At 34.4% G+C, this 72,089-nt stretch overlaps 1 protein-coding gene across 1 annotated transcript; it reads left to right on the forward strand.

The window, feature by feature from the left end:
* Nucleotides 1–18,653: 18,653 nt before the first annotated feature.
* Nucleotides 18,654–39,574, forward strand: LOC145691103 (uncharacterized). Its single transcript, XM_081766792.1, has 2 exons — nt 18,654–19,196; nt 35,482–39,574. The coding sequence occupies exons 1-2, from the start codon at nt 19,105–19,107 to the stop codon at nt 35,954–35,956; spliced, it is 567 nt and encodes a 188-aa protein (XP_081622918.1). The 5' UTR covers nt 18,654–19,104; the 3' UTR covers nt 35,957–39,574.
* Nucleotides 39,575–72,089: the final 32,515 nt, after the last annotated feature.

Consider the following 72,089-nt stretch of genomic DNA (forward strand, 5'->3'; position numbering starts at 1 on the left):
AATCTTTTGCAACAGTGCTCTTTAGTTTTTAAAAAACTAACGAACGAGATATTACTGGATATATATTTACATTTAAATTTTTAAAGTTGGGCCCTGAGCCCCCATGAAGAGCGGCCCTGGGCGGCACAGCGACAATACCATTCGACGTACCTTATGGGATTTCCAATTTGAGTTATTGTTCGGTTCATTTATCTTCAAAAGGTTTCAAGATATTTCCATGGAAATATTAAAATGGGCCACCCCATATATATATATATATATATATATATATATATATATATATATATATATATATATATATATATATAACATATAACTTATTTAAAGTAAAATTTGTAACTAACAAATAAAGTAACGTCTACAAAATATTGACATTTGAACTCACTACAGTGGTTCGAATTCCAAGTTAAATGGTCTCTCTGTATTTTATATAGCTTCGGTGCTGAGAAAGGCCTATCTAACCTACCTAATTGAAGATACCTTAGTGAACTTAGATTTAACCGATTACACCAGCCTATCAGCATTCGAAAATTTACGTATCGAATCTTCAATTAAAATGACGGGGTTTGTAAACAGTTTTTCAGTTTTGCCGTACACCTCTAAGGGGGAAGGAAATTTTAGCATAGAGAAATTTCTGCCTGCAAAATATAAATTTTATTTCGTACATTTTTTCGTCTGATGCTTTTTTTTCGATATATTTTGCAGTATGGAATAACGAAATTCAGAGCGTTTATCTCTGGTGCAAGGAGTAAATGGTTCGATCACAGATTGCGCCATGTGAGCTTGTTTAGTGATGGGCAGTGGGAATATTCCCGGTGGGAAGGAATTTAAAAATGGGAATATTCCCGGGTTTTTCCCTGTTCTATAAATTCCAGGGAAGGAATATATTTCCATTTCTTTACTTTATCTTCCAAATTATAAGAACCGTATGACTAATTAAATTATTTTAATATTTTATGATTTACTTCTAGGTTTTAAAGAATTTGAAGGTTAAAAAATTTAAAATTCTTTGACAGTACTTTATATAACTAATAATATGATTTTTTAAGTTCCATTTCCATTTGCACTAAAAAGTAAAGTAATTGTTTAGTATTGGGGGGCCAAAAATAGCCGAAAGTAGGATGATTTACTGAAGAAATGAGTTGAAAGTAGTGTTCAAGTAGTCAAGAAAGTATCGAACACATTTTTTTTAGGGCACTAGGGGATTTGTACAAACTGTAAAGGTAAGTCGAAGTGATTTATGTGAGAAAAGAAACTGAATTGTTGGTAACGAAGATAGAAACAACGTGCCCTGCGGGGCTATAATCCGCCTTCACTCGCTAACGCTTGCTCGGCAATGCTCTCTAAATTTAATGTTGGTAACGTAATTTAACGTATGAAACCATAAAACAACAACATCGGAATAGAATATCGCAAAAAAGAGGAGCAAAATTTAGGCAGCCAGAATTTAGGGGGGGGCTAAAAACCCCTGAATACGGGCCTGGAGACAACTGTAATAATATAGCTACTGTGATAAAAAGAAAAAAACGAACTTAAGTTTGAAACCATAATATAGTAATAGAATGCAATTTTATTTAAGATTGTACATAAATTCCCAAAAAAAATTCCCATTTTGGGAATCTTCCCAGGGAATATTCCCGAAAAATATCTTCCCGGGAATTTGCCCATCACTAAGCTTATTTTTGTGGACCGCGGGGCTTTTCTCACGGTTCTCCCATTTTCTCACACTTTCTTCATTCCACCATTTCCTTCATTTTTCATCATCATCGTTTCCTTTAATCACCCTAGCGAACATATTCATGGGACGTAAAACTTAAAGATTTCATTTCATTTTCATTTACAGAATTATTAATATATTAAAATAAGTTCGCTGATTATTTGAAATCAGACGCTTTTCTAAAATGCACATTATGACTATCTATTCCGTGTCAATACTATAAATTATTAAGCTTTATAAAAGTAGAGGGAAAAGGAAACCAATCTAGCATATTTTACAACTAACTTTTTATTTATTTATTTTTTAATCGAAGTCTGTGCAAACCATTGAAACATTTCCAAATTACAAATGAAATTATTATTTATTTACAAAATAAATTAAACAAACGATGGGGCAATTTATGGTTTAATCGAATATGATGGTGGTTGCTACGATTTAGAAGAAAGCAATTTTCTGTTGGCACTGGCATCGAAACTTATTTGTGTACAAACAAGAATTTCGCATAAGTGTTTAGTTGACTTGTTATTATAGTTTACTAATAATTAAACAATTATATATTCGTGTAGAAGAAGTTCCGGTCGACCTTTGGAAAAACAATCACCTCACATATCTATCTAGTTCAATTGCACATACACGTATGCTGATGAACTAAATAACTCAACGTGTTTCCAGGGGCGTAGGGTCCATTAAGGCTATAAGGCTTAGCCTATCCATTTTTTTTATACATCAGCCTGAAATGTTGCTTTTGGACATTGATACAATTAATTTTATTAAAATGGATGTATTTTATAATACGCTGCTTAATCATCAAGCGAGTTGAAGCGAAGCTTCTGCAAGAACGCATTGAAGGCTATCGGCGGCTAGCCTTCCGCTTCTCTCATGGAATTAGGAGAATGGGGCACTGACAATTACTTTCCCGCCACCCTCAGCAGACGAAAAATGTTTAAGCTAAGCACAAATTCAACATGATGCAACGAAAGTGGACGAATGGTGACGAAAGGCTAGCCTTTCGGGTGTTTGGGGAAACAAAAGCGACAGGACGCGGTCTTGTAAGGAAGTATAGAACAGAGACTATGAAAAATTTAGAAGCTCGCATTCAGTAACAAGTTTTGACCAAATAATAATAATAATAATAATAATAATAATAATAATAAGAGAGAGAGAGAGAGAAAGAGAGAGTGATAATAAAAATGTTATGTTATTATGAATAGTATTAATATATCAAGGACCTTATTGCGTACTGGTTTGCGTTATCACAAGTTAAAATTTACATTTAAGTTGGTGATAATTGACATAGCAGTTTTAATTGCTTGTTGTATTTTTTGCATTGCGTTGCTATCCGCAAGTGTTTCGAAGATTGATACTGAAGTAAGCCTCAGATAAGGTATAGTTTCTGTTTTTTATACTTTCAATCTAAAAATAACTTTTTCTGTAAAAATCATCAATTGACTGTGAGCCTCTGCTCCACCTTTTCCATTAGTACGCTGATATCTGTTGTGGTGAAGTGGTTAAGTTTGTGTGTATGATTTCGGAAATTTACAATTAATATAGCCATACATCCGTTTGTATTTGTTTCTTTGAAACAGTATATCAAATTCTAAGTACTTCGTTTGTTACATTCTTTAAATAATTGATTGGAATTTTTTTAGTAATCTATTGACTGTCTAATAAATTGGAGCAGTATGTGTAAGGGGAGTATGAAGCAGAGCCACTCTTATACTATTTCTTGCATTATTTGATAAACATATTGAATGAATTAGCATTTTTCTATCAGGAATTACAGCCAGGGCCGTAGTTAGAACAATAAGACGTAATCGTTTTAATAAGGGCGGGATCGTGCTTTCTTGGTGGAGAAAAGGGGTAACTTGAATTCACTTTACACTGATTTATACATACAACAAACAATTATAAGTTTGAGGGGACTGTGCCCCTCCTAGCCACCCTCTAGCTACAAACCTAATTTCAGCCTACCCATTTCAAAATTCCACGAAACGTTACTGCGTGTTTCAAACACTGAAGTAGCAGCACTGAAAACAAAAATTATGGAATAGAGACTATGGCGACATCTCATGAGAAGTAGGTAAACTAGAACTGGGACTGTGTAAGTCTAGCTGAGTCGCGTTATATGTGGATGGTAGCGACATCAAACGGCGTAGCAGATTATTGTTAGGATTAGCGTTGTCTTGACGCAAACCATTTCTGAATGTGCCCACTTCATTGCACATTCAAATAATTTAGATGGTACTGGCACTCTGCGTCTAGGAGACCCTCTCCCAGTGAGCTTGTTGCTAAAGTAAGCCAGATAAAATTGGAATATTCCCGGGTTGGTAAGGGTTCGGCTCTTGGGTCTAGCCTAGAAGGAGCTGAGCTATTGGAACAAAACTTGCAGGATTAATAGCCCATTGGGCAACAACAAAACCGCGAAAAAAAGAAATTTTCAATTTGCAAATACAAAGAGGGGACGGGGGGCAAAACACTAAAAAATTGTCCAAAAGGCACAAAACTCATAAATATTAATCAGAGTAACGTACTAAAGACAAAAATAATTTTCAAAAAAATTTCTACTGCTATTTGAAGGGAGCAGAGGGGGCATATTCCTCCATAAAATCCTATGGTTCGGCTCTTGGGTCTAGCCTAGAAGGAGCTGAGCTATTGGAACGAAACTTGCACGATTAATAGCCCATTGGGCAACAACAAAATCGCGAAAAAAAGAAATTTTCAATTTGCAAATACAAAGGGGGGACGGGGGGCAAAACCATAACAAAATGCCCAAAAGGCACAAAACTCATAAATATTAATCAGAGTAACGTACTGAAGACAAAAATAATTTTTAAAAATTTTCTACTGCTATCTGAAGGGAGCAGAGGGGGCATATTCCTCCATAAAATCCTATGGTTCGGCTCTTGGGTCTAGCCTAGAAGGAGCTGAGCTATTGGAACGAAACTTGCAGGATTAATAGCCCATTGGGCAACAACCAAACCGCGAAAAAAATAAATTTTCAATTTCCAAATACAAAGGGGGAACGGGGGGCAAAACCCTAAAAATTTGTCCAAAAAGCACAAAACTCATAAAAATTAATCAGAATAACGTACTGAAGACAAAAATAATTTTTAAAAATTTTCTACTGCTATCTGAAGGGAGCAGAGGGGGCTTATTCCTGAATAAAATCCTATGGTTCGGCTCTTGGGTCTAGCCTAGAAGGAGTTGAGCTATTGCAACGAAACTTGCAGGAATTTATTTTTTTCGCGGTTTGGTTGTTCCCAATGGGCTATTAATCCTGCAAGTTTCGTTCCAATAGCTCAGCTCCTTCTAGGCATATTCCTCCATAAAAACCAATGGTTCGTTTCTTGGGTCTAGCCTAGAAGGAGCTGAGCGATTGGAACGAAACTTGCAGGATTAATAGCCCATTGGGCAACAACCAAACGGCGAAAAAAATAAATTTTCAATTTGCAAATACAAAGGGAGGACGGGATGCAAGACCCTAAAAAATTGTCCAAAAGGCACAAAACTCATAAATGTTAATTAGAGTAACGTACAGGAGACAAAAATAATTTTTAAAAAATTTCTACTGCTATCTGAAGGGAGCAGAGGTTGCATATTCCTTCATAAAATCCTATGGTTCGTCTCTTGGGTCTAGCCTAGAAGGAGCTGAGCTATTGGTACGAAACTTGCAGGATTAATAGACCATTGGGCAACAACTAAACGGCGAAAAAAATAAATTTTCAATTTCCAAATACAAAGGGGGAACGGGGGGAAAGACCCTAAAAATTTGTCCAAAAGGCACAAAACTCATAAATATTAATCAGGGTAACATACTGAAGACAAAAATAATTTTTAAAAATTTTCTACTGCTATCTGAAGGGAGCAGAGGGGGCATATTCCTCCATAAAATCCTATGGTTCGGCTCTTGGGTCTCGCCTAGAAGGAGCTGAGCTATTGGAACGAAACTTGCAGGATTAATAGCCCATTGGGCAACAACCAAACCGCGAAAAAAATAAATTTTCAATTTGCAAACAAAGGAAGGACGGGGGGCAAAACCCTAAAAAATTGTCCAAAAGGCACAAAACTCATAAATATTAATCAGAGTAACGTACTGAAGACAAAAATAGTTTTTAAAATTTTTCTACTGCTATCTGCAGGGAGCAGAGGGGCATATTCCTTCATAAAATCCTATGGTTCGTCTCTTGGGTCTAGCCTAGAAGGATCTGAGCTATTGGTACGAAACTTGCAGGATTAATAGCCCATTGGGCAACAACCAAACCGCGAAAAAAATAAAGTTTCAATTTGCAAACACAAAGGGGGAACGGGGAGCAAGACCCTAAAAAATTGTCCAAAAAGCACAAAATTCATAAATGTTAATCAGAGTAACGTACTGAAGACAAAAATAATTTTTAAAAATTTTCTACTGCTATCTGAAGGGAGCAGAGGTTGCATATTTCTTCATAAAATCCTATGGTTCAACTCTTGGGCCTAGCCTAGAAGGAGCTAAGCTATTGGAACGAAACTTGCAGGATTAATAGCCCATTGGGCAACAACCAAACCGCGAAAAAAATAAATTCCTGCAAGTTTCCTGCAAGTTTCGTTGCAATAGCTCAACTCCTTCTAGGCTAGACCCAAGAGCCGAACCATAGGATTTTATGGAGGAATATGCCCCCTCTGCTCCCTTCAGATAGCAGTAGAAAATTTTTAAAAATTATTTTTTTCTTCAGTACGTTACTCGGATTAGTATTTATGAGTTTTGTGCCTTTTGGACAATGTTTTAGGGTTTTGCCCTCCATCCCCCCTTTGTATTTGCAAATTTAAAATTTATTTTTTTCGCGGTTTGGTTGTTGCCCAATGGGCTATTAATCCTGCAAGTTTCGTTCCAATAGCTCATCTCCTTCTAGGCTAGACCCAAGAGCCGAACCCTTACCCCCGGGTTTTTCCCCTGGCCTATAAATTCCCGGGAAGGAATTTATTTCCATTTCTCTAGTTTATCTTCCAATTATAATAACCATATGACTAATTACTTTATTTTAATATATTATGATTTACTTCCACACTTTAAAGAGTTTGGAGGTTTAAAATTTTAAAATTATTTGACGGTACTTTATATAACTAATAATATGATTTTTTAAGTTCCATTTCCATTTGCACTAAAAAGTAAGATAATTGTTTAGTATTGGAGGGCAAAAACTAGCAAAAAGTAGGATGATTTGTGGAAGAAATGAATTGATAGTGATGTTCGAGTAGTCAAGAAAGTATCGAACACATTTTTTTTAGGGCAGTAGGGGATTTATACAAAACGGAAAGGTAAGTGGAAGTGATTTATGTGAGAAAAGAAAGTGAATTATTGGTAACGAATATAGAAAACAATGTGCATGCGGGGCTCTAACCCGCCTTCATTCGCTAATGCTCGCTCTGCAATGCAGTCTGAATTTAACATCAGTAACGTATGAAACCATAAAATAATCGCATCGGAATAGAATATCACAAAAAAAGTAGGTGCAATAGCTGGCCCCCAATGCCAAAGAACAGCCAAAATTAGCAAAGTACTTAAGCAATTTAGAATGATGTAGAAATAGAGATGAAGTAATATTAATAAACCCTGAACCACCATTAGTAATAGACGTCGGTCTGTCTCCTCGCTCTGGCTCGAATTTCTGAAGAGGTACTCGGACTTCTTTTACCCAATCTAATTGCTTTATAACATTTATATATTTAATGTGTTCATAATATCAGTAATAGAGTGAAGTTGAGCAAATCCACTTACATATAAATTTAAACTGTTACTATATAATTTTTTCACACATATTTAATTGATAGAACATAGTATAAATAAACATACATTTATGCGTACTCTCTAAATATAATAAAGTGTTAATAAAGTAACATAGTACCGTTCAGAATATGCATTTTGAAGAATCCTCTGTGGACAACAGTATTAGTATGCTGTGATATAAAAATTAATTCAACTTTGAAATCCAGATTGAACATAAAAATATATTCCCAGGAATTTGTGCATTACTACTATACCCCTACTCTTCCTACTACTACTACTATTTATATTGTTTATCCGGATAGTAAATCTGCATGCCTAATAACGTAATCTAACGTAACTTAATTTAGTCCAACCAAATGTAACTGAATGCAGTACAATTTTTACGATTTTGAAGTTGGTCCGGCGATACAGCAGTAATGTCTAATTTCGCATCTGTGACCTGTATGATGTATCTCTGAGCCCTTATTTTTTTTAACCGTCAGTGTGATTGTAGAAGAAAATATACCAACGTGAGTGTATAAAATTTTGAATTCACAATGTGGCAACGTGAATTTATACATGTTTATAAATCATCTTAGGGGCTAACTTTGCAATGACTGCACCAACTTGTATAAGCACTCAGAAAAAAAAACTGAAAATGTGTCAAAACTACTCTAAGGTTAAGCTAACCCGTTCCTATCTCTATCTTACACTGCTATAACTGAAGCGGTACTGTGTGAAAAGGGAGTCTCGATAAAATGTAATAATATATAAGGAAATTATAATGATATGGAAGAAAGAAGCTATAGGCCTATGATATTTCGTATGTAAGTAGAAGAAAGTAATAGGTTTTCCTTTGACAAAGGGTAAGATTTAAAAACCGTATATTGGTTAGTATTTCGATATTTCTGTATATTAAGCATTTAGGTTGTAATAGGATTGAGTGGATCAATCTTTACCTGTTCCAATTCACAAGACTACATATGACATTATCGGGATCCGAACCTTGAATCTCTTTAGAAATTACTTTATAACATCAATCAATTGCAAAAATTAATGGGATCCAGTAAGGAATTGTACAACGAAATACTTTGTATCGTTTAATAATTACCTGTACCTTGGGCAGAAAGTGCTTCTATACAAACACTATACTTGATATAATGTTAATTTAAAAATAACAAAGGAGAATGTTTTTAAGATATGTAAAAAATATACATTATTGTATAGTTCGTTGCTAGGTTGTTGTTTATAGTTACCTAACTTAACATGTACGCCTACAAGACAGTTTGAGTGAAAATACGTTTAAAAGAGTATCAACTAATAAACCATTTAATACCGATCATCGACTTGTAATTTCGATAGAAAAGGTGAGAATAATAGTGTATAATTATTGAAGATATTTTAATGTGTAAACAATTACGACCACTCAAGATTTACTTATATCATTAGCCGAACCAGGTTGACGACTACCTTTTGTGAGCCGTTGTAAAATTTTTGGTTTACCTCACCCGGGAACTTTGTAAATTCATATCCTGAAGTACAAAGTAAGGGGGAATTTACTTCAGTAATAAGGTTCATGACTACCAACTTAACTATACTTCGAAGTGGTAGAATAATCACAAGAAATATGATGATCGGTGAGGCAATGGAGAAAGAAACTGGTGACAGTGGTAACGAAGAACAAATTACAGCTCCTGTTGTACCCGAAATGTTAACGTTAGAAGATAAAATCTTAATAGCTTTACAGAAACAAGAACAACGATTGGAACAAAGTTTAGCTCAGATGTCGGAGGAATTAAGTAAGCGATTGGAGCAGACATCCGAAGAGACGAAACAATCTATTATCCAGGCGGTGAGTGACATCACATCACAGTTCGATGAAAGGCTAAGAAGAGTATCTGAAGCTTGCCAGGATAATTACAAACATGTAACTCAAGAAGTCAACTGTGTAAAAAAGGATTTGGAAGTAATGGAATCTTCTGTACGACAACAAAAGATTCAGGTCACGGATAATTCTACCAAAATACGTGCGAATACTCAGTTGATATCTGTATTACAAGAGGAAATCAGGATGTTACAGATTAAGGACAACGCATACCAAAACAACACGGTTAATGATCATTTGGAGTTCCCTTGTTCACAGGAGATGACCTCGCATTCACCCGTAGCAGATCAATGTGGACCTCACATTATCTCATCTTCTAGTAATCCATCCGATGAGGACATTATTTTGGAAGGAACTCATCCAAGGAATGCAGATGGGCGTAAAAGAGATGGTGGAACTATACATCCCGCAGTAGATAGGAATTGTCACTCAACACGAACACGGAATGGTCAAAGAAAGGTAAAGTTAAGTGTAAAGATGAGTGAAATACGTGCTATGAGTAAGTTCAGTGGTAAATGTAACGAAAATGCTACCTCTTTCCTAGAAAAATTTCAGGATGAGTGCAATATAATGTGTATAGATAAATCGCAATATATGAAACTAATCCCTCATTTATTACTCCCACCATGTTATTTATGGTTTAAAGCAGTACGAGATCACGTCAATACATATGAGGAATTTAAAGCAGCGCTGATTGCAAATTACGAAAATGACTTTTTGCTTGCAAACAGAGATGCCACGATTAGAAATCAACCTTTCAATCCTCGTTTGTACAAATCTGTTGTTGATTTTGTTGTAAATACATATAATGAATTAAAAGTCGTAAATCCGTTGCAATCGGAATCCAGAGTAATTGCATCAATTCGAAATTTGCTACCGTTTAAACTACAACAGATTCTGTTTTCTACCCAGTGTATGAGTTTTAACCACTTATTAATGCTTGTACAATCCGCGGCAAAAAACCTGCAACATGAGGATACAAGTTTATTGTGAAACTACACCTAACAGCACAGGGAATGAACATAACGTCTAAGTGGAACGAATCACGCCAGGATAAGCCTCGGCCTCCTCCCGTGCACACTTATTTTGGAGCAAAAGACTTCGTCATTTCACAATAAACTTATATGCTCATGTTGCAGGTTTTTTGCCGCGGATTGTACAATGTTATGAAACTCAGTACCACGCTCAGAATCATCAAGCAGGATTAGGCAAAATTAAAAACAATTCAGATCACTTTGTACCTGTTCGTAATCTAAATATCCGTAATGCGAACGATACGCAACACAACCCAAATCGAGTGAATTTAAGCAATCAGAACGAGCAAAATAGGCAAAGATATGTTGGGAATCAACCTAACCTAATTAATCGTGGCAATCCTTATGTTAGACCATATAACCAAAATAGATTCAAAAATAGACGAAATACATGGCGAAATTCAAGGAATACAGTAAACTACATGGATAGACATAATCGTAGTGCAAGAGATGGCACTTCACATCAAAATCAAGAGAATGACACAATTCATGTACAAAATAGTGTGGGACATAATCACGATTGTGCAGTACAATGTACTTTATTGGAACCATATGCAAATACGAATTTAAGCTGACTACAATTGATGGAGTAAGGGTTAGACACATATCAGCTATAGATTTTCATGAACATTTATTTTATTTTTATTCAATTTAATTTTCTTTAATTCTCATTAATCAATGATAATTTTCAAAGGATTTTAATTCTCTCTTGTTAATGTGAAGAATTATAATTCGTTTCATAATTGATTAAAAGCAAAGGTTATTTATATTATATGGATTTGTGTTGAGAATTTGTTGTCAAAGATTATGTTAAGAATAAGGTTCATTCTATTAAGCTATTTACTCGACGACTGTCTGTATGCGCTACTTTATATATTACCCGAATAAGATTCTTCTATATTCTGATGCCTTATGGATACAATGTATATTTTGAAACATCATCTAACGTAGTTATCATATAATGCGCCCTGGAAAGATCAAATATTATTTCCATAACATCATCGTTTTAATAATGATTGAAACTGCTAATCATTATAATTTATGTTTTAAAAAGTAATTTGTCTCTTACGATTTTTGACTTCGCACCCTTCATTAATTATATTATTAAGCGACGACGTTTTTGTAATAAAAGATAAATGATAATGGAATAAAAGATTTATTATAAATGTATTTATATATATGAAGTTTAATGAAGATATATATACGAGGGGCGATTAAAATGTAAAGGACATAAGTAATGTAACATCATTATTGTAAACGGACCAGTGGTTCTTAAATATAAAAGCCAAGCTCGCTTGTAACTTTTATATTCAGTCCCATTGTCGGGCGACATTTTTATACAACGAAATACTTTGTATCGTTTAATAATTACCTGTACCTTGGGCAGAAAGTGCTTCTATACAAACACTATACTTGATATAATGTTAATTTAAAAATAACAAAGGAGAATGTTTTTAAGATATGTAAAAAATATACATTATTGTATAGTTCGTTGCTAGGTTGTTGTTTATAGTTACCTAACTTAACATGTACGCCTACAAGACAGTTTGAGTGAAAATACGTTTAAAAGAGTATCAACTAATAAACCATTTAATACCGATCATCGACTTGTAATTTCGATAGAAAAGGTGAGAATAATAGTGTATAATTATTGAAGATATTTTAATGTGTAAACAATTACGACCACTCAAGATTTACTTATATCATTAGCCGAACCAGGTTGACGACTACCTTTTGTGAGCCGTTGTAATTGGTACGTAACAAAACAAATAACTCCACTCCTACGGTCTTAGGATTCGGGCTTTATAAATACCAAAGACATGTGCCGTGTGCCCACCGTCACTGTTGCGTCAACCCAAAGGTATACTCCTTAATACCTGTAAAAGAATACAAGGTGGAACGGACGTGTATGGTCAACACCAGACGAGTAGTGGGAGACGAAAGTAAACCTTTGTACTTCACTGCCTTACATCACGATGTCCTACTTTAAGCTGCACTCATATTCAGGATTTCATATCCATCATTCACTAAGAAAGAAAGATGTAAAATCGCACACTTTGATGCTAATAAATATTAATTTCAGCGAATATTAGGAAAGAGAAAAAAATATTTTGCAAAACACTTATATTTTAAATTTAGCTTTCATAAAACTGAAACGTTTACACATAAGCATGTAACGTACATGTCACATATGTAGATTTGTGTGGCCCCCATAATACTCTTTGCGTATAATTTTGCGAATCTCTGATATTAATGCTACTGTACTGGCCACAAATTATTTAAAGAATCAGTAATTTAACAATTTAGAAATAATTTACATCTTTAGTAAGCTCTTTTGCATAATGCTAAACTATAAAGCATTGTTTTAGGCGTACTAACTATATAAGAATCTAAAATCGTAAGCTAATTGTGCATTGAAGGGTGCAGAACCGAACGAGAGACGATTTTGCAGAGTAGTAGAAGAAGAAGAAGAAGAAAAAGAAAATGTGCAGAAGCATTTTATGTTTTTGGCGCAAGGTGTGGTGGCGTGAAATAAGTAGTGATTCAAACAAGTTTAGGATCAAATTTATAAAAAATAAGATATCTTACAATAGAAATATACGTATTTATATAAATCTTCAAGAAGAGTAAGTGATTTATTTTGAAAATTCTATGCAGGCCATCGAACTAACGAGAGAAGTTGCTGTATTTCTATGATTGAAGTTTGTCACCGTATATTGTGGCTCGGCTTGGTAAACTTTGGACGTGCAAGCATGTGATAAATTGGCTTGTGTTAATGAATAATTTATTTTAATACGAATTTTGAGAAATATTACCTGATATTTCATAGGTGTAATAAGCTTCACAAAGAGCGCAATTATTCTGAAGAATTGTTGTTGTGTGTTTATTCCGGTATAAAGATGGCTAATGTAGATATCTTTGTTTTGTTGGGCAATACATCCGTAACAATGAATTACGAGTAAGCTTTAAAGCCAAGCCACTAACCATGTAATACAAAACTACCTAAGCTTGCCCCGTTAACTGGGCAAACCGTATTTTGCTTAGATCCAACTAAATTCGACCACCTAATGTAGCTCTCGTTGTATATACTCTGCTCTCTCGTCTGTCCGACAATCTCATGCTACTGATGCTCTCAAAAATGCTATTACTTCTTGTGACAAAAAATAAATTTCAATGTGTTTAGTTTTTTTGTTCTATTTGAAGTCATATACGTTATAGAATATTTAATCTGAGGGGTTCCTAAAGCTCCGACCTTATCATGATATAGTGCTTAAAACAAATAGTAACGATAATGATATGCATATATATAGATCGTTGAAATATGACGCATACATGCATATAGTGAGAAGGGCCTATACGAATATTTATGTGTGTGTATATGTATTCTGTTTAATTTGCTGCTAGTGTTGAAGTAATATTTTCGTCATGCTTAGTTCAAAGAATTTTTATATTGCATTTTTCTTCTGTAGTCTGTATTGTTTGAGCGAAGAGAAAAAAGGAGTACAAAGCAGTACAATAACTGCACTTAATATTACGTAGGAGATCTGAACGACCGGTGAAATGCTACATATTACTTACTACTGATATTGGAAGCGGAAAATTTATGATTATTATTATCGTTGGCAACAGTACAAAAAAAAATTAAATTAAATAATAAAAAAAACAGTAGCCTTTACTTGTGAGTTATTTCCACCTTGAAAAAAAATCAATCAGATTCAAGTAGCGGCTTGAAGTGGTGACATGTTCATGAGATTATTGACATGTAGGATGGTGTTGAGTAGTTCCGAAGACGGCAGACGCTAATACAGACATATAGATTAGGAAGTATTAAGAAGTTTAAAGGTTTGACCGGATAATTATCCTATGATATTCCTTCCACAGCTATAGTGCGAATTAAGTTGTTAATAGTTCCAATTAATATTAATTATATGCTATTCTCAGTAACTGAATTATTTCTTAGATAAAAGATTTTCTTTGGAATCCATCGTAAATTCATTATATCTTATTGCAGTGGAGTTGAGTAGCTCTTTTATTAGATATTATCCTTTACAATTATTCTTAGTATTTCGTTGTATTATTGTGAAGTTGAATGTCAGGTTTAATATGAAACTACGTGTGATACATACACAGTAATTAAGTGAATAGCACGTTGTAACTCGTATGAAATTGAGTACTTTCTAAAAGTAAACTACAGACGTTATAAATAGTGTGAAATACCGGAATGTGTAGCTGCATATTTCTCAAAACTTATCAGATACGTCCACCATTTGTGAGATGATATGACTACATTTATAAACAGTGCATCATCAAAAGGAGTGAGACATTCTAAAAGCGATTAGTGTAAAAAAAAAATCCATTGTGCTAAAGTCATCGTTTCTACGGATCTTCGTAATAAAAAAAAATAGAAAACTTTTTTAACTAAATAACCTGAGACAGTACATAAAATTAGAAGTATTTTAAGGTTTCCATGTGCAGACATCTGCCGCATTTGTAAACGTTGCAGAATATTCATTTTATTGAGATATATCTATATATATATATATATATATATGGTAAGTTTGTGCTATTTCTTTATTTCATTCTATTCGTTAGTTTTTTTTTAGTTATCTTACGTAAATGTAAATAGTAACTTCAATAATAATATTAGTTTTCGTATTCTTTTAGAAAATTAATAATAATAATATATTACTCTTTAGTGACTAATCGTCAGTTATATTCTGAGAGACGTAGGTGCGTAAATGTTAGATATCGCAAGTATTGTGTTCCAGATATATACGTATATATATAATTTAAGGTTGAATGACTAAAGAACTAATTAACAGTATTACACTCGCCTTCTACGTCTTTTCTCCCAAACTTTACCTCTCTCTCTTTGCCCCAATTAGTTTCTTTGTGCGAGCAAGTAACACGGTAAAAAAAAATCTTCGGATGAAGTTTGCCTCCAGTGGTTTTCATCGGGAAATCTACTGGTGGTTAACAAGGTGACAGAGAGGGGAAAAGAGGGGAAGGTTACAAGCATCAACACAAGAATACCTTTGAATTATTATGAAAATATTCACTTTTAATCACACAGGCCCATTTATTTTAAGAAACTATACTGTTGACACGCACGATATTCGCGATCGGCGGATGCCGTGATTCGAACGATACTGAAAGTTCACGGGAGATATTTCACTTCCATTTCTGAATAAATATGAGTTTTGCGACGTCTTCAATTCTGCATCGTAATAGCAAACCAAATGTTATGATTTTCATTCCATTTGGTTCCAAATAGGTTAACTGATAATGTATATCGGAATCACATCGCTTACGTTGGACTGCCACAGAATAGTACAAACATATTCATTTTCGTTTAGCTGGCGAAAGAATATAAGAATATCTCTTATTAATACATAGGTATATTTTCTTGTTCCTATAGGAGCATCTTTCTCACATGTCTCAGCGCTGCCAGGTCCTTGGGTGCTCGTGCGCGCCTCTTTTTCGCGTCCGTTCGTTACCTATTCAGCAGCGCAAGAATACACTACCAAACTGAAATATAGTGCATATTAAACATTAAGTTTCTGCTTCGTTATTTCACTAATAATGTGTAATGGATAATTCATAGGTTAATTGAAACCACTATAAAGACATTGATAATTTCAAAAACATCATGAAATTAATGATTACAACTAAATTTTACATTATCACGTAAAATCTATCATCATTATTGAGTCTTTACTGCGTGGATGTGGAGCATAAGAGTAGCGAAATTTTTTCCCTTCTTTGGGCTAAGGGGAGAAGCAGGCCTGTCTGGAAAAATGAAGCACCTTTTGGGTAACAAATTCCTGTGCTTCGTTTTCCTCCAAATGTTAGCTGGTTTCGTTTTTTTTTTTTTTTTTTTTTTTTTTTTAAGAATCGGAGTTGAGGAATACGAGGGTTGATTTAAAAGTTCATGTCTATCCATTCATGGCTCTCACTGATCGATTGGAAATTTTGCGTAGATTGTCCAGTTCTAATTGAATATTAAATCATCATGGTCGTTATTTCTTTATTACATTTTTAGGATACACTGGAAACGTTGAAATAAAAAAAAAACTAAGGCATCATATCCTACGCGTTATACATTTCAACACCACACTGTTGTATATAGGAGTTGCATATGTCTCAGGCGTTCATTTCTTGGCCAAGTAATAATGAAAAAGGAAGGATAACCATTTCTCCAGTCTAAGATAAATATTTTTGGTTTGTTTTGCCCACTGAACTCCATATATAGCTGTCATTGTAATTAATTGTGTATGTAATGTATTTGCTTATTACATATTGCATGCAAGAAGAAGAAAAACACTTTTCATGCATAATTAGAAACTCCAACCGGAAGAAGGCTCAAATATTGCAAATTGTGCAAGATATTGAGAAAAAATCGATAAAATCTCCCCTTTATGATACGGCTTGCCGATTTTTTTCAAGACTTCTTTCACTTGTGTCTGTAAAGGGACACGCACAGATGTTGTGAGGAATCAGAAGGAGATTTATGCTCATACGCGAAGGATGCGCTTTGTAGAGAGAACAGGTTCAACTAGTATTATTAATTAATTATATTGTAAAACTTCTTGGGTAGGGCAATAAAATAAACTCGGGATTTGGACTTTTCCCTTCACTTTTTTATTATAAAAAGTTTATGCACACAAATTATAATAAGAAATTCCACTAATATTTAGGTCAGATTAGATAGGAGCCCGGTGACCAAGCGTCGTGGGCATTGAGGTGAGGTACTCTCGGTGACCAAGCGTCGTGAAAGAGGTGTAGATTAGGTATCTCTCTCTCGGTGACCGTGCGTCGTGAGAAAGAGGAAAGGAACCCGGTAACCAAGCGTCGTGGGTATAAGGGTGGGTACCTCTTGGTGACCAAGCGTCGTGAGAGGGGTTTTAGGTGTTGCGATCAATCCAGGAAGATTGATGTTGGTCAAAGCGTGCAGGCATTTTTTAACCTCTATTGTCGGCTTCCTTCGTTGATTCTCGACCTTCCGACTGTTGGCGATGGTGATCGACTCCTCTTCGGGACCGTCGTCTGTTTGTTTTTATTTATTACCAACACATGTAATTCACACGTGGTTATTGCCTGGTACGGCGACGTGGGGATCCTTACAACCCCGGGGCGTAGAAAAAAACTAAGCCACTGAATTATTTTTTCGTGTGTCATCATATGGAAACTGCATAGTGGGCACAGTATACACTCGAAAACATTATAAGACTGAAACACAAAATCAAAGTTAAAAGCACCGGTCACTGATATCACTGTTTAAGATACGATCACATAAGGAAAGTTTAAAATGAAAGTTGAAGTTGGAGCACTGACAGTTTGTCCTCTTAATCTAAGCAGGATCCGTATATTACGTTATGTCCCTCAAAGGAAAGGCTGTCGAAGCTCTGGTGATTACAGTTATAAGTTATAACTACGTCACTGATAGTAATGTCCGTAGAATACGTTATGAAGTTCGCACGTCATATTGTGCTATTATATAAAAAGTTTCTAATATTGGTCTAGTTCTGGCTAGTACTAGTGAATAGATGACAGAGCACACTTAGAGAATGGTTAAAGTCAGTATTTTGATGATTGTAATCACGCCGGAAAATGGTTGGCAATCAAAAGTCTTCATTTTCTGAACACTCTGTATATGTAGGTCAATATGTTAGGGACAGTTATGTGATACGCAGCAGGGAAGCGAAAATAAAGATGTTGTAGGTGGCCTGGTGAAGTTCGTTCGCTCGAAGCGGAAAAATGCTGGCTTCCAATTTTGTTCACTGAAGGAAATTGTATGTATGGATTCTTACTTATATGACGGAATGCAGGTTGAGTATTGGTAAATATATGTAAAGAAAAGAGAAAAAAGCAAGTATCCTATCTCGATAAAATATAAAAATGTATTAGAAAAGTATAATGATATGGAAGAAAGAAGATATAGGCCTATGACATCTCGTATGTAAGTAGAAGAAAATAATAGGTTTTTCTTTGACATGGGGAAAAATTTTAAAAATCGTATATTGGTGAGTATTTCCATATTTCTGTATAGTTCTGTGTTTTCTGCTTTTAGGTCTATCATTATTTTGGTATAAATGGTAGTAAAATTTCGGATATTTTAAAGTATTCCTTTCAGTATTTTTACATACCTAGTGTGATTTTAAACAATTTAACTCACTAATTAAATTACAGCTGATGCGGTAGTTGCTGTTGTCTTTTTCCGGCCCGCTCATAATTTTTGTAATGCGAATAATATTTTTCTTACCACTTTCAGATCTATTGGTTTCTCTCAAACATTAACTACTGAAGGTTTCAAATCTCCGACGTGAACAGTTTTGTATGATCGAAATGGCTTCACATTATTTCAACTTTGCCTATAATAAAATTGAAATAAAAACAGAAAACGATTGTATTAAAGTTGAAAACTGAAAATGAGTTATTTGAAGAATGTGATCATAAGCTATGTGTTAATAACACTAATGACCGTAAAGACCCTCTTGCAGTACATGTGGAATATAAGAAACGAGAAAGTGCAACGGAAGGAGAAAATATCGATTTACAAACGAATGAAGATGAAACAATATCCGATTGGAAACTAACTTCGAAAGCTTTATGTTTGGTGAAGCGTTTACCAACGGCAGATGTATTTGTAAATGCCGAACATTTTCGCAGTAACATCAGGCCAACATCTTCCGATCTTACAAATATCACAGAAGGGTCAAGCAGTCACATGTTTGCCACTATCGGAGACAAGAACGATGACGAAGAGAATGTTCAAGGAAATGATAATCGGGAAGTTTGTAGCAATGCACAGGCCCCGAGGTACGTTTTAATGCATTTATTTCATCTGGGATATGTTTTGTACAAATATTTCTTTTCAACACTTGCAATACTTCGTTAAGTATTCCTTTTTCCTTTATCTTAAACTGTATTATTGGAATCGCAAACATTTGATGACGTAAATAATGCAACCAAATGCGTAGCATTGTAAAATGTAAGACAGTTCGGCACTGAGATAATTATGCAAAGATAATTGTATACTGCTATTGTATATATATATTGCTATAGGGAAGAGTACTTCGCCGAATTATTTATATCTTTCCCCTCTCACTCAAAAAGTTTTCATGATATAAAAATGATACTTTAATATTCATTTATTAAAACTTTAACACTATTTTATATACAAAACACTTTAATAATTAAAAATACCAAATATGGATCACACGAAGGAATTATCGAGTTTTTTTTATATAAGATCCTTACACGAATTATCGAGTTTCTTATATAACGTTACAGAATGCTTTCACTTAATTTGATTGCTTTAATATTGATGTATCATAAACGAACTCGTACTAGACCAACCATAAATTCAACTTTTCCTCTTTTACAAGTAGCTTATTTTATTATATGGCTCATTAACTTAACTGGTAAAAGTTCGTTTCTCAGAAGTTTATATCTTGAGATGGTGTGTCTCATAATATGCACTTGTACATCCGCAAAACTAATAGATGAAAGGTTTATTGTTGCTACTTTTGTATGACATTTGCAGGCAAAATAATATGTTCGGTTAAAAAAACACTTTCGTTTTCTCCTTCTTTGAACACTTTCGTTTTCTCCTTCAGCCGACGTTCATAAACATAGAATGTTTACGCTTAAAATAACCATTCTACAAATAAATGTTAACAGTTAAGTAGCCCAATCTAAGAGAATAAAAATTCAGTTTAAATCGATAGGATTTGATAACATTACAAAGAGAAGTAAGTTATGAATATTTAGCTACTTTCTATCGATTTTTTCAAGCGAATACATTACTTTGATACTTCGTTTTGCTTATGGGGCCGCGGTGGCTCAGTGGTAGAGCGTTCACCTCTGGTGCTAGGGGTCTCGGGTTCAAACCCTGCTCCCACCAAGTGAACTTTGTGGTGGACAAACACCGTGTGCGTGGGTTTTCTCGGGGTTCTCCCGTTTCCTCCCACTTTCTTCATTCCACCATTTCACTCATTACTCATTATCACCGTCTCCTTTAGCCTAACCGGCATAACCGTGGGACGTAAAACTCAAAATTTCATTTCATTTTTTTCATTTTGCTTACGTATAGACAGCAATACCTGTTCTATAACGAAATGTTATCAAGTTACAACTTTAGGGTTATTTCTTTGTATTCAATGATAATTAGTCACATAACCGTTTAATGAGAAATATTGAAACTGGTGGTTTGTAATTGTTTAATTAAATGGCAGGCAAACACTCTATTAATATAACGTGTACTGTTGTACTTTTATTAAATAAGTAAGCATTAAATTATTTCAATGACTGGCAGTAAGACATTGATTAACTCGAAAGTTCCAAGTAGACGACTTCTGATAGAAAGTGCGAGATAAAAAAAGAGAATGAAGAAGAACGAAAATATTTAAGACTTTGAGTAACAAACTGACTTATGTAGGAAGTGACTTCTTTTTACCCTCACTGAAACTTTGTTTTATGCAGTTATGACTCTTGCTTTTAGGCAAGCTTTAACCAATATATCGTAATGGCATGATGTACAATTACTGTAGAGGAAGAGCTCGTTTTAGAATTAGCTAAAGAGATTCACACTCTGATTGGAAACGAAATGTCAACGTTCTTTGGTTTTCTTCCGTCTCACCACATAAAATTTATTTCAATCATGTATTATATTTAAATAACTACACATAGAAATGCTAATATATAATACTCATTTTCAGCAAGTGTTTCTTAGACGTCGTACATAATAGATGACGGTTGACCACAGTGGTTGCTAAGAGTGTAGACTATAGTATTTACTAAGGTTAATGTACATAGTTGGCTTAGTGGATCGTGGTGTGAAGTAGTGAGTGTTTCATGGATGAAGTTTTTATTTTCTCATGCTTTTCGGATACATACATCACCTTTTTAAATCTGAAATATGTTTGACAATTTTCTAATAGTTTCTTTGTCCGATTAAAGTGTTCAATAGAAGTACAATATTAAGATTACACGTTACAGTAGTGATGAGTAATGTATAATGTTAACTTTCTCACCGATATTTCGGATGGAAATCTCGAACTCCTTACATTGGGATGTTTTAAGCTCATCTCTAAAGGTGTTGGTTATTAGCATTTTATTCATGGCATTTCGGTGGATGTACTAATAACTAATTAAAAGTGTAATCCACCTATATTTAGCACAATATTACCCTATGCGTTCCAGCCCTGATGATTAATTACTACTAAGAATAGATAGAAGATTTCTCGACTTAAACGCTTACGATTAAGTATTAAGTATTCCATCTTCTAACAGTCCTACGACTAATGAAATGTTTTTCGCTATTTTTCATCTGTTTCTCGATCTTCAACTCCGAATATTATAATTTTAATTTCATCGAATGTTTGTGTTCTTCTTGTTCCTACTTCTCTCTTCTCTTCCATTTCTACTTATATGATGGTTTGAAGAGGAAAATTTTTTGTTCGTGTCCAAATCAGTTGGCCTTCGTACGTGGTATGCCGGCTAATTGTGCCAAATTTAGAATGTGTCTTATACGTTCAATTGGTTATTATTTTATTGATTGCTGAAATTACTTAGAATTTGAAATCTTACTTTTTGTTCAATTTTTCATGCAAGACTCGCACATTACGCAGAAATGGAATAAATTATAAATGTTCTAGGGATATTCCATCCATTCAAAGACATGGATTTTTAATCCCTCCCTTTATCTCTCCTATATATACTACACACAAACTGGTGTCAGTATAATAGCCCTGAACACGAGAAAGATGACAGTTCTTGAAACGCCGACTCTATCTTCGGACTTCACTTGGCTGATATCCCGAGAACATCTCTACAATATTGTTATGGGATGTTATTAGATGTTATGGTACTTGGGTTCAATTCTTGGTAACGCTACGATACATTGTTACTGAAAGTAATTTAACTTAATTTTATTTGCATAATCACTTGTGTTTATTAAATCACGTTACTTGACAAAGGAAGGAGGAAATAGCTTTATGAAAATTATTTACATTGTTCATGAATTGTTATTTTTGTTACGAAAAGGAAATACTGCAACTTTGTAATATTACGTTAAAGAGAATTTACATAATGAGGTCATTATATAACTGTTAAATAATCATTATTAAATCAGCAGTTTATTTTCAGAATTGTGTACGGACTTGTTTGTAATACTGTAAGAATCTTTGTATTCATCTCTTACAGAAATTTCTTAGATTGACAAAATTTCAATTATCTGGATGATTGCGTCTTTAGATTTTAAGGATTTTTGGTCAGCAGAATGTTCTTTCTCAACTGAGTTTTCTGAAGAGTTTCCACGTGCTGGTTGGAGTCATTGTTGTCTTGAAGTATCTCTGAAATCTGCAATTTCATGTTATTCAGTTACATAAAACTGTTTCCTTGGAAAGAGAGTAGCTAGTAAAAGACCAGGAACCGAGAGAGTAAAAGATCGAGAGTCGAGGGAGCGCGGACTAAAAGAGACGCGTCGAACTAGTAAACGCGGTGAGTCGTAAACCATAAACAGACAAGTATGTCACTATTCGAAGCAATACCACACTCAAAGTAACGAGACAAAATAATTCATTTAAGATTTTAGTGTTCCGAAAATTCGTAAACAATTCTTACTATGAAGTGTTATACGATTACCAAGTTTCATTCTTCCAAGGACATTTTATAACATCCGAATCAGAGCATGAACCCACAATCAAGATTAGGAACATTAAAATAGGAATTGTGAATGAATTCAAATATCTAGGTGTATGGCTAGACAAACCGCTACACTATAATAAACATAACTGAAACAACAGAGAAGATGAAAAATTAGCCAACAATCTCTAAACATTCGCTATAAAAGATTTTAAGATTGACATCTTTTTTAAAATTGTATAACAAAGTTATTCTAATGGCTATTGCACAATATTGAGATGGAATCTAAAGTCATAGACTGTTTCTAAAGAAAAACCTAAGGCAAAAATTAATAAGAGTTCAGGGATTAATGCTAATTAAAACCCATGTTATCATAAAAGCTATCTCTGCAGAAACGATACAACTTTTGGCTAATGAAGAATCCTTACACCTTAAGATATTAGGAAGATGTATTAAGACGTGGCTAAAGAATAATGAGAGAACCAAGATATTGGAAAGCACGGGAGAGTTAACAGCACCGAAGACCATATTAACTGATTTAACGGAAATGGGAAGATGAATGGAGGGATTCAATAAAGGAACAAAAGACAAGACCCATTATCCCAAACTGAAACATAAGAAATGGGAACAGAGAATTAATAGAATATATCTTTGGACATGGACCGTTGAGACACAATGCTGCTCTCGATTTACAGAATGAGTCGAATAATGAGCATCCTTTTTCACTCACTTGAAAACGGGTCTGCATGAACTGTTCTCTTCCTGTTGTTACTACAAAATGAACGAGGTTTGGGGTAATCATTTGACGTAGAAGGTCGAGACTCATCTATGTCGTCTGCAACTGCGTGAATCTCAAGCTCCCCTGACACGTCAGGGGGAGATTATCATCGTTCATATCACAATCGTCCTCTTCTTCATCGCTTACTTCTGCAGGTTAAGAAGGCAATATTACAATTTCTTCTTCATCATAATATGAGTCTAAGAGATATTAATAGCTTCCTCGAGTGTTAGAAAAGTATGACGTTGAGCCATTGTCAATGTGTAATTGAATCAGCACAATAAGGAAAATAACCATTGGCAAACCAATATCCATATAAAAATGTCAGTGATAGTCGCTTTTATACACTTAGTTCTTCCTTTCCGCTTACGTTGCGGAAGTTCAACACTAAACAATCAATGGACGTAAACATCCAAGAAATAGTGTGAAGTAAACTTTGTGCACACGTTGCCCTCTAGTAACTCCTTTGTGATACTCTGACAACGGAGCAGGTTGAGACGTGCGATGGAGCGTTGCCAGATCAACAAATAAAGTCATGCTCTGTCAGGATTCAAAATTATGCATTTAGAGAAAACTGAAACTGTCTTATCAAACATGAATTTATATAAACTAACAATCAAAAAATAACAATCATACCTTTCAGTTAGTAAACAATATTAAAGTTCCTTGTTTGTTTTGAATACATTGCAAATGAAGAAAGAGAAACGAAGTGTTGCGAAAACGCTACGTTAGCGGGAAATGGGTTAAAGCAGAAGAATGTTTGGTGTTAGCAGATTTTGCAGAACACCATTCACTTATCGTTCAGAACAGACACAGAGTTTCCAATTTATCAATATTCAAGCCAATACAGTATTCAAACTTTCGTGTTCTATTCCAAAGAGAATGATAAAATAGAACACAAAAGTGTTTGTTTTTCAAGTCATCACTTAAAGCACGATACGACAAAATTTTATTACTTTCGAAAGGTTTTCACAGCGTATATTAAAGAAATACATCGGAACATAAGAAAACTTATTTACTTTACTAATGAAACTTAAAGTCAATATAAAAAACAAAAGAACTTTGCTAATCTATGCTGTCATAAACAGGACTTCTATCTTCACGCTGAATTGGAATTTTTCGGATCATGTAATTCATCTAAGTTGCTCTCTTCTTGTATCTGCGGTAGATTTATCGGAGATGTATAGGTTTAAGACGCAACATCCACTTGAAACCCTAGTTTTCCTAAAATTCCTTCTATGGTGGCAAAATTGTGGCCACTAAGCTGTATTAGATGACGTGATAGACGTCTGTATATAAGATCATAATTTTATATTGCACTACAAAACGATAATTTGATATATAATTGAAAACTACACAAATAGCCCGCTTTCAGCCCTTAAAGCGTAGATCATTTGCCCACTGGTTTATAGTAAAGATTTTATGTAGAAAATTTCACCATCCTGACATAATCCACTCGTCATATATCCTAGTTTTGGCCTACAATTTACATAAGTTCGATTACTCATAGGTCCTTATTCCAGTCCGAGGCAGTAGTAACTTCAGTATAAAATTTAATTTCAAACTATTTGCTCGTTTCCTGACCTAATGAAAGAAGCTGGATTTGAAATTTACGTACTGAGAAGTGATACACACATCTTTTTTTTCCTTTTCTTGGGACTACAGTATTTCCCAAAACACTAGTGCACGACGCAGTTAATTTTGAATGATAAGCATGTGTACTAAGTTATCTCTCTCTAAGAAGAGTGACTCGTGAGATGATAATTTTTAACCAACACTTCTAATTCTGTTCTTCTTATCATATCCATTTCAATGAAAGGAAGATGATAAAAACTGCGGTGAAGGTAGACAACTAAGATATTAGAAAATTCATTTCAAAGAATTCAACTGCCTTCCCTTTATAATGTAAATTATAACACGTTTCTTTCATTTTTTAAATATAGAGTGGACCATTTATGTTGACACGTTCTTTAAACTTTAAAGTAATAAACAATAAACACTGAACTTTTTCGCAATGCAAATAATACCCGAGTGACGTTTGACATACCCTGCTATAGTAGTGTTGAAAACCAAGTATAGAATTTTTTTTTCGTTCATTGTCGTCATGAGTATATTACAAATTTTAATTCTATATGCTAGCCAGATTGTAGAAAAGCAGAGTTGTTTTCCTGTGTTCAAGAAGAGGACGTTACAGCTTAAAAACCTATGAAATTCGAAATGCTTGTAACACTAATAACACAAAGGAGTCGAACGGGGCACTAAATTTCCTCATTATTCTAGCGCTAAATTTTATATTCATAATCACATTTCTTATAAATAGGTGAAAAGTTACGAGGAATTGTAAACTCGACGTTTGTCAAACGGCTTTATTTCGAGAAAGCACCTACAATTGTATCATATTTAACCACGTAGATATATTTCAATGGCCCTAAAGATCGTAATGTGGATTAAAATTTTAATATATCAGAACAGTAAAAACAATAGTAAAATCAAATATATGAAAACAATCCGAAGATACCAAAAATATCAGCAGGTTATGTTACACTGCAAAATTTTAAAAGTTGTTATAGCCTTCCTTTGTTTCCTTGTGACCGTCTCTCGTAGTTGTAATTGCAACAAGTTCTCTCATTGACTAAAGTTTGTCACTTAAATTAACAATGTAATTTATTAATTTATGAATTGACTTCCTACGTCCATTTTCACCTCTATAAATCATGTTCGTTCCATATTGTACCGTATGCACCTTGGTGCATACTTGAGTTAATCTCATTTCTAATTTTTAAATGTAAACACAATGCATTCTCGTCTATGGAGAATATAACTGGTACGGAAAACTGTCGAAATTCCATATTTCTACGACATATCATGTAATAGTTCCATAGTATGAGATTTCAGTTCATCTCGAAATATAATGTACGAGTGCTTGGGAATAGTTATGGGCAGTGGGAATATTCCCGTCGGGAAGGAAAATAAAAAATGGGAATAATCCCGGTTTTTTTCCCTGGCATATAAATTCCCAGGAAGGAATTTATTTTCATTTCTTTACTTTATCTTCCAAATTATAAGAACCAATTATCTAAATATTTTATTTTCATTTAATATTATTTACTTCTAGGTTTTAAATAATTTGGAGACTTAAGAAAAAGCACTTTTGACACTAAAGAGTAGCAAACTACTAATTTAAAAATGATGAAAAGGAACCAGTTTGCAAAGTAATGTAGAAATTATGTAGAAGCAGAGATGAAGTACAATTAATACTTCCCGAAACATCGTTAGTAATAGACGTCGGTGTCTCTCTCTAACTCAACTTCTCGTACATGTGAAATAACGATGTGTACGAAATAAGAAATTTCAAAAAATATGTAGCAAGAAAGGTCGTGTGTTTCAATCTTACGTGCTAAATTATAAAACTAGGTCAGTATCTTGCAAATATTGTGAACATAAGAATGTATGCGCAACTTGTAAATTATTCATTGTAGCTTTGGAAAATTCAAGATTACTAATAAAATGCCAACTGACCAAACAGTATATGCATTTTAATATTATATATTTGTGTATATATTTTAAGATTTTATACAAATATATCATCTTAAAATATTGTCAACCTGGGTTGCTCTTGATAAAAATTTAGTAAAACTTAAATATGTAGAGCACTCTGAGCTCCACAGATTGATCTAAATTGCATGAAGCAAATCTATATTTACTTGCATTTATATGAGAGGTAAGTTTGGGGATACTCCACCACTGGTTGCCTTGATAGAGGGCCAACCAGAGCTCTATTAAAAATGATAACAACAATGTCTACTTAAACATGTGTATTTTAACAGAACTAGTAATCATTTATGTGTAAAGTGTTGTTTGTGTAATAAGAACTTAAGAAAGTGTAATTTAATGTGTGAATCATGTATAACAAATTGGATTAGCACAGAATTTGGTTGTGACACATACCTGTTGTTGGAGATTAGTCTAACCAAGCACTGAATGATCGTATACCAGTAACAGCAGTCGGTTGTATTTCAGCGTTGTTACGTCTTAGACGATTCTCGTAGTAATAAAGTTAATAATGCTTAACTCGCTTGACAGAACTTTGAATGCTACTCTTCCAAGTATTGATCCTCTTGTAATGATGCTCTAATAATGATACCATTGAATAAAATAAAAGGTTTTATACAACTCAAACTGCTGACGTTCCAGTAATACGGTTTCAGCACTCGGGCCGATTTTCATCCACGTGCGTCCCAGATCTAAAAAGATCTTATTCAACCAAATTCTCATAACCTCAATTCAATCATGATGACACGAAACAATGTCACCTTCTTGATGTCCTCATTGTCCGAAGAAAAGTGTGGATGTTAACAAATTTATTACATAATATTACAAGCTCTTGTTGATGGACTAGAATTCATACAATTTGAAGTATACACATAGTGTATTCTCTGCACATATCTCTTTAGAGATAAACAAGAGTAAATTAGGTCTCCTGAAACTCAAGACCATACTACAATTAAACTAAACAAATTAAACCAATAATTAATTATTATCTATGGTCTTGACACCCCCGCCGACAAGACTCCAGCTTGCCGTCGCAAGTGGATGCCAAGAGATATATATGAAACATCAAAGTCTTTAAGATATATGTAAAACAGTATTAATGAATATAAAATTGAAAATAATTTACTAAAATACAATATTGCGTAAGATAAAACCCATAACCTCAAAATTAAATCTAAATTTATCAAAAGTGTATGAGTATTGATATTTTACTGTATAAAATTTACAACGAAAATTAAATCATTACTTGATTTCGAAAAAGAATACTATTGGTACTATATTTACATAAATTTTGCAGTACCGCTAAGTATCTGCGTGAAAAGGTTGGAAACCAATAACCAATACATAACATTTAGTATATATATATATAGCATATAATATATTGAAAAGAAACAGTTTATTAAATGTATTGAAACATCTTTTCCATCCATGGCTCTCTCATTTGATTTAAAACCAAGTCTTTTAAAGAATAAGCTTGAGCCATCTGTTGGTTTTTGTTCGTATTATGTTCGTTGAATAATAACTCACACATATCACACTTGTTGTTAATTCTTCCTCTTAAAAGAAAGAAAGAAATGCAGTTTATGCAAGAGAGACAAAGAGGTGTATATATCTCAGCTACTCTTCTCCTTGCTGATAAAAAGAAAAGAAGTGCAATGAAGAACAAGACATCCGACAAAGTCTCTGATAACATAGGTGTGGTTTGTACTTTGTACCGATGTGGTCTGACTGAGTTACTGCTGACTAAGGGATCTCATGCTATAACTCCACCAGAGTAGAAAGCTCATTTTTTTTCACTACGTTTAGACACCGATGAACACAGTGGGAAATAAAATTTCACTTTTCCCTCTTCTTCTATTTTTAACGTAACTAGGTACACTACACAGAAACAAAATATAGTACATATTGTTCTGCACTATAATGAATGTAATAAGCTATACAGGGTGGCTGAAAACACTAGTTTATTTTCGCTCATTCTTCCCCTGTAATAACATTAACTCTTATCATATTTAGCAACACTAGTTCACATCCGGTCACTCTGGATGATGAAATACTTCTGAAGCGTCACTTCATCATGGGGTTTCTTCCGTTATGGACTCCATGCTACTCGAAAGTCTGATTTTTAGCGTTTTATGTAGAAAAACTGGACTATATTAACCGTATATTGCACTTCCGTGTTGTAACTGGAGAAGTTCTTTTTGGATCACATTATTGCGAAATTTTATATATTTCGGGGTGTTTCTCGAACCACACTTCTCCACTAAGTCCAGTTCGGGCGTGGAAATCAGCTCGGTGTTCTGGCTCGACTTCTTTGCTTGTGCTGTGCTCATAGTGCTTTCATCGTGTGTCACTTCTGTGCTTTTTGTGAAATTTGTGTTTTCAGAGTTAAGTGTGTGCAAGAAATGAAGGGTGTCTAATTTTACTTGAGTAAGAGGGGAGGGGGGTGGTGGAAACGAATTTGAAATATTGTTCTGTTCGTTCAAGATGGCTGTATTGTGCGTTAGTGACTCCTCATTGTGCATAGTTGTGTGCGTGTCTGAATGTTCCCCCTTATTTGTGTTCATGAATGAAGTAGATCCCTTTTCAGTGTCGCAGTGTTCAGTGTCAATGTGAAAAAGATTCTTGAATGAAATAATGTCATCATCATTCTTGTGTGTTGTAGAGCTTATGCTATTTTGCTCTTTGCTTTGTGGTGAGTCCACTATAAAAATGTGTGGAATAGACGTCTCACAGGAAATTACCTTCTCCGCTTTTCTAGTTGCTTTCTTATAAAGAAATATTCCTATCGCTACTAACATAATGCCTAGGAGGGAGGTTACTGCGATTGCTGCCAAGAAAATAATTACTAATTTTTCCATTTTTCTTTTCTGTAATAAAGACAAAATATGTTTTCGTCAGGCTTGTTATATCCCTAAATATTATATATTGCTAAATTCTAAATACTTAATACTTTTAAAAATAATATATTTATTTACATATTCATATACTTAAATCTGGCTTTTATTAGCTACTGAATCTCGCGTCTCACGAGATCATGCATTGAGCTAATTTACATGTAGGTTCTGTTTCGATATTATATACTGAATCAACCTCAAAATTGATTTATTAGAATAATATCTATTTTGATTTCAGACTTTAACGTAGTTACTTCTGATAGGCTAATACCTCATCTATTGTCTACGTAATATTTTCTTCTTTTTTTTTCATTCATATTTCATATTTATTCTTCATATTACACATAATAGTCAATACTTATCAATAAATACTAATACAATATAACAGTAAAATAAATAGTAATTGCCATTATTAGTACAAAATAGGGTATCTTAAACATCTAATACCTATATATATATAAAATCTTGTTTCTATCAGCTATAAGATTACATTCATAAATATCAGGCCTATACTAATAAATAATAAATCATCAATCGATTGATAGGTGATACTATTATCAATAATTATTGATTGATTGATTGATTGATTGATTAGGTATTGATTGATTACTTATTGATTTATTGATTACTTATTGATTGATTTTTTTTTACAATCCATTACCAAATAACACATTTTTACTTTAATACTCTATTACTTATTTTAGCTTGACGAAAAACATATTTGTACTCTATTCATTGTAGCTTATTAATGTATAACTTAACCTAATGTATAACTTATTAATGTGTAACTTAACCTCTATCTACTTCTTTTCCTTTTCCCGTTTTCCGCGGTTCGCGATTTCTTTCAGTTTTATATAGCCGTTCGGTAACGTACCATGCATGTTTTCTTGTTTGCCATTTTTCTTTTATAATTGTTAATTTAATGTTTGGTTTCCTTATTTATTACATTTACAGAACACTTCTATATTTCCAAATTTTCAACTTTTATTTATTTATTTTCTTTTATTTTTCTCTACTCATTTCAAAATTTTATAATTAAAATATTTCAATTTAAACTGAATTTCCCACTTAGTGCTAAAACATTATGAAGATTCAATACAAGCAAAATACACTTGTACTCCTTAGTGAAAATAGATTTTGCCTATGCAGTTTAAGTTCAATTTCAAATAACCTTATCACTCTATTAAAATATTATTCAAACTTTATTTATACTTATCATTAATTATTATTAATTTTTTCAAATCTATGTTCAAGAATTTGGATATTATTGATAATATTTAAAGTAGTCATAATAAGAATTTTAATTCTATAATCATAGATATAATTTTCAAAATTGATAGTCAATTATTAAAAGAAATCCCGCATGCATCTGCGCATTATGCAATTGGGATTCAAGTCATTGTTCGAGAATATATACATGTTAAAATCCCGAATATTAGCTTACAATTTCTCTGCGTTTGTTGGCCATTAAACAACAGACAATTTTGTTTCGTCTAAATTCAAGTTAGAAAAGTATATATTGACTTCCTGACATAATCGACTATTTATTGTCTATCTATAGATATTTTCTTTATTATTATTATTATTACTTCGATTACATTATAGTTCATTAATTTATATTTATCACTTATCCTGTAAATATAATTGTCTAACTTCAGTAATTATTTACTTCTAATGTCTATATTTGTATATGTTGTTATTCATTTACTTTCCTATTCCTAATATCTATGGTAATTAGTTAAATTGTCGATAATTTAATTTATCATTTCCGTTACATAACGCGACGTTGCATTTCAGAATCTAGTTCGATTTACTATGAACTACTCACAATAATGTTTATATTTCAAATGTTTATTAGTTTTTTAACAGTTCTAAGAACTCATTAATAATTTAATTTTGACTTTTGTATTCCACGGATCGTTTTTCTAGATAAGTAAGATTCTACAATTAAATAAATTATCACTGCTTTACAAGCGATCCAACCAGGCTATAATCTTACTATTCCTTCAGATGCATTTAGCTACCTCTTTCAATGTTGTCGCTGAAGACTAATGTGATTTGTATATAAAAAAAAATTCTCAAGGAAGTAAGGTCCTATGCCATTCTTTAACTTCCTGAGAAGTTTAATTCTTACCTATCTAGGGACTTATCTTAGGAAAAGTTTGATCTAGAGTTAGTTGCTAAATATACCAATGCTTTAAATTTTAATTTAATCGACAATTAACCTAACTTACAATAATCCACTGAATTCCGGAATTTTGCGATACGATTTTCAAAAGAAAAAGGTCGGTTTTTTGTCCGGCCCAGATGGAGCTTTGATTGAGGACGAGCGGCCCTACTCGCTCGCTAAATCGACTCGCAAAACTACGGTCATGAACCCTAAAGTACTTCATTATAATCGCTTGGTGTTACTTTAATAACAAACATTCTCATTCTTAATATTGACATTAAACATTTTCTTTTCTAATTATTAGTCTCTGTTCTGTTTTTTTTTCTATGTTTATTCTACTTCTTCATCAGTTATGTCTATATGTATGTATATTTCCAAAATATTAATACTACGTGCATAAAATATAATACTTAATCTAATACTAAAAATAATATTTAACCTAAATATAGAATATTGTACTTTAGTAAATTAATAACTTCCCTTAACCTATAATAATAACTATTTACATACTATATGCTAGATCTGTTTAATTGAAAAGCCATGCATTACGCTGCATGAACAGCTCGCCAAACGCAGCTAAATCCAAATGTGTTTGGTCGCTAGATATAACTATGTTTGCTTGTTTGTCAAATCGAGCAAAAGTCTGTACTAAACTAGCTATTTCAATAGCTGGAGAGCATTTGAAATTATTTCTAAATTTCTCTAACCATGTGTCTACTTTTAGTTGGTTTACACCAGCCCTAAAAATATCACATATGGTGTAGTTTGGTTCTGTCGATTTAAGTGCAAAAAATGTTGCATTACGCAATGTCAAAGAGGTTTCAACTACTCCTGAAACTGTAGACAAAAAATGTCTTCTAAAACCCAATTCGATCAATCCCTCTAAATCAAAATTCCTTCTAGAGAATTGAATCAAAAACCACTTCTTATATCTTAGTGACAAAATATTGTCTCTGAAAACTCCTTCTTCCTTGTTGCTTAAAGTTGGAGAATACTCTTTAAAATTACGTAATACCCCTAAATCCAGGTAGTAATATTTCGATGACGAAAATATCGTGGCTGGTTTTCCGTCATCTTTTACCACCGGGTAATGAATTCTGTGATTGTTTCTTAAAGATAACATTTTTCCTTTAGCAAACTGAGTACTAAACACAAAATATTTCTAAATGGGTTTAATATATTGACAAAATTGTTACTCAAGAAATTCTTATTGCTACTTTTACCTTATTAGCTACCCATATAATTATTGTAACCAAATGGAAAATTAGTCACTATTATTTCTATTATTTAACTTCGTCACTGTTTCAAACATTTCGCGAGGGTGGGTGGGTGGGTTTAGCAACTATCAAACAAGAATGCGGTATGAGATAAAACTTAATATTTACTGAGATCGTAAACTGGCATAATAAACTTTGATTATTACAAAAAACCAGCAATCGCCACCATGTCAACCTGGGTTACTTTTGATAAAAATTTAGTAAAACTTAAATATGTAGAGCACTCTGAGCTCCCCATATTGATCTAATTTGCATGAAGCAAATCTATATTTACTTGCATTTATATGAGAGGTAAGTTTGGGGATACTCCACCACTGGTTGCATTGATAGAGGGCCAACCAGAGCCCTATTAAAAATGATAACAACAATGTCTACTTAAACATGTGTATTTTAACAGAACTAGTAATCATTTATGTGTAAAGTGTTGTTTGTGTAATAAGAACTTAAGAAAGTGTAATTTAATGTGTGAATCATGTATAACAAATTGGATTAGCACAGAATTTGGTTGTGACACATACCTGTTGTTGGAGATTAGTCTAACCAAGCACTGAATGATCGTATACCAGTAACAGCAGTCGGTTGTATTTCAGCGTTGTTACGTTTTAGACGATTCTCGTAGTAATAAAGTTAATAATGCTTAACTCGCTTGACAGAACTTTGAATGCTACTCTTCCAAGTATTGATCCTCTTGTAATGATGCTCTAATAATGATACCATTGAATAAAATAAAAGGTTTTATACAACTCAAACTGCTGACGTTCCAGTAATACGGTTTCAGCACTCGGGCCGATTTTCATCCACGTGCGTCCCAGATCTAAAAAGATCTTATTCAACCAAATTCTCATAACCTCAATTCAATCATGATGACACGAAACAATGTCACCTTCTTGATGTCCTCATTGTCCGAGGAAAAGTGTGGATGTTAACAAATTTATTACATAATATTACAAGCTCTTGTTGATAGACTAGAATTCATACAATTTGAAGTATACACATAGTGTATTCTCTGCACATATCTCTTTAGAGATAAACAAGAGTAAATTAGGTCTCCTGAAACTCAAGACCATAATACAATTAAACTAAACAAATTAAACCAATAATTAATTATTATCTATGGTCTTGACAATATATATATATATATATATATATATATATATATATATATATATATATATATATATATATATTGCTTTGGTCAATTGGAGTTTATTAGTAATGTATGCGCAAGTGTGTCTTCTGAGACATGGTGAAACATGTGTCTTCTGACAGTTACGCAACCTATTTTGTTTATAGCATATAAAAATTTAATATGTATATAATAACAATAGTAGAATCATGTTAAGAAAATCCACTTACATATAAATTTAAACTGTTTAGCGGTGTAAAGGTAAGAGGAAGTACTATACCATTTTTTCCACATATTTACTTGCATAGAACATATTGTAAGTAAATATACAGATATGCATATTCTCTAAATATAATAAATTAACATAATGCCGTTCAGAATATACATTTTGAAAAATCCTCTGGACATAACAGTAATAATTAACGGTGATAAGAAACGAATTTACCTCTGATATCATAATATAGTAATAAAATTCAATTTTCTTTGTAATTGTACATAACTTCCCGGAATATTACCCATCACTACTTGGGAACCACTCATCTTTTAGATGCAAAAGAAGTATAATACAAAATAAGTATCTTCCTATTAGTGCTGTACTTTATATACCAACGCTTGCATTTTTGTGAAATTTCCATTTCGTATTTATTCAACTTTTCACAGATGCCGTAAACATAGTCCTTCCAAAGGAGCGCATACGTTCATTACACCAAAGGAAAATATTTCTCATTTTGGTAAAGAATTTCGTACTAACAAGGAAGTTAACAAGGGAATCTTTCGATCACATTTGCCGACGCAAGTGGTAACACATATAGCAGAAAATTCTTGTACGTGCCAAGACTGTAAAAAGGAATGTATTAAACATTCAAATTTGGCTGCACACATGCTACTACATACAGGTGAAAAATCCCACACGTGCCAAGAGTGTGGAAGAAACTTTACTTATAGTTCAAATTTGGCAACACACACGCTAATACATACGGGTGAAAAACCCCACAGCTGCAAGGAGTGTGGAAAGAGGTTTACTCAATCTGGAAGTTTGTCATTACACATGTTAATACGGGACCGCGCCAAGGTTGGACGACGACAAGCCTGGACATTTTTTGTGTCCAGGCTTGTCGTCAGCGACCCAAAATGAGATATGCCAAAGCATCTCTGGGTCGATCCCGACAAGCCTGGACACCTTCAGGAATGTGTCCAGGCTTGTCGTTGGCCAACCTTGTCGTCAACGACCCAAAATGAGATGTGTCCAGGCTTGTCGGGATCGACCGCGACAAACCTGGACACCCCAGGAATGTGTCCAGGCTTGTCAACGACCCAATTTGAAATGTCTGTTCCAACAAACTCTACCAGTTAAAACGTTTCCAGTTCATACATACATGCCCTTCAGCAGGATGCGAAATCATTTGAAAATGGGGGGGAAAGAAGTTCAACGAGGACATGATAGGAAAACGTAAATGAAACAGTTTGAAAGATTGTTCTATTCTGAAGAGAAAGAGGTACAAAACATGATCCTGCGATAAATAGGGATGATGCTGTAGCTGATTCAATAATTTACCTTTAAAAAGCCATAATTTAAAATGGTTAATGTACGGTATATAGTTTCATTTGGAAATATAAAGTTTTTGCATATATTACTGGTTCATAGAAAAAAATGGTACCATATAAGACAGCTACAGGAATTGCGTTTTAATTGCAATTCAAAGGAATTAATATTACAATTGTGTCGTAGCATATCCTTGTATTTACTGTCTTTCATTTTCTAAGAGTAATAACATACATTTAATGGCAAGTGTGGAATTAAAAATATAAGTTGTTTATTAATCCCCAGTTTCAATATAACTTCTACAAAACAAGCCTCATTATTCATTAGTTTGATTAATAATATCCTTTCTATTTATTTGTTTTACAAATATGTTGTTAAATAATCTGATCACACAATTTTCCAGACAGAATTTTAAGATGTTCATGAGTAAGCAATCAAGGGTTAGTACCAGTGTGCGTTGCTCTTGTGAATTTATTTAATTAAATATGAAACACGATATACGGCATTTTAACTGAAAAAGATAGTATCCTATTAGTTATACAACCTTTCTTCAAAGTGTTAGAAACAACCACAAACACTAACATTGATATACACATATTCAGATCATATCTTGCCCTCCCCCACTTTTAACGTCCAATCGCCGCCACTGTGTATATTCATACTAAATTTAGATTCATCATCTACAACAGTTTGTGTGATCCAATAAGAAGATCAAAAATGTTGATATTTATTGGTTAAAATGTAAATACTTTGCCATGCACGAAAGTAGGTTGCCCTATAATCATGGCTCGACTCGGACCGTAGCGGACTACTGCGTTCCATAACTTGTAAATTTCCATTTCCAACCCTGTCTATATGTGTTGCTTCCATAATATTATTTTCCATTACATCATCCATATATATATTTTTTTTATTTTTTGTATCCATAAAATATTTTATACAACCCAGATACTTCATGGATTTAGAAGCAAATGTATTCATTTGAATCCTACCTTCATAATAATGTCTAGACTAATGATCAGGGTTGAAAAATACATGATTTTTTTAAAAAAAAGAACGTTTTTTATGATTAAAACATGTTTTTTTTGTTTAAAACGTTTTAAACGTTTAAAACATGTTTAAAATGTTTATTTTGTTTAAAACAATAATCTAAATAGGCATATATATTACATTTTTACACTCTTAGGTATTGCTTGCCATCTGTATTTAACCGCTAGATCAAATTTCGGGAACTTCCCTAATCTCGATCCGCCCAAATATTCAATTCCGGAGAAAGAAATCGGGAATTTCCCGATCTCCGTTCACAGAATATGTAGATAGTTTCTTTGTGTTATGGGGGGCGCGGTGGCTCAGTGGTAGAGCGTTCACCTCTGGTGCTTGGGGTCCCGGGTTCGATCCCAGCCCCCGCCAAGTGAACTTTGTGGTGGACAAACACCGCGCTCGTGGGTTTTCTCGGGGTTCTCCCGTTTCCTCCCACTTTCTTCATTCCACCATTTCACTCATCTCTCATCATCACCGTCTCCTTTAGCCTAACCGGCATAACCGTGGGACGTAAAACTTAAAGATTTCATTTCATTTCATTTTTTCTTTGTGTTACGTTCTATCAGGGCTTTAAACCTCAATGGCTCAGTTTTAAACCTCAAATTAAAGCTGGAAGATGGTTTTGGTACCAATTTATTCCTGAAAGATGCAGCTTTGCTGATGTCCATTTTATGTATGTGGGAGGAGGGTAAATATCGTGTTTTTTTCCAACAGTTTTTTGTGGGCCATTCCCCCTCTTGGGGAATAGATTTATAAAAATTGTTACGTGAAGCAATGAAGTAGGCCACTACATGGTAATATCGTGTATTTGTACTTCTTGCTTATATGGGTTAGCAGGAAGGGGGCAAAGTTAGCCAATTTTAGGAGTTTTTTTGACGTAAATTACATTTATTTTTACAACAAACATTAATAGCTCAGTCCTTAAATAAGCTAGAAAGATGATTTGGTACCAAAGTATTTTTGAGGGATGAAGCTTTTCGTCAGTTGCATTTTATGTATATAGGGGGTACGTATGTACGGCTGAGAGAGAGAGGATGAAGTTTTTTTTATTTTTCATCAAATTATTTTCATCAGGTTTTGGCGGGTATTCATCCTCCCTTTGTGGTACATCCCTAAAAATTGGTATGTGAAACAATGAAGTAGTCCCCTACATGATAGTAACCTGTATGTGTATTTGTTGTTTATAAAGGAACAGGGGGTCAAATTTGGTTAATTTACATTTATTTTCGGGACGGTCCCATATAACACAAGATATATTTCACTGAAGTGGTCTAGAAGCATAATTCTTGTTCGTATACATGATGTGTGCAGGAAAAATGACTTGCATATGGACGTGGTACTATAGTGCTGGAGGGGAGAGAATGTCTAATTCAACGAATGTTTTTCTGCGTATACCATATTTTTTTTAAAAAAATATTTCCTACATAAACGAATTCATTACGCAATGGTTACCATTTCTTATATTATTGTCACAAGTATGTGGTCTACACATCAGCATCATTTTGTCAGCGTAGGGAGACTGCAAGGGTTACCAGGGCACCGCAAAGTCAATATTTTCATATTTTTAATTATTTTTTATGTCTGTTCTTTTTCTACGAATACAGCGGGAATTTCACGAATGTTACCTCGTTGGAATTTTTGGTCTATAAGCTTTCCAATGGTGTATAACTCATGACTCTGTGATAATTGGGGGGGGGGTCAGCAGAGCCCCGAACATGAGAGTCTACCGTTTTGTTAAAATCCCTGGTGCGTGTCTAGAGTTAATTGTGTTGTTATGCCGTAGACACTAATCATTATTAGCTACCCATGTTGAAAACTGTTTAGTTAAAATGTCATTTGCTCCTTGTAGGCTAGTCACTGCTCTTTTCTATGAGTTGTATTGTATTTGGCAGAGTATTTCTTCTAACTTATGATGTGAGTGAGAACTGTTCATTATTATGGAAATGATAGTGATAAAAAAATACCCAAGTTTCGATTTTGTGAATTTTGGTCTTAGAATAGTGTATAGTGTATTTAACTTTTATTATTCTTGGAAATTAAGAAATGTTCAAATACTTCACTTGAATTTCTGTTGGTTTAGTTATACGCAGATTGATGTGCAGAATTTCGTTCAGTAATTGCTGTTGTAATAAGAATATAATTCTGCTTGTAATTTACTTAATGCACAAATCCTGCGGAGGATGTGTTGTTTGCTAGAAAATTAAATTAGCTTCTTCAATCTGATATTTTAGTTGTTTTAAACATGTCCAACCAGCATCGAAAAAAAAACCACGTTTAAAACAATTTGTTTAAAACGTTTAAAGCAAACTGAATAAAACAACAGCCCTCGTTTTAAACATGTTTTAAACATTTTGTTTTAAACATATCAACCCTGCTAATGATAGGGTAAAATAGGACCTGCAAGAGATAATATATGTCATTACATATCAAAACATGCCTTTTTTTTAAAAAAAAAAGTAGGCCTACTGCAGGACTTAAATAATTTATACCATGCATGTCTCATAGTTTTTTGTGGAAATACAATTATTATAATAATTTCTTGCATTGAAGGTTCCTGCGCCGAAACTTCCTAGCTATAAGTGAGAAGGATGGGTTTCTCAATAATTTTGAAGGGATGTTAGGGGGAGTTTTGAGGAATATAGAAAAATCCCTGCCCTGCAGATCTTATGGTAATGCTTTATACCTTCAAGTGGGGTGAATACGAACAAAACTTTCATTTTTTTAATTTGTTCACTCTTAGGATTTATAAATGCAAGAGAAACCCTATATTAATTGTTTGAGGTACTCTTCATACTCTAATCTTGCTATGCATGCAATAATAGGATTGGCGACTTGCTTTAACATTTTTTCTCTGCAACTATTTTTAGCTACATTACTGTTGACAATTTTTGACCGAGCTTGCGAAGTCTTCTAGTCGAAAGTTTGGCAATTGTGTTGTCTGTCTGTCTGTGTGTATGTCGCACGATAAAAGTCGAACGCGTGAACCGATTCAAATGAAACTTTCACAGATTGTTTATTTGTTCAAGTTACAGATCATTCGTTGGAGAACAAAATCGAACCAAGGGGAGAGAGTGGAACCCCATTAAAAGTGCAAAAATGTAGAAAAACACAGAAAATAAAAAAACGAATTTAATGGTCTATTTTCTGTTGCAAGAGCTTTATAAATCAGCAAATATACTTCGAGGATCTGGAGGTATTTCTTCGAAAAGGGGGGGGGGTAAATCGGACAAGGGTGCAGCTAGAAAATTACAAAAGGGGGTTATCTAAAAGTGAAAATTGACAAATACGAATGAAATTTTCGCAGGTTTATCACGAGGTCTATTGTTCGTTTCACAGAGTGTTTATTGGTTCAAATGACAGGCCGAGTTCGTTGGGAAACAAAATCGGACCAGGGGAAGGGGGTGAAATTCCCTCTTAATAGTGCGAAAATATAGAAAAACGAAGAAAACCACAATTAAAAACGAATTTGATGAACTACTCTCTGTTATAAGAGCTTAATAAATAAGCAATTATGAGCTATTGATTCGGAGGAAGGGGAGGGGGTAAAAATCGGATAAGGCTGTAGCCAGAAAGTAGAAAAGAGGGTTATTTAAAAATGAAAACGGACGAATCAAAACGAAATTTCCACAGGAAATGACCAAACATATTTCGGACATTACCTGTTACTTCGCAGGTGTGGGGGGGGTCGGATAAGGGTGTAGCCAGAAAACGGAAAAGAAACATCTCAAAAAAATTAAAACTGACGAATCAAAACAAACCTTTCACAGCAAATGAGCAAAGATATTTGGGGATTACGGCCTATTGTTTCGGAGGGAGCGGGGTAAAATCGGATAAGGAATAAAATCGCAAGAATACAAAAACGGGGGTGATCTAAAATTGAAAACTGACGAATCAAAACGAAACTGTCACAGCAAATGAACAAACATATATTACGACCTTTGTTTCCGGAGATGCTTGAAATCGGATACGGTGTAGGCAGAAAATGAAAAGGGGGTGATCTAAAAATGAAAACTGACGAATCGAAACAAAACTTTCCACGCAACACACAATGTATAATATACGTATATTAAACGTATAATAAACATTCTAACGTGTATTAGACGTTTAATATGCGTATATTATACATTATGTACTGTGTGGGTTTCACAGAAAACGAGCAAACGTACTTCGCGGATTACGGCATATTATTACGGAGGGGGTGGGGGTAAAATAGCTAAGGGTGTAGCCAGAAAATGAAACAGGGGTGATCAAAAATGGAAACTGGTGAACCGAAACGATACTTTGACAGGAAATGAACAAATATGCTTGGAGAATTAATTTTGTTTCGGAGGAAGGTGGAAGGGGTGGTGAAATCAGATAAGGATGTAGCCAGAAAATGAAAATGAATTATCCAAAAATGAGAACTGACGAACCTAACTAAAACTTTCAGAAATTTATCGCAAGGTCTACTGTTCAAAGAATCTTAATACTAATTAACTTAGTTTAACTTTGTTCACTCCAAAGGTGGCGCTCCAAGCAATTTGACTTGTGGGACTTTAAAGAATTTGTTTTTTACTGCACTTCGATGTTTCATGTGCAAAACTAGTTTTGAAATTTCATAATTTGATTTAAAGATATTTTTATAAATTAACAACAGCATTTTTGAGAGTGGCAGGTGAACAGGTACGTAATGTCTTTAAATAAACCATAACCCCGTGCCAAAAAATATCGCAAATACCCAAATGACCTAACTGAAAAAGCTAAAAGGGCATTATGGTTAACAAACTAACGTAAAAGATGTGTTAGTAAAAAAATATGACATACCCAAAACAGTTTTACAGAGACATGTAAACCAATATAACGTGAAGTCTCAAGATCGAATACTGTAAAAAAAAAAAAAAAAAAACCAGAAGAAATGATTATTGATAAAATTGTGGAGTGTGCAGAGTAGGGTTATTCCGTACAAGAGTATGACATAACACTGATGATCAAAAGATATCTTAACAAATAAGGGAAAACATTTCCAAAGTTCAAAAATAATTTGCTCGTAAGTTTTCTTCAACGTCATTCCGAAAAATCTCATATATCGATTTCGTGTGTGGCTATCCCGACGTTCCAGATGTGTTCGATTTCCATTTTGGGCAGGTAAAAAGGAAACTCTCGCAGCCAAAGCCTTACTGTAAGGGAATGATGATAATTCATGTCAGTTGCAATGCAATAGGAAAGTAACACCGAAAAATTAATGCTTGTTCCTATTCACCCCACCCGTTGAATAGAAAAAAACAACATTTAAAAAATTAAAAATATATAACTAAGGAAGAGTATTTTAATTTAATATTTGCAACAGTTTCATTGCCTCAATAAAGACTGTCATTTTAGACCAAAACTTTATTTTCATTGGCCAACTAGTACTAAAATAATTTGGTTCAAATTTGCGCAGTGCTGACCCCACGGCCATCACTCAGGTAGAAATAATTGCACATGATATTGGGGCAGGCTCAGGGCCGCAAGGTCTGTCACGCCAGTGATATATATATATATCGGGTGTCAAAAAATTCCACCGACAAACTTTGGGAGGTAAATCCTCTCATACGAAGAAACAAAAAGTCTTAGTAAACATGGCTCCGGAAACGCGTTGTTCCGGAGATATAAGGCGCCGAAACCGTGGAAAATGAATCTTCAAATGCGTATATTTCAGAAACTATTCAACGTAGAGGGTGCGGTTTAAAAACTCACCAACGAAGTCATACCTGCTCTTGTTAAACATGAATGTTTCATAATCTTGCAATGCCTGAGGAAGGGATTCCCCAAAGGAGCATAGGGATTCCCGGATAATCTGCCGAGTGAAGATGGCTCGAAAGGGGTATGAATGGACGACTTCCTCACCCGTTAACAGTACTTCCTGGTACCAAGACGATAACTCAAACGGATACAAAATAATGGACACTTGTATACCTTCTGTGTGTGGTTGCATAACCGCCACATACGGATGATGCCCAATAATGAATTTCGGAATATGAAGTACTGAGAATATGCAGTCAAAGGTTCGTAGTGAGGCACGTGTGGTGTTGCTACAGCATAACACACGAAGCAGAGTGATTGAGAGCTGTTGAAACTAGATGCAAACCCGCTATCAAAATGTACCTAAATTATCGTGGACAAATGTATGTTAAATATGCAGCATTGTGGAGTATAGTATTAACATACGTAAGAAGCAGCTGACAAATGACCTCCTGGGAATAGCGATAATGTGATTCGCATATTAGTAGCATATTTGGTGCCGTGCAATGCTGTAAAGCATAACCTCCAGTCACACAAATAAAATACACAAAGCACAAAGTCAGAAGAAGACGAGTCAATGCAGGAAATGGTGTTTGTAATTCACTTGTACCTTACAACGTCACGAAATTTGCTAAAAATGTGAACCATTGACTTCAATACACAAGAGATAGCGTCGAAGCACTTCGTCTCGCACACTAGGAAAAACGTCGTGGTTAACACGAATTCTTGCGGAAGCCTCGACAATGTGGCCCACAAGGTCCAATTCATTCTGCACTGGTGTCTGGTAGACCAACTCCTTCATGTGTCCCCATAGGTAAAAGTCCATAGGTGTCATATCCGGTGACCTAGGAGGCCATGCTACAGGACCAGCATGCCATCCATCGATTCCCAAACATATCAGAAAGTACATTTTGAACACGCCGCGGCCGATGGGGTGGACCTCCGTCATGCTGGAACCACATTTGTCGCCGGACTGCAAGGGGGACAATTTCTAGCAGTTCCGGGAGTACCTCTGAAAGAAACACACTGTAAGTATACATGTTCAGTCGTGGAGGTAATACATAAGATTCTACTAAGACATTATTCACTATACCGGCCCTGACATTAACTGTGAATCGTTCTTGATGACCTCGGCGAAACATTACATGCGGATTGTTTGCTGCCCACATATGCCTATTAGGAGCATTGTAACATCCGTCACGAGTAAAACTACTCTCATCTGTGAACAAAACATGCCGCGCGAACTGCGGATTCTCCACACACTGCCGCAGGTACCATCGGGCAAATCGCACACGTGTGGGATATGGATAGAAATGTTCTTTATGTAGGACGTTCCACATTTGCTGGTGCTGAACATGCAACACATGTCCAACGGCCCGCGTGCTTTTTCAGGGATTTTGTTCAAATTGGTCCAACACATTCTCTTGGAAATGCTGGTGTTCAAACTGTTCGTGGTCTTCCTGCATCAGGCCGGTGTATATGTAAGGAACCTGATTCTCGCAGCTGCCGATCAATTGACGTAAATGTAGTGTGATGGGGGCACCGTCATTCTGGAAAACGTTCTCTATACAGTCTTTGTGCGTCCCTTGCATTTCCCAAAGCTGCACCATATGCCAGATGCATATCACTCAATTCTGCCCAAGAAACTCCATTTCCCACTACGGTGTTTTATAAAGCACAGACAGTAAGCACTGCACACAAGCACAGTCGCTTCCAGGATACACGTCAGTCTTCGGTAGACTAGCTTCTTTAGGTGCTCGTCTGTCATATGGCTTAGAGTCGAATCCCACTAACAGCATGACTCTGTTAATCAATGTTTATTTTATCTCTTCAATCGTGTTTTTGTTCCTATAAACAGTTTTGGACGTAAGACAAACGCTATGTACTGTCATTTCAAGGACAATGTCTTTTTGTTGAATATTCTGGACTCAGTTAAAATTATCGTGTGAAACTGAAATACCTCTTACATGTTTTAATATTTAAAGAAGACCAGAAACCAATTTCCTTACACACAGTAAAATGATAATCAATGTTGTTTTTGTTTTTCAAGGTCAACAATACCCTACAGAGTTCGACTGCGTGTGCATTTAAGTGCAGCCTAAATCTGTTTACATTATGAGAGTTAATGACATCCGACGACTAAAGTTCAGACACAAACGCAGGCGATCTTGCGGCCAGAGCGTTTATAGAGGTACCATCTTGGCATTCGACTTGTGAAACTGAAGAAAGCCACTCAGAATGGTTGAACAAAGAGTGGCAAATCTGGGGTGGGGTCGGGGGGCCTTGGTCCCCCAATTTTGCTGCGTTACTAGAAAATCACTAATGTTATAAATACCAAAACGCAGTCCAAATTACGTATTTCACATAGCAAAATACTGATACCTCCTCCCCCGCCAGTTTTTACTTTCAAGATCGGCTACTGAACACAATGATCGTACCCGGTTCTCTCTACACTTAATCTACTGTGGTTGCTAAATTGGAATAGGCGTATAGATTTGAGGCTCCAGCAGTTGCATTGTAAGCAAAAATAAACATGAGAAGAGTATGACGTTATGATTATTATTTTGTAATAACGTCCCCACCTTATAGACCGATCAAAATGGACACGAAGACAATCTTGATGTAACTTTAAATGGAGGAATAAAGACAAGATATAAAATATGAAGGTGGTTTATTCTTTATTGCTCTGTTTACATATTTTGGAATCCGTTAACACGAGCGGATTGGGTACCCGAAGAGAAAACGAAACCGTAGCAGGACTTAAGTTTAATTTAACGAGCTAAACCAATTCATTTAGATATCACATTCGCGCACTACAGTATCATTCAATTGTACGTTTATAACAATTGTTTATTGTTTGATTGCTTATTTGTTAAGATGATCAACGTCCCTTTTCAGCAGCGGCACTATATGGAGACGGAACCCAAAGTTTCAAATGCGATCCGATCCATCTCTTAGTTGTTGAGTCCAAAGCTTGGACTCTTAGTGGGGATTGACCCCGCGACACGGCGCGCCAACGTGCAACCTTGCTTTCTGTTGCTTCCTTGCTTATCCACGTAACGATGTAACAACTGAAAGGAACAAGTACCATTGAAATCAGGTTGATGGTTGCAGACTTATTAAGATAATGCATATGATTTCAAATCACAAATCTCTTATACATTTAATCAGATCATTCATGTAATGTACTTAACATTGGGTCTCGTTCATTAGAGACATTCACTCAGTTCACTAGACATAACGATATTTGTAGCCATTGCTAAACATTACGCATATCTGGAAATGTGCTGACTGTATTCGCTATCGTGCTATTTGGGGGTTCCCTTTGCATCAAGTGTTTTCACAATTTCAAGCACTCTGCTTCGTGTTATGCTGTAGCAACACCGCACGTGCCTCACTACGAACCTTCGACTGCATATTCTCAGTACTTCATATTCCGAAATTCATTATTGGGCATCATCCGTATGTGGCGGTTATGCAACCACACACAGCAGGTATACAAGTGTCCATTATTTTGTATCCGTTTGAGTTATCGTCTTGGTACCAGGAAGTACTGTTAACAGGTGAGGAAGTCGTCCATCCATACCCCTTTCGAGCCATCTTCACTCGGCAGATTATCCGAGAATCCCTATGCTCCTTTGGGGAATCCCTTCCGCAGGCATTGCAAGATTATGAAACATGCATGTTTAACAAGAGCAGGTATGACTTCGTTGGTGAGTTTTTAAACCGCACCCTCTACGTTGAATAGTTTCTGAAATATACGCGTTTGAAGATTCATTTCCCACGGTTTCGGCGCCTTATATCTCCGAACCCATGTTTACTGAGCTTTTTTGTTTCTTCGTATGAGAGGATTTACCTCCCAAAGTTTGTCGGTGGAATTTTTTGACACCCTATACTCATATTAAAAAGTAAACTGCCGATGTGTCTGAAACGAAAAGTTTTCAATGAATGTATTCTTCCTGTTTTGACATACGGGGCTGAGACATGGACACTAACAAAATCAGACATTCATAGTCTGCAGACTACACAAAGGAGCATGGAGAGATGTATGTTCGGAATAACCCGAAGAGATAGGAAAAGAAATATGTGGATCAGGAAGATGACAGGAGTGACGGATATTATTGCGAAAATAAAGGGACTGAAGTGGCAGTGTGCGGGACATATCGTAAGAAGAACTGATAGCAGATGGACAAAGGCAGTTCTCGACTGGATACCTAGAGACAGGAAACGCCCCGGAAAGCGTCGTAATACAAGATGGAGTGACGAAATGAAAAAGCACTGTAAAATAGCATGGAAAAGAACAGCAGAACATAGATGGTTATGGAGAAGAGTTGGAGAGACCTTCATCCAGCAGTGGATAGACATAGGTTGAAAATGATGATGATGATGATGATGAAATTTTATATATATATATATATATATATATATATATATATATATATATATATATATTTAAAAACTATTTTTCCTCAATGCATTATATCATTTTAAAATGTTCTAAACTGCACAAGAATTGCTAGGAATGATGGATTGCTGATACAACAGGTCCAGGGTCTGGAAGCGTCCACCTTATGTCCAGAGCCTGCACCGAACTTCCCTACACCGAATCTTCATATCCCCGCAAAAAATACCCTTTCTTGCAATTTGTCCTATTTTTAAAGGACGGTAAAGTCCCTGGACCTCAGAACCTTCATCTATATTTCTAGGTCAAATGGCTAAAGCTAGAAACATCAAAGACAAATGTTGATTATGATGAATGGGAATGAGAATGAAAATTAGAAATACGAAATTTGATATAAAAACTTTTCACCAAACGCGTATTACGAAAATACTTTCTTTAAAAAGTTCATGAAGTCGCCATCTTGAATCCAATATGGTGGATGAGAATGTATTTCACAATCGCTGGGGATAGAAATACCAAATGAAATACACATATTGATTATTAAGATGTGATCACAAAATGATAAATAAAGTGTGAAAAAGTCGTTGTCTTGAATCCAAAATGGCCTCCTATAATAAAAATCGAAGGTACTAAATTTGGTAGAAATGTTTGAGAATGGGCAGGTAAAGGGAAGAATACCAAATGTAGAAAAGTTCCCATCGTGGATCAGTATGGCGCCCTGAATAAATAACGAAAGTATATGCACAACCCAATAAATGGATGAAGGCAGAAACACTGAATTTGGTATAAATGTGCATTATGATGACTACGTAAATGGGATAATATGAAACTTTGAAATGGTTTTCATCTTGGATTCAATATGGTCGCAATCACGAAATAGGAACTTTTCCCTGTATATGACTTTAATCGAAACAACTACTAATCGCCATCTGAATTTAACCAACAAAATGAAAATACAGAAAAAAAGCGAAGATGTCTGAAAAGCCCTCGAAAAAGTGGACGAAAACAAACTACGCTTACATTGTACGGAAATGGTGACTACTTTGAAATTGTATGTACGGTTGCCGTATTGAATTCAAGATGACAACATTTTCAAAGTTTCCAGTGATGTCATCCTAAAATTTTAGGTGGGATACGCTCTGACATTTATTACACACTATAGATGCGGTATATAGACTTCATAAATTTTAGGTAGCCATACAATGGTGTCTCAAAATTGAAGGTGAGTATACGTCGAATATCCTCGTATTCCCTCCATTGCATTCTTGGTATTATCATATTTACCTAATGGATTTACCAATTTATCATAATGCACATTTATACCAAACTCTGTGTTTGTATAGCTTCAGCCATTTGGTTTGTGCGTATATACTCCTTATTTTATTTAGGCTCCAAATAGGATCCACGATGGCATTTTTTTCAAAATTTGGCGTTGTTTCCTTGACTTGCTCATTCTCAAAAATATTTCTACCAAATTTGGTACATATAACTTCAGAACTTTGACTGTACATATAGCTTTGATTTTTATTTTAGGAGGCCATATTGGATTCAAGATGACGATTTTTTCGTACTTCATTGCGTGATCACATATTGATAATCAATATTTGTGTTACATTTGGTGTTTCTATCCCCAGCGACTGTGAAATATATTCTCGTCCGCCATATTGGATTCAAGATGGAGACTTCTTGAACATTTTTATTATTCTTTTAATGCACGTTTGATGAAAGGGTTTTATACCAAATTTCGTATTTTTAGGTTCGGTAGTTCGGGCTGTGCATATACTGTGCTTATATTTTAGGAATCATATTGGATTCAGGATGGAGACTTTTCCCAAATTTATTTTCTGCTTCTAACCTCCTCGTGATGGTCATTATTTATACCACATTTGGTGTCTCTAGCCTCAGCGTCTAGGCTCTGTATTTTTATGACAAATGCTTTCGGCCACCATATTGGATCCAAGACTTTGGGAGGTGATAGGGAAGGTCATTCTAAGCAAAAATGTTTATGTGAACATATAGGGTTTCGGAGATAGAGGTGGAGATAATTTTTGCATCTTGTAGTTGCAGGTAGGTGTAGTAGTAGTAGTAGTAGTAGTAATAGTAGGTGTAGTAATAATAGTAGTAGTATGTAGCTGTAGTAGTACTAGGTAGTTGTAGTGTTAGTAGCAGTAGGTAGTTTCAGTAGTAGTAGTGGTAGTATTAGTATTAGTAGTAGTAGGTAATAGTGGTAGTAGTAGTAGTAGTAGTAGGTAGTTGTAGTAGTGGTAGTAGTAGGTAGTTGTAGTTGTAGTAGTAGTAGTAGGTAATTGTAGTAGTAGGTAGTAGTAGTAGGTAGAAGTAGTAGTAGTAGTAGTATAATGTAGTGGAAATAGGTAATAGTATTCCAAAATATTTTTAAGAAACCAGATCTCCCCGTACGAAGTCGGGCGTTAAGGCTAGTAACCTTTAAAAAATAGGAAAATACTTGGATAAACTGCATGTAACGTAAGACCAACTACAGGGTGGGCTATAATGTTTCAAACGAAAATCGGCAAGTGCACCACGAAAAACGTTACCCCCACCCCTATCACCGAAACGAAGGGGAATAGACGCTATGTTTACATAAGCATTTTTGCTTAGCATGACCTTCCCGATCCCCCCTCCCCATCACATCCCAAAATCTTTACATTTCCTCACCGGACACCGTGTATACATTGTAATATACTTATTGGAAATATCAGTATAATATTTCCAATAAGGGTGATGTTTTTATCAGAAGTGATATTCGAAAAATCTGCATAGAAATTTTCTAGAATTTCTAGCACAGGATCTCTAATAGTGGATTATCACCTGTTCTCACTTTGTGTGGGGTAGGATACATTAACGAGACTGTTTATGTTGTTCCACTGCGAACTACCGTGGATGAAATGGGGAATCAGTATTTTGCATATCGATAATACTCGGGAAGAAGAAGAAGAAGACTAGATCCACAGATTCTACTCTATAGCGTCTCACGGTGCCCCCTACACTATGTTGCGTAAACCGAATTTGAAAATTGTTCTTCGTTCCAAAGATATTTTGATTTGTCAAATTAAATGTACATAAAAACCCTGTATATAAAAAGTGTATATTTTTTTTAACTTTATGAAAGTAATTTTTAATGCTGAAATTGTATTCAAACCACATTCTATATGGTTATTACTTTTAACAAACATTAAGAAAACACAAATAGCTCAATATCCGCGAACTTGTACCTTTTCATACACACGCACAAATATATTCATTTTCATAAAATTTATATTTGAATTGAAATATTTTTGGTAAAAAAGAAGAAAGCAACTTTATGGAGCCTGCGGTGCTACTTTCCGGGGTATTTATCATCTCCCGAACCTGGAAACGGAACGAAACTTTTCTGGTGGAAATTCACGCAATGCTGCTCTTTCAGCGCTAAACAAACTTATTTCTACGTGCTTTGAATGCACAAAATCGGCCCATTGGAATGTGTCCAGGCTTGTCGTTGGCCAACCTTGTCTTCAGCGACCCAAAATTAGATGTGTCCAGGTTTGTCGGGATCGACCACGACAAGCTTGGACACCCCAGGAATGTGTCCAGGCTTGTCGTCGTCCAACCTTGTCGTCAACGACCCAAAATGAGATGTGTCCAGGCTTGTTGGGATCGACCACGACAAGCTTGGACACCTCAGGAATTCGTTCGAGACTGGTGCAAGAGGATAAATTGAGAAGTGTCCAAGCTTGTCGTTGTCCAAGCTTGTCGTCGTCCAAACTTGTCGTTGTCCAACCTTGTCGGGAGCGACCAAAATTAAGTGTCCAGGCTTGTCGTCGTCCAACCTTGACGGCGTCCCGTTAATACACACGAATGAAAAATCTCATACGTGTCAAGCATGTGGAAGGGATTTTCTCAACATGGAAATTTGGCAAGGCACATTTTAACACATACAGGGGTAAAACCCTACACATGCCAACAGTGTGGAAAGAGTTTTACTCAGAGCTCAAATTTGGCAAGTCACATGTTAATACATACGAATGAAAAATCTTACACATGCTAAGAATGCATTTAATCGAAGTGGAAATTTGGCAACAAACATGTTAATACATACAGGTAAAAATCCCACAGCTGCAAAGAGTGTGGAAACACATTTACTCAATCTGGAAATTTGGCAGCACACATGTTAATACATAGAATGAAAAATCACACACGTGCCAAGAATGTGGCGAGATTTTCTCGTAACAAATTTGGCAAGACACATTTTAATACATACTGGTGAAAAACACCACAAATGCCGGCAGTGTGGAAAGAGGTTTACTCACAGTTCAAATTTGGCAAGGCACATGTTAATACATACGAATGAAAAACATCACAACTGCAAGAATGCGGAAAGAAATTTTCTCAACGTGGAAATTTGGCAAGGCACATTTTAACACATACAGTTGCGAAACCCCACACGTGCCAACAGTGTGGAAAGAGTTTTACACAGAGTTCAACTTTGGCAAGCCACATGTTAATACATACGGATCAAAAATCTTACACGTGCCAAAAATGCGGAAAGGGATTTATTCGACGTTGAAATTTGGCAACACACATTTTAATGCATACGGACGAAAAACCCCACTTGTGCCAAGAGTGTGGAAGAAAGTTTACTTACAGTTCAAATTTGGCAACACACATGCTAATACATACAAGTAAAAAATCTCACGCATGCGAAGAATGCGGAAGGTGATTTTCTCTACGTGGGAATTTAGCAAGACACATTTAAACACATACAGGCGCAAAACCCTACACATACCAACAGTGTGGCAAGAGTTTTACTCAAAGTTACACTTTGGCAGGTCACATGTTAATACATACGAATCAAAAATCTTACACGTGCTTAGAATGCGGAAGAGGATTTATTCGACGTGGGAATTTGGCAGCGCACATTTTAATACATACGGGCAAAAAACTCCACACTTCCTAATACATACGGGTGAAAATCCTACAGATGCAAGGAGTGTTGAAAGCGGTTTGCTCAATCTGGAAGTTTGGCATTGCACATGTTAATACATACAAAAGAAAATTCTCACACGGGACAAGAATGTAGAAAGAGATTTTCTCGTAGAAATTTAGCAAGACATATTTTAACCGGTTAACTTAACAGAGCGTTTTAATTTTTACCTATTTTTTTATTGCTAAATTCTAGCATTTTAGGAACAAAACGACTGGCAACAGTGCGATTATTTTTACTGAAGGCAATAATGACTTACGTAAGCCTAAAAAATGCTTTAATAAAACCTCAAACATACTTGAGCTTGTAATTTTTATACCGTTCATTTTGGATCAATTATAATAATGCCGTATGATGCTCGTATATATTTGAGCTTTTAAATTATTTATAAAATTAAAATCTCGAATACATTCGAGCTTTTCAGTTAAACGGTAAATACATATCGGTGAAAAACCCCACAAATGGGGCCAAACGTGTGGAAAGATGTTTACTCACAATTCTAGTTTGGCAAGCCACATGTTAATACATACGAATGAAAAATCTCACACATGACAAAAATGCGGGTTGGGTTTACTCGGCATGGAAATTTGGCAACATGTTGACGCACGGGTGTCAAACCCCACACGTTCAGAAATTGTGGCAAGTGATTTACACAACCAGGAAGTTTGGTAGCACACATATTAATACATACGAAAGACAAATCTTACACATGCCGAGACAACAGAAACTGATTTACTCGTCGTGGAGATTTGTCGACATATATGTTAATACATACAGTAGAAAAACCCATATGTACCAAGAGTGTAGAAAAGATTTACTCGATGTGGAAATTTTGCACCACACATGTTAATACATATGATTGAAAAGCCTCACACGTGCCAAGATTATGAAAAGAGATTTTCTACACGTGGAAATTTGACAACACACATTTTAATACAGCTGTAAAGGACCACAGGTGCCAAGATTGTCGCTAGGATTTTTTTCTACGTGGAAACTTAGCAGCACACATGTTAATACATACGGATATAAAACCCCACTTATGCCTGTACTGTGGAAAGAGGTTTGTTCACAGTTCAAGTTTGTCAGAACGAATGTTAATACATTCAAATGAAAAATTACACACGTCCAAGAATGTGGAAAGCGATTTTCTCAACGTCAACGTTTAGCAAGGCGCATTTTAACATACACGGGCAAAACCCCACATATAACAACAGTGTGGAACGAGGTTTACTTAGAGTTAAAGATTGGCAGCACACATGTAAATACAACGGGTGTAAAACCGCATTTATGCCAACAGTGTGGGAAGGGGTTTGCGCAGATTCCAAGTTTGGCAAGACACCTGTTAATACACACAGGTGAGAAATTCTACACATGCCAACAATGTGGATAAAGCTTTATTGATAGTCAAGTTTGGCAAGAAACAAGTTAACACACATGGGTAAAAAACACCAGAGATGCTAGAAAAGAGGAAGGGATGTACTGGGAATTCAGAACTGCCAAAACACATAGCACAGGTCAAAAATCCTCCGTGTCAAGAGTGCGGAAAGGCATTTACTGAACGTGGAAATTTGATGAAACATTTTCATACATGCAGGTCAAAAACACCACACATACCAACAATTTGGAAAGAAATTTACTACTAGTTCAAATTTGGCAATACACGTGTTAATATATACAGGTGAAAAGCATCATATATGCCTACAATGTGGAAAGCGATTTTCGCAAAGTTCAGATCTGCAAAAGCACATGTTAATACACACAGGCGACAAACTCCACAGGTACCAGCAATGTGGAAAGAGGCTAACTGCTAGCTCTATTTTAACAAGTTAAAACATAACGGTGAAAAACCTATACGTGAAACGAATGCAGAAAAAGACTTACTACCTTAATCATTTGGCAAGACACGTGTTAGTATGTATAGATGCAAAACACTACATGTGCCATTAATGTAGTAAGACGTTTATTGGTAGTTCTGCCTTTGCAATACACGTGTTAATACATACAGGTGAAAAGAATCAGTAGTAGAAAAATGATCGATCTGGAATATATTCGCTCATTTCAACAGCCCATGCGGAATCGAACACATTGAACCTTCCACCCACCCTCTTTTACGACCTCCATTGTAGGGGTGTATTTGTTCCCTTTTATGAGCATTATTTAGGGGGTGTAATCGTTCTCTTTTATGAGTACATTTTAAAGGGTGGACTTGTTCCCTTTTATGATCACTTTTTCCACCCCTTATTTTACCATAGCAGAGAACACATGGAAACTACGAACGCATAGTAGAGCAGATAATATTTTATGAGTACATTTTAAGGGGTGGACTCGTTCCCATTCATGATCACTTATTCCACCCCTTATTTTACCATAGCAGAGAATACGTAGAGACTACGATCACATAGTAGAGCAGATAATACATAAGACTACGTAACATAGTAGGGATGTATTCGTTCCAACTTTATTTTAACATAGCAGAAATTACATAAGACTACGAAAACCCTAAATCTTCCAGCCGTGGTCTTTTACGACCTCCAGTTTAGGGGGTTTACTCGTTTCCTTTTATGAGCATTTTTTAGGGATGCATTCATTCTCTATTTTAAAGTTGAACCGTCCACCCACGGTCTTTTACGACCTCCATTTTAGGGGGGACATAGCAGTAGCACAGATAGTCATTTTAGGGAGTCTATTTATTATCTTTGATGACCACTTTTTCCACCCCTAAGAAAAGACTACGAACATAGAAAATTAGTTCCACCCCTAATTGAACATAGCAGAGAATACATAACACGGGTGTATTCGTTCCACATTATCCAACCCCTATTATGCTGATGGCTCTTTTATGACCTCCGTTTTAGGGGTGAACTTGTTCCCTTATTTTTCAACCCGTGTTTGAACATAACAGAAATTGTTTTCTTTACGGGGGGTAGCAACCCCCAATCCTCCTCCTTTCTCATACCGGGCTTGGGACCGGCAATGGCGGAGGTAAAACGTTTTTTTACAACCAGTGGTTAAAAAAATAACACCATTTACCAAGTCTGGTTTACGCAGAACTTAATCTCAGGCCAGTGACCATCATACTCTCATAAGTGAATAAAGCATAATAACATTAGAATGAATAGTGGTGAGTGAGAATTTCTTTAAGAAATCGCGTACTGAATAACCAGGTGCACGACATGCTAGATATAGAAAACAAAGATGTCCACAAAATTGAGATAAATCACCTTGAATACGTCTATTCCATGCATAATACAGACAGTTTCGTTTTAAAACCTTTATATGAAGTTGTATATAGCGAGGTATATCATAGCTATCGAAATACTCTCCCACACACATATTAGATATATAAACAGCAACCCAATGTTTTCTAGGCTTATCAATAGAATCAGTGTTTATAATTATGGCGGCTGGAAATGAATGAATAAACAGCGGTAGCTCATCTGCAGCATACACACCAATAAAATGATCTTTAGGCAAATTTTGTTATAGTGCCTCATAAAGTTCAATAGTATTTAAATTTTTTTTAAATTAATTAATATATATTTTTCTCTGGAAATCAATTTCTAATTCTGAAGAGAATTCACCATAAATAATTGCTGTTACAGGAGATGGCAGTGCTTCTTTAAAATGAACCTCTAAACGTACACTTCCTTGCCATTGTGGACTAGTATGAAATGCTGCACTAGCGCTAGAATCGGGAGTTAAATCAAACACCAGTAGAGTATAACCATTAGGATATTCGGCAAGTGAAATATCATTATCTTGATTAGAATATTAAATACCTGAACCTGTAAATAACGTAGAATATCTTTGTATATATAGCTTATTATCAAAATCAGCTACTGCTTTGGACAAGGTGACCAAAATTTTCACTTGCGAAAACGGGACGCATACGAATAGGCTATTGGGGGGGGGGATATCTGACTTCCAGATTGCATTTTGGGACTCAGCAGTGTTCTCAATTTACAAAATACACAAGTAAGAGTGATAACACACAGTTTCTAACTTTACGTGTACCACACAACAAATAATGGTTCCCGATAACAAGTTCTACCCAACAATTCTTTTAACTAGTTGAACACTCAGAATTCCCACTCAATTCCCATTTGAAAATTCAGAAGTTCTAGACACTGAACCTTGGCAACGAGTGTTGGTACGGAAGAGAGTAGAATTTGCATTGAAGACTTATATTTTGAATAATATTTACGGGACACCTAGGTCCTTTTTACATAAAAACGGGACATTTCGGCGTCCCGTTCTAGAATCAGAAAAAAGCGGGACAAAGGTTGGAAAAAAGGGAATGTCCCGGCTAAAACGGGACGTCTGGTCACCTTGGCTTTGGATGGTACAGGCGTTCCATCAACATACAGTATAAAAAACGACATACTAAAATGTTGAAAATGGAATGGATATGTTTGATTAGTGCGATTGAAAGCAGCATTGGTAACAAAACCAATAATAATACGTTTAGGCACTATGCCTAAAAACAGATCTGGAAGTGTACTATCCATAATTCCTTGTGGTAAAGATTCTGTCTTCACCTGCACTTTTGTTAGAGGATGTTTTATTCTAAATTTAGGATTTTGTAATACTTTATTTTGTGCTATTTTAACTGCTGGTGATACATCAACCTTTTTCACAAGCAATGTTGCATCTGTAATTACAACCTTTCCATCAGCATCTGCGTCAACCATTAGACAAAATGTAGGCTTAGCTGGAATTAGTTTAATACGCAATTGTACACCATTCAGTAAAAATTTCTCCTGATTGAATTTATCAGCATGAATATAACCCAATATTTCAAATGACTGACTTAAAGTAGGGAGAAGAAAACGTTGTTTAAACCCTAAATTACAATCGGCCACACTATTCATATGACCTGCAGTATCTTTAAACAACATTGATATTTGAAGATGCGTTTTAGCATTAGAATTATAATTTTGTAGTTTTTCAATATATGATCGATATGGATATGTATGTGAAGAGTAGGAAATAAGTTGATTATTCATATTTAATTGCACTTCACTGAACATTGCATTGAGAAAGTCATTTACAGGACCAATTTTCTTATCGGCAGAAGTTAAATTAGAACCATCTGATTTAGTAATTTTACCTTTAATATATAACATTGTATAACTTAGATCAACATAGTCATCCCCATGACCAAAGACAACAAATTCTATTCGTGCATTAACAGATATTTTAGCCACAGGCTTATACGGAATTATTTTATTACCTATAATACTAGTTTGAGTGGGTAAACCAGCAAATAAATCTAATTCTGATTTCATACACTCACGCTGCATTTTTGTCTTTTTTCTAACTATCAATATTCACACAAGATAAGATTTACAATACCGTATTACGTCTACGAAAATGTAATTTTACACATACACTGCCATATTGGAAAGGAAGTGGATTACCTGTACTATCTCTTAATAATAATTCGATCAACTTGTTTACGTTGCACGGTGACATAATGAGGATTGTCAAAAATTTGTATATTATTAATACCATACTCTGTAATATTTGCATTTATAATACGTAACAATGGAACTATAGTATCACCTACCATTTATGGTTCTACAATATCACTGTAAATATACATAAGTGTAGGTAGCGATTTTTGTAAATCAGGTGGATAACGAGCATTATGCACAACTGCAATATCTTCCTACTGTATATGATCAAACCTTAATACTCTGGCTAGTTCAGGAGATAGGCGTACTTCTATATGCTTCTCTTGATCTTTTATTACTCTATTAACCTCAATGAGTTTTACTGATGCTTTAACTTTTAATTGTAAATTTAATATATCACTTTTATGATTAATTTGAGATAGGATATCATAAAAATGATAATAGTGTCCTGGTAAGATTTTAATTATGTTCCAGATTTTTGTATTCATGATACGTTAATAAATATTATTTGTATAATTGGAAACATTCTGAAATGAACTTGTATAATGTACTTCAACAACAGCTGTTTTTCACACTCCCTTCTCCAGTACAATAGGATGATATAATTTAGTAGTATAACAAGCAAGTTGTTTTAATAAAAGAAATACAGTGCGGAATTAACCTCCTAGAAAACTACCAATGCCAAAACCTTCTTGATATGCTGTACCTTTATATACATTGTAAACACCTTCTGCTTTATTGCTGTAATAACGAAAATATTGGTCATTCACATTTATTTCTATATACTCAAATATATCAATAGATTACAATAAAATATTAGTAATATTGCTTATAAGTACGCCACATGTTGATAGCTTTACGTTTACGTTGTGTGGGACCATCCTCTTCGTTCTCATCATCATCATCGTCCTCTTCCCCACCTTCTACTTGTGTGAGTTTTCCAATATATTCTATTCGTTGAGGATTACCGATGTACTCTAAGGGTATATTGGCTTCTTCTAATAATGTAGCAAAAGGTATCCAACCGGCAACTAAAATATTTTTCTCACGACATCTAACAAAATCGGATACCAAATCCACTATATTTGCACCTGGAATTAATTTATTATCAATATTCAGATTTCCATTATCATCCCATTGAATATTAGGATTTTGTTTCAATTTACGTAATAAAGGTCTTCTTTACGTTTACAAATTTCGGGGAGAGTAGATATTATTTCATCCTCCTCCTCCTCGTCGTCTTTTTCTTACTCCTCCTCCTCTTTATCAATAGTTGTTATTGCTGTTGTAACTCCTGCCGGTTCTTGAATTATATTTAAATATTTTTGTAAGACCTCTCAATATCGTACCCATTTTTCTTCTGCATTTAAACTTTTATTATTTAATTCCTTTTCATTTTATCATCAAGATTAAGTATCGTTTGATAATGATTTAATTTTTCCGGTGATATTAAAATAAGTTTTTGTGCGTTTTGCATAATTACTTAATTAAACTTGATAATAAACCTCCTAAGAGGTGCAAGCAATGCAGTAAGAAAACCACCTTTTTGTATGATTATTCGTTTTTTCTTTTGTTTTAATGACGGACCTTTTTTCACCAAATATCTTAGTTCCTTTTTTATATTTTTTTGTTTATTTATCTCTGTTTTATTTAATGGAACATTTCCTTGTAATACGTTATAGAAACATTCGCAAATAGAGCGAATTAAACCAGGATCTGCATTTTGTAAAATTGCCTTACCTGCTTTCGGTTTTGACTTTCCTAAAAGTTTTAACAAATGTGCATTTTCCTTACGAATTATTTTTACGGCTATTATAGCACAAATAGTTATTAGAATATAAACCATATTGCAATTATATTTTAGAGGCACATAAACATAATTAAAAGAATCTGTTGGAAAGATATTTGTTCGAACTCGCTGCTCTTTAGGAGTATTTTGTTTTAAATCAAAAAGTAAATAACCATGTGCAATTCGAGTTGCATCTTGATATGCTTCTTGAATAAATTTTGTATTACCTGGATACAATTGTCGTGCCAGATAATTAATTTGAGCTTGGTCTAGAATTTTTAAAACAAACAATATAATGACAATTTAACGAAATATCCTGCATTCCCTTTTGTTGATGAAAAATATTCTGTTATAAATATTACACTTATATTTCTATGATGGCTACCCTTAGTAAAAATATCTACAATCCGATGGTCACACTCACGCATTAAATCATCAATAATTACAAGATGTGGACCTTCGTGTGCTTGAAATTCATTATTTTGAGATAAACCTTCTTTAAACATTCAGCCTGAAAGAGTATCATACAACGGCTGCCATTCACCATAACACCATACAATATTTTTAAATAACTTACTATAATGGTCAAGAAATGTTGTGACAAAATATGATTTTCCACAGCCTGTAGGACCTGCTACCATACATGTAAAAGGAATTTTCCATTCCATATTTTCTTCTCTATATTACAGATATATCACATTTATTTTAAATAACGTTTTTAAATAGTTTGCTTTATTTTCTTCTTTACATAAAAACACAGCGTTTGTTGAAGAACTAATTGGATTTAATATACTTTTTACTTGTGATACTGATAGACCTCGTGATGGTGATGATGATGAAAATTTAACTAAGCAACGAAAATTTACAGTGTTGCTAGAATTTAAAATAGAAAATTCACTTTTTAAATTATAAAATCTACAAGAAATACTTGTGATGACATGCTTTACTATAACTTCTTGACTTGTTTTACAATAGAGTATGCTTTAAATCAATCCAAGAATTTTTACTTTTTGGCAGACCTAACCATCTCACATAGGCCTTATTATTTTTCTTTCGCAAAACATTTTCAATTAAATATGTTTTTGGAAATTTCGTTAATTGTAATTCGTGTCCGTAAAATCTTCCTTCAATAGGTTTATTATGTGAGTCTACTAAGTGATATGTTGGAGGATTAGTGAAGAAAACTTTAGCAATTCGAAAAATTTCTGTACTCAAATTACATGTACAACCTCCATCAAAACCAGGACGCTTAAGTTTACTAATTCTTTCATATTCACCTACCTTAAATTTACTTTTTCTTTTTATCACAGAAAACTTTTTGCAATAGATGTTTTTCATTTTCTTTTCATGTTCTTCATTTCATTTTCTAGCGTCTATAGGTTTCATATTAATAGCGGAATGAATGGTATTATTATATTTATTTAGTAATTCCGGCAGAATGCGAATCCATTTATAATTTCCCTGCAGTGTAAATTGTCTCCACATTAAATTACGTAATGTTCTATAAAATCTTTCAATAATACTTACTTTCACGTCACTATACGTGGAATAATGTTTAATGTTATTTTGGTTCATCACCTTCTGAAACTCTGAATTATAAAATTCTTGACCCCTGTCAGTTTGTAAAAATTTTGGGGTTTTGTTTGCTTTTCTCAGTATTGTTATAAATGCTTGTGTAATTTGTTTCCCAGTTTTATCTTTCACAGGAAAAGCCCAAGCATATTCAGAGAATGTGTCTATCACAGTTAATAAAGATTTGAAATTTCGATTAATGTTTGCTAGACCTTTCAATTTTCCACTATTCATTTCAATTAAATCAGCTCGCCATGGATCATGAATTCCTTTCGTTATACCGTGTATTCGAGGATAGTTTCGTCCTTCACCTTTATGTAATTCTGCAACTATTTGTTCTCGAACTGATTGTGACATATTTTTGTTTACCAATACTTTTACACTAATATATATATATACAAAAACTAAAATACCATATTTACAATATACAAATCCCTCATGTTAAATCTTTATTATGATACCCACAAGGAACAGTGTGTATGTTACAATTTAAAATTTTTCTTTTATCTTTATGCGGATGTAAGTCTAATTTTGTTACCTGATTTGATGTTAAATTGTGATGTTTACTTTTAAATTCAAATTCAGTTTTATGAATCGTTTCGTTTTGAAATAGACATGATTTATAATCGTCAAACGTAATTTGTTCTTTAACTACATTTTTCTTGATCCTTTTACATTTTTCAGTTCTTTATTTTCAACAGTTTTTATTGCATAATTTTTTGCTCGTAATCCAACATATTCAATAATGGAAGTCCAACTAATTAATCTTTCATTTTACCTAAACCTTTTTTTTATTTTTTCATGGAATATCATAGGAATTAGGTTCAGAAAAATTTGAGGTATCAAAATACACAATCATGTCTTCTATATCTTTATAAATATTGTCGGTTTTAATGTAGTAAATGAGAGTCAGTATCCATGTAAGTAATACTAATCTTATCTCCATATCGAGGTTTCATTACATTATAATGGAATTCATAGATTGCTAATTTTGATAATTCTAAAACTGTGGCTCCTACATAGATCAGTTCATTTAGAGTTACAGATTTTTTTAGCATATGGAATAATGCAAGATTGTCTCCTAATTTTACCCAATTTTGAAACTGATCTTGCGCTGCTAATTTTTTACACTTTTTTTCATTATTAATTAATTTTATATCAATGCGTTTTCGTACATTCTTCATTGTCTTTCCGTATACAGAATTATTTAATAACTTATAGAAATATTTTTCAAATTCAATTGTAGCATTTGCATCTTATATATATTTTCTTCTATATAAGATGCAAGCCATTTAGATTAACGAAACCATAATATTTTATGTACTTTACCAATATTAAACCTTGCTTTATATAAAATTGTAATACTCTATAATGCAAGATATAATTAGATTTCAATTTAAGTGTTAATAGTAATTTTGAGTATTTACCATTGGGTGGAATTTCGTTCGTGGGAGCACAGGGAAAATCAGAATGGTATTCGTGTAAATAATTTGGATACTCTAAGTTCACTTCTAGAAAAAAAACATTCGCTATCAGTGGACCAATTAATAATTTTATTCTTGCCAATCATCAATTTTGTCTTCTCACCGAAAACCACCATATGCTAAATAATCAAACATTGATAAGCCGTACAGATTGTTCATGTCAATATACAGTAAATAAGATTTATCTTTTTCCGCATCAAAAACATGTACGTAGGGATTATTAGCTTTCGCATACCTTAATACAGCTTGTGCGATGCCTCCACGAATCGATTTTTCTACAAACATATTGTGACGATGTGCAGTCTCTTTTTAATTATTTAGCTCGTTTTATTCCACCATAATGTAGAGATCTGCTCACGCTAATTCTGTAGCGGATGTCACAAAGAAATATACTTAAATTACACCATGATTTTCATGGGAAAAGTGGTTTAATCTAGGGGAATGACAACATTATTTATAAAAAGTAAGTTTATTACATAACTGAAATGGTAATATACAACAATATTTAATTTAGTGATTCAACAAAAGTAATGGAATATCTGATAGTTCATTTGATAGATTGATACCTTAATTTAGTTCGATTAACAGGCTAGATAATGAAATATTTTAGTTATTGGAGATGGAAGATGAAATACAAGTATGTGACAACAGTTCTTAATCTTGAAAGTTTTATGGTAGGTACACACATCATTTTGAAGTACCGCATGACATCTCTAAATTTGAATTTTATGATGCAACAAGAGATTATGATAGTATTCATACATACCTTATGATAGTATTCTTGTAACTCTTAGAAACTTTGACGATGATTCTGTCTGGTCACAACCGACGTCTCGAACCTCTGCACCGGAACTTCTGAACTTCTGAACAACCGTTTGAGACCTTGAGGTTCTTTTATATTATTCTCGAGGGTGACACCCAAGCCTCACATCTGTCAGTACATCCGTTTTATCATCTCCACAAATATGGAAACTTATTGCTCTTTTGCATTTTGATTGGCTCTTAGAAACTGCCGCACCCAAAATACGTGGCGTGACACACAAGTACATACGTGTACTGTCACAGCCGGAAGAATTCAATAGCGTGATCTCTAGACTTATCTATAGATTCATATCTATATAACCAATTTCAACATATTAATGCGGTGTCACGTTGCCAAAATCATGATTATGTATCCTGTAGGATGACTATGAGTAACATTCGACAAGTAAACTTCCTAGAAAATTGCGCAGCAAAAGCAACATTAGTCACCTTCAGAAGGTTTTACGTATTTCCCTTTTTCTGTTGCTAGCTTGTAGCAAGTCAAGAGAGAAAAATGTCTTTTAAAATGCATATTAATCAAAATAATCTTTTTCAATTCCTTCAATAAAGAGCAATGTAACCATATTTTTGAACTCAGCGTCACAATATACATATTGATATCTGATAAAAGTTCAAGTTCAACTTTTGTTTTATATAACATGGCTTGCCATGCCAAACCAGGTTCAATAAAACAATTGGGTCAATACTAAAAGCATTTAAACACGTCTTTCGAAAATCTTCCATTACATCTGCTGTGAGAAGTACATCACATTTTAAGTACACATCATGGTAGTCCCCTAAATTTTGACAAATAAGGTATGCCAAATCTCTTGTGCATATTGATAGTCGGTCTCGGAAATTTGTGTTGCGTTCAATTTGCTATTAAACGCCTCTCTTCCAGGTAATTCAGTTTATTTAAATGTATCTAAATTTGTTATGTATTCATAAAAATAAATTCCCTTACGGAGAATTAAAGGAAACTTATCGTCGGAAGAAAATTGCTTTGTATATACGAATTGCTCAGATTTTAATTTTGACACCAAATTTTCGAGACAGTACGGAAGAAATTTATATAAGTCCACAAAACGTAACTCAATAGGTCTACCGTTAAAATTAAAATGTTTGGATAATGTGATGTACTTCTCAGTGCTTTCAGCAATTACAGATATATTGCCAGGTATGCAGCCTAGTTCTTTTACGATCAAATGTGCATCATAGGCAGATAAGTTATGGAAGAATACAGGAATAGAATTACTCTGTCGTATAATTTGCAAATTACAGTTAGTACACACCGTGGCAATATATTTTCCAGTTAAATGATTATGGTGTTTCACTTTTCTATTTTCACTCATATAATTACTATCGCAAACAGAGCATTTAGTAGATAGATTATACTTCTGTAGCTGAGAGTTAGTTAATGGTATTACTGGTTTTTGTTGATCTAATATATTTATTATTTTTTAATTCCTTCTCTATAGCAGACATAAAATTAATCGATACATTTTCACCACGATAAATAACTAGGTCTGATTTTATATATTGGTTACTCCAACACACAATATAATTAAAGCTGCACGGTATATGTTCCTGAATTTGTTTCGTATTGGATCCATTTTGTTTATTTATCGGCTTCAGTAAACATTCGAAATCTGCAACAATTATGACATCATTTTGTTATAATAATTTTAGTTATGAAATTTTAAAACTTCTCCTTGTTTCGGCATGTTAATTTTGGTTGGACTGAGTTCTCTACATAATTTCTCATGTTCATCTAATTTTGATTTGTTATAAAAAGATACTAAACATCGTCTACAATTAAATGCTTGATGAGTGCCTAATTGATGTCTAAAGCATTTAAATTTGTAATTAAAAATAATGAGAGTTTAAATACAATAAATCAATATATTTACCTACAGATATGTTTTCGCTTATACGTAACGGAAAAATTGCTTCATTATCATACTTAATACCATATATATTAATAGAAATTTGTTCCTTAGTAAATACGGAATTATACATATTTTCAAATTTGTTTATATTTGATACTTCAACGCAGAATTTTATATTCGTTTTTTCAAATAACGGTAATAAAGTATTAATATATTGTATGTAATTATTTACACGATGTGCATTATAGTTTACAGAATGCAACGCAGCTAGAATACAATACATAAAACATCTGTTATCGTTATTTTCAATATTTATAACACATTTTTTACATAAAATCCATTGAGGCAATTTTATACGTTTTTTCTTTATGACTTTTCAATAAGGCATTGAGATTTTTTATAAGACAATAATGACTATTGAAATTTTCTTCACAATCTAATAAATCAATATGTTTACCTGCGGATGTGTTTTCGCTTATACGTAACGGAAAAATTGTTTCATTATCATAATCAATGCCATATAGATTAATAGAAATTTGTTCCTTAGTAAATACGGAATTATACACATTTTCAAATTTGTTTATGTTCGCTACTTCAAGGGGGTATTTTATATTAGTTTTTCAAATAACGGTAATAAAGTATTAATATATTGTATGTAATTATTTACACGCAGTGGATTATCTTTTGCAGGATGCAGTGCAGCTAGAATGCAATACATAAATTATCTATTATCGTTATTTTGAATATTTATAACACATTTTTTAGATAAAATCCATAAGGCAATTTTATATAAGATGATGCCGCCAATGGATCATATTTACTGATTTTAATTTCTAAGAGATGGTTAGGTTGAGAACATAAGAGACCACCCTGATTTCTTAATTGCTCTGTTTTCTTCTTCAACTAAAATTTTATTAAATAGTTTTTCAATTATAGCATTCACATCTGTACTTGATAAAATGATTTCGTTACCACTATTTACAAACAATCTACATTTTTCTAAATCTACTGCTTTTACAAAAGTTGCAGCCAAAGAAAAATTTACTTTAAAATATGTATTATCTTTTTCCTGTTTTAATATATCTAAACAGTCTTTTCTTTTATTATTTAAAAAGCAACCACTATCCTCATTTAAAACACTATCACATTTTAAAATGATTTTTTTCAAATTATTATTAAATAAAATATCATTTGTTAAATTGGTGGTATTCGGCTAAAATGGAGGTCGTAAAAGAGCCATCAACATAATAAGAGGTGGGTAATATGGAACGATTACACCCCTGTTATGTATTCTCTGCTATGTTCAATTAGGGGTGGAACGAATTTGCTATGTTCGTAGTCTTTTCTTAGGGGTGGAATAAGTGGTCATCAAAAAGAATGAATACACATCTAAAATGACAATCTGTGTTACTGCTGTCCACCCCTAAAATGGAGGTCGTATAAGACCGTGGGTGCACGGTACAATTTTAAAATAGAGAAGGAATACGTCCCTAAAAATGCTCATAAAAGGAAACGAGTTTACCCCCTAAACTGGAGGTCGTAAAAGACCATTGCTGGACAGTTCAGGGTGTCGTAGTCTTATGTAATATTTGCTATGTTAAAATAAAGGTTAGAACGAATACTTCCCTACTATGTTACGTAGTCTTATGTATTATCTCCTATGTTCAAATAGGAGTTGAAAAAGTGATCATAAAAGGAAAAGAATACATCCCTGCTATGCTACGTAGTCTTATGTATTATTTGCTCTACTATGTGTTCGTAGTCTCCATGTATTATCTGCTATGTTCAAATAGGGGTTGAAAAAGTGATCATAAAAGGAAACGAATACATCCCTGCTATGTTACGTAGTCTTATGTTTTATCTGCTCTAATATGTGTTCGTAGTCTCCATGTATTCTCTGCTATGGTAAAATAAAGGGTAGAAAAAGTGATCATAAAAGGGAACGAGTCCACTCTTTAAAATGTACTCATAAAAGAGAACGAGTACACCCCCTAAAAAGTGCTCATAAAAGGGAACAAATACACCCCTAAAGTGGAGGTCGTAAAAAAGCGTGGGTGAACGGTTCGAGGAGTTTGATTTCCCACGGGCTCCTGAATTGAGCGAATATTTTCCAGATCGATCATTTTTCTACTACTGGTACCAGCAATGTAGAAAGAGGCTTACTACTAGTTCTAGTTTAACAAGTTAATACATAACGGTGAAAAACCTATACGTGCAACGAATGCAGAAAGAGATGTACTCAACGTGGTCATTTGGCAAGTCACGTGTTAATACGTATAGATGCAAAACACTACAAGTGCCAACAGTGTGGAAAGACGTTTATTGGTAGTTCAACCTTTGCAATACACGTGTTAATACAAACAGGTGAAAAGACTCACAGCTGCCAAGAATATGGAAAGGGATTTACTCAGAGTTCGTCTCGTAGCACACATATTAATACATACAAATGGAAACCAACACATGTGACAAGAACGTTGAAAGAGATTTTTAAAAAGTTTCAATTTTGAAAACACATGTTAATACATGCAGGTGAAAACCTCACACGTACCCACATTGGGGTACGAGGTTTACTCATAGTTCAAGTTTGGCAGCACATATGTTATTACATACCAAAGAAAAGCCCATAGCTGCCAAGGACGGAAATATATTTACTCCAAGGTGAAAAAAACTTAAACGTCCCAGGACTGAGGAGACGGATTTACTCGTCGTGGAAATTTCGTATACCACATGTTAATAAATACAAATGAAAAATACCTTACGTGCAAAAAATGTGGAAAGAAATTTATTCAAAGTTAAAATTTGGCGGTTTGGGTACAAAACCTCGCGGCCCAAAATCTTGCCGGGCCGAAACCTTGCCACCCAAGACGTCGTGGGCAAAAATCTCGCGGGGCCAAAACCTCGCCTGGCCAAAACCTTGCGCCCCAAAATATCGCCATACCCAAAATCTCGCCTGACCAAAACCTCGTTGTAATGATCTCGGGACACAGAATCTAGCCTAGTCTAAATTAAGCGAGACGTAGTGAGGCCTGGGAAGAAGTGTCGTCAGGATAAAACCTCTTCATGACGATTTCTTCAATGTAGAATGTTCTATATATTACTATATGTATATATTTAGTAATAACACATAATTACATTAAAATAATGACAAGAAAAATTCTAATACATGCTATCGAAATCTATATATATAAAAATTCAATGACTATGTTTGTTAAATTACAACTCTAGAGCCATCTTACCGATCTCAATCTAATTTTCAACATAAATGAGGTTCGAGCCAAGGATGTCTTTTATAATTTCACTTTGTCGGCACAACAAAAGGGAGGGGGAGTGGAATATATATATATATAGTAGAAAATGGATCGATCTGGACCATACTAGGCCAACTCTGGAGCCCCTGGGAAATCGATCATCGTGAACCGTCAACCCACGGTCTTTTACGACCTCCATTTTAGGGGTGTATTTGTTCCCTTTTATGAGCACTTTTTAGGGGGTGTACTGGTTCTCTTTTATGAGCATATTTTAAGGAGTGAACTCGTTCCCTTTTATGAGCATATTTTCCAACCCCTCAGAAATTACGAACCCATAGCAGAGCAGATAATACATAAGACTCGTTCCACCCCTATTTGAACATAGCACAGCTAGTAAAGGGTATGGCTTATTTTACAACCCCTATTTTAACATAGCAGAGACTAGGAAACATAGCGAAGATTAAACATAGTCCATTTTAGGAGGTGGACTCGTTTTCTTCTATGAGCATATTTTCCAACCCCTATTTGAACATAGCAGAAATTACATAAGACTATGTAACATAGCAAAGGGAAGGGTGTATTCGTTCCACTAGTAAAAAGAGTGTGGCTTATTTTCCAACCCTTATTTTAACAGCAGAACTATTTAACATAGTAGAGCTGGACTCGTTTGAACATAGCATAAGAATACGTTTCCATCCCTATTTGAACATAGTTGGCCTATTTTTCCACCCCTATTTGCGATACACGGTCTTCTACGACCTCCATTTTAGGGGTGTATTTGTTCCCTTTTATGAGAACATTTTAAGGGGTGAACTCGTTCCCTTTTATGAGCATATTTTCCAACCCCTCAGAAATTACGAACACATAGCGGAGCAGATAATACATAAGATTCGTTCCAACCCTATTTGAACATAGCACAGCCCGGCCGTTGCAGTAGTGATGTGAAGCTCCGGCATAATTACTGAATTAAGTTGTTTAATATATCCGAAAAACCTGTAAATTGTAGTGACATAGTTACGTGAAAGTGTTAAAGTGATAAGTATGTGCTAAAAGGTTTTTTTCATCTTTCGCTAGAATACTGACTATCTAAGTATTTTCTTACGGGTCTGCTCTGCTAGGAAAGAAAACCATATCGCTCAAAATGGCAGGTAGTGTCGAAACTACTGCGAGTGTAACTAACAATATGTTCGAAGAACACATGAAATGTCATAAGTGCAACAGAGTTATGAAAAATAAAATCTACCGTAGCACATGCTAGAATGCGTTTCATCTCGGAAAATGCAGTGGCGTTCTAAAAAGTGAAAATGTCCTAAACTGGGTATGCTCATTTTGCATGTCCAAAACACAGCAAACAAATGAAGATCAGAGTATGGTGCCAAGTACCGATGTAAATCTTGAACTAGTGTCCAAGCTTTACGAAGAAATAGCCTCATTACGCAAAATAATTGAAATATTAAGTACAGAAGTGCGAAACTTTCATGTGTCAATGTCTAACGAAAGCCCACCTTCAAATGTTAGCAGTGCAAGGCCGAATCAACTTTTGTGGAGTGAAGTTGTAAATAATAAAGTTCCTCCTCGTTTACAACAGGAAACATGTGGAAAACTCAATCCCCAAGTGAATGTGAAACGACAGAAAAAAGTAGAATATGCAAAAAACAATGACAAACAAGCACTTTCATTATCTCGTTCAACCCCTAAATGTCCAACAGAACCTGTAAAAACTGCAGTGCAAGGCAAAAGAATGACCACGTATACCGCTAGTGAAGGTGATTTATATTCAGTGTGTGTTAGCAATAGGTTCAGTGTATTAACTGAAGAAGACACGTTCTCATCTATTCAAGACTCAAAGAGCCCAAATTCTGGACATACCAGAAACGACAAGGAAACGAATAAGTGTACTCGTAACACAGTGAACATAAAATCAATGAAAAAAAACGCAGATTAACTTGTTCTGTGATAGTCACGGTAGAAATTTACGACAGTATATCGAAGAGAAAAGTGTTTACTCCGTACGAAGCGTAATTAAACCATCCGCCAAATTTCAAGATGTAACAACAGACTGTAAGCTACCCTCAGGTAAAAATGACTTCTCTGTATTTATAGCTGGTACCAACGACATTGGAAGAAATGAACAGAGGGATCGAATGACAGCACTACGGAGAAAACTTAATGAGCTACGAGGCTCAAATGTTATTGTTGTGTCTGTTCCTCATCGACATGATTTGACCACTTGGTCTTGTGTTAACTTGGAAGTGCAGAAAACGAATGAAGAAATGCGCAAACTTTGTAAATATTTCAATAATGTTACATTTGTAGATATAAGTAGATTAGGAAAAAGGTATCATACTTCACATGGCCTCCATCTTAATAGATTAGGCAAAATGTATGTAACTAACAAGATCATTGACATTGTAAACAAATCAATAACTTCAAATATGTCTACTGTTTCTAACATTATTCCAATTGGTTGGCCTAAAGAATCTTTAGATGAGCAAGCTTCAGTAAACTTACAAAAAAAAACTAACTTGTATGACCGATCAAAAAGGCTCAGCTTGTTTTAACTCTGATCGGTCAGTAAAGACAAAGAGTAAGAACCTCAAACAATTAGATCTAGACAAGAAAAAATTAAATGAGCATGAAATAGAACTTAATAATAAGTTTAGCATCTTGCATTGGAATGTACAAGGTCTCTCCAATAAATTTCACTCAGCAGCCAGTTTTATACAAGATTTGGATATAAGTTTAGATGTGATATGTATGGTAGAACACTGGCTTGATTATGACGAGATTAAACTTCACAATATAACCGGCTACAACATTGCAAACTATTACTGTAGACCCTCACGACAACGTGGTGGCTGTTTAATTTATGTAAAAAATGGTATAGATTATAAACGATTAGATGGTGTTACGGGATTTTCAGTTGAGATGGAATTTGAAGTACCGTAACAGCTTTATACCTTGTAAATTTAAAAGTAATTATCAATTCCTTGTACAGACCAAATACAGAGAATAAGAATTTCGATTTATTTTTAGATAGGTTAAGCTGCATCTTAGAATATGTTTGTAAATACAATTGTAGAATATTTCTGTGTGCTGACTTGAACGTTGATTTTAGAAAAAGAGAAAGTATAGAGTGCCAAGACTTAAATAATGTCATATCCTCTTTCGGCCTAAGCATATCAACAACACAAGTGACTAGACCTAACCCACCTAATGGAGGGAGTTGCATAGACAATATTGTTACTAACAGTAGTAGTAGTATGGGTTGTTATGTGATAAAAACTTGGATTTCAGACCATTGGCCAGTAATAGGTAGCTTAGATTTAATTGTTACGAAA

Source organism: Thermobia domestica, chromosome 7, assembly GCF_964235325.1.
Source record: "Thermobia domestica chromosome 7, izTheDome1.hap1.1, whole genome shotgun sequence".
Classification (NCBI taxonomy): domain Eukaryota; kingdom Metazoa; phylum Arthropoda; class Insecta; order Zygentoma; family Lepismatidae; genus Thermobia; species Thermobia domestica.

What these genes read in the sequence shown, in the direction of transcription:
- LOC145691103 (XM_081766792.1), top strand. Translation starts at nt 19,105, where the DNA reads ATGTTTGCCACTATCGGAGACAAGAACGATGACGAAGAGAATGTTCAA. An exon ending in AGCAATGCACAGGCCCCGAG is followed by an intron (nt 19,197 to 35,481) that starts GTACGTTTTAAT and finishes AACTTTTCACAG; the next exon opens with ATGCCGTAAACATAGTCCTT.